This window comes from Taudactylus pleione, unplaced genomic scaffold, assembly GCF_031769625.1.
Source record: "Taudactylus pleione unplaced genomic scaffold, aTauple2 ptg001886l, whole genome shotgun sequence".
NCBI lineage: Eukaryota > Metazoa > Chordata > Amphibia > Anura > Myobatrachidae > Taudactylus > Taudactylus pleione.
Window position 1 is genome coordinate 22,612 of NW_028286283.1, and position 72,089 is coordinate 94,700.

Sequence of the window (72,089 nt, forward strand, 5' to 3'; positions counted from 1 at the left end):
AAAAATAAAATAGAGAAAGATCAAGAACCACTTCCTCCTAGTGCTGAAGCTGCTGCCACTAGTCATGACATAGACGATAACATGCCATCAACGTCGTCTGCCAAGGCCGATGCCCAATGTCATAGTAGAGGGCACATACAATCCCAAATGGCAAAGTTCAGGAAAATGACCTTGAAAAAGACATTTAAATCAGCTGAAGAGAAACGTAAACTTGCCAATATGCCATTTACGACACGGAGTGGCAAGGAACGGCTAAGGTCGATCCCTAGTATGTTCATGACTAGTGGTTCAGCTTCACATGACGATGGAAGCCCTCCTCCCACTAAAAAAATCAAAAGAGTTAAGCTGGCAAAAGCACAGCGAAGAACTGTGCTTTCTAAGAAGATATCACAAATCCCCAAGGAGAGTCCAAGTGTGGTGGTGGTTGCGATGCCTGACCTTCCCAGCACTGGACGGGAAGAGGTGGCTCTTTCCACCATTTGCACGCCCCCTGCAAGTGCTGAAAGGAGCACCCACAGTCCACTTGCTGATATGCAAATTGAAGATGTCACTGTTGAAGTACAACAGGATGAGGATACTGGTGTAGCTGGCGCTGAGGAGGAAGTTGGCGAGGAGGATTCTGATGGTGATGTGGTTTGTTTAAATCAGGCTCCGGGGGAGACAGTTGTTGTCCGTGGGATGAAAAAGCCCATCACGGTCATGCCTGGGCAGAAGACCAAACATTCCACCTCTTTGGTCTGGCAATATTTCTATCCAAATCCGGACAACAACTGTCTTGCCATATGTACCATATGTAAAGGTGAAATAAGTAGGGGTAGGGACGTCAACCACCTAGGAACATCCTCCCTTATACGGCACCTGCAGCGCATTCATAAAAAGTTACTGTCAAGTTCAGAAACTTTGGCTAAGACCGTAAGCAGTCCAGGGACACCTAAATCCCGTTGTCCTGTTGTATCCAAGCGCCTGCAAACCACACCGTCAACTCCCTCCTCGTCAATTTCCTCCTTAGTCAGGATCGGAAGTAGTCCTGCAGGCCATGTCACTGGCATGACTGACTCTCCTATCCGGGATTCCTCTGGAGGATCCTGCATTGCTACGCCTACTGCTGCCGCTGCTGCTGTTGCTGCTGCTGGGAGTCGTTCATCATCCCAGAGAGGAAGTAGGAACACCACTACTTTTACTAAACAATTGACCCTCCAACAGTCCTTAGCGAGGAGGATGAAGTACGACAGCAGTCATCCTGAAGCAAAACGTATAACTGAGGCCTTGACTGCTATGTTGGTGTTAGACGTGCGTCCGGTATCCGCCATTAGTGCAGTGGGATTTAGACAATTGATGGAGGTAGTGTGTCCCCGGTTCCAAATCCCGTCTAGATTCCACTTCACTAGGCAGGCGATACCGAGACTGTACAGAAACGTCAGAAAAAGTGTCCTCAGTGTCCTGAAAAATGCCGTTGTACACAATGTCCACTTAACCACGGACATGTGGACAAGTGGAACAGGGCAGACTAAGGACTATATGACTGTGACAGCCCACTGGGTAGATGTATCACCTTACGCAGCAACAGCAGCAGCGTCACCAGTAGCAGCATCTCAGAAATGCCAGCTCGTTACAAGGCAGGCTACGCTGTGTATCACCGGTTTCAGTAAGAGGCACACCGCCGACAACCTCTTAGAGAAACTGAGGGAAATCATCGCCCAGTGGCTTACCCCACTTAGACTCTCCTGGGGATTTGTGATATCTGACAACGCCACCAATATTGTGCGGGCATTACATCTGGGCAAATTCCAGCACGTCCCATGTTTTGCTCACACAATAAACTTGGTGGTGCAGAATTTTCTGAAAAGCGACAGGGGCGTGCAGGAGACGCTTTGGGTGGCCCGAAAAATTTCTGGCCACTTTCGCCATTCAGCGACTGCGTGCCGAAGACTGGAGCGCCAGCAAACACTCTTGAACCTGCCCCGCCATCACCTGAAGCAAGAGGTTGTGACGCGGTGGAACTCAACCCTCTATATGCTTCAGAGGATGGAGGAGCAGCAAAAGGCCATACAAGCCTATACATCCACCTATGACATAGGCAAAGGAGGGGGTATGCACCTGACTCAAGCGCAGTGGAGAATGATTTCCGTGTTGTGCAAGGTTCTCCAGCCCTTCGAACTTGCCACACGTGAAGTCAGTTCAGACACTGCCAGCTTGAGTCAGGTCATTCCCCTCATCAGGCTTTTGCAGAAGCAGCTGGAGAAAGTGAAGGAGGAGCTAAGACGGAGCGATTCCGCTCGGCATGTGGGACTTGTGGATGAAGCCCTTCATTCGCTTTGCCAGGATTCCAGGGTGGTCAATCTGTTGAAATCAGACCACTACGTTTTGGCCACCGTGCTCGATCCTAGGTTTAAAGCCTATGTGGTGTCTCTCTTTCCGGCCGACACAAGCCTGCAGAGGTGCAAAGACCTGCTGGTGAACACACTGTCAGCTGAAGCGGAACGTGACACGTCAACGGCTCCTTCTTCATTTTCTCCTGCAACTGGGGCTGCCAGGAAAAAACTTAGGTATCCTAAGCAACCCGCTGGTGGTGATGCAGGGCAGGCAGGACCAAGTTTGGACATCTGGTCCGGACTGAAGGACCTGGCAACAATTTCTGACATGTCTACTGTCACTGCATATGATACTGTCACCATTGACAGAATGGTGGAGGATTACATCGGTGACAGCATCCAAGTAGGCATGTCAGACAGTCCATACCTGTACTGGCAGGAAAAAGAGGCAATTTGGAGGCCCCTGTACAAACTGGCTTTATTTTACCTGAGTTGCCCCCCCTCCAGTGTGTACTCCGAAAGAGTGTTTAGTGCAGCCGGGAACCTTGTCAGCGAAAGGCGTAGGAGGTTGCTTCCACAGAATGTGGAGAAGATGATGTTCATCAAAATGAATTATCAGCTCTTCCAGGGAGACCAGCCTCCAGAAGGTACAGAGGGACCTGTGGTGGTGGATTCAAGTGGGGACGAGTTAATACTTTGTGAGGATGAGGATGTACACACTGAAGAGGGTGAGGAATCGGTGGATGAGGAGGATGAGGATGACATCTTGCCTCCATAGAGCCAGTTTGTGCAGGGACACATTAATTGCCAGCTTGTTTTGTGGGGGCCCAAACGAACCAATCATTTCAGCCACAGTTGTGTGGCAGACCCTGGCGCTGAAATGATTGGTTTGTTAAAGTGTGCATGTCCTGTTTATACAACATAAGGGTGGGTGGGAGGGCCCAAGGACAATTCCATCTTGCACCTCTTTTTTTTCTTTGCATTATGTACAGTTTGGGGCCTAGTTTTTCAAACTGCCATCCTGTCTGCCACTGCAGTTTCACGCCTAGATGGGTCACGTGTTTGTGCCGCCCACTCGTGTCGCTTAGCATAGTCATCCAGCTACCTCGGTGCAACGTTTTGGACATAAAAACACTATTGTGAGGTGTGAGGTGTTCAGAATAGACTGGAAATGAGTGGAAATTAAGGTTATTGAGGTTAATAATAGCATAGGAGCAGAAAAACCTACAAATTCTGTGATTTTAGCTGTTTTTATGCTTTTTTTAAAAAAAATACAGATCCAAAACACAAAACCCAGAACCCAAAACACGGAAGGGTGGTTTTGGCAAAACCAATCCAGATCCAAAACACGAAGAAAGATCCAGATCCAAAACCAAAACACAAAACACGAAAAGTGGCCGGTGCACACCCCTAATTTATTCTATCTATCTATCTATCTGTCTATCTATATCATATCTATCTATCAATCTATCTCTATCGATCTATCTATCTCATATCTATTATCTATCTCATATCTACTGTATATTCTATCTATCTGTCTGTCTATCTATATATATCATATATATATATATATATATATCTCATATCTATCTATCGATCTATCTATCTCATATCTATCTATCTCATATCTATCGATCTATCTATCTCATATCTATTACCTATCTCATATCTACTGTATATTCTATCTATCTGTCTGTCTATCTATATCATATCTATTTATCTATCTATATCTATCTCATATCTATCTATCTCATATTTATCTATCAATCTATCTATCTCATATCTATTATCTATCTCATATCTACTGTATATTCAATTTATCTGTCTATCTATCTCATATCTATCTATTTCATATCTATTATCTATCTCATATCTACTGTATATTCTATCTATCTATATCATATATATATATATATATCTATCTCATATCTATCTATCTATCTATCTCATATCTATCTATCGATCTATCTCATATCTATTATCTATCTCATATCAACTGTATATTCTATCTATCTGTCTGTCTATCTATCTATCTATATCTATCTGTGAGGTTCTGGTTTTGTTGTGGACCTGAGGTGGTAATAGGAGCAGACACTGAAGTAGATTTAAAAATAAACGTGGAGTTTTTAATGAGTGGCTTAACAGATATGAATGTGGAAAAACAAAAACTCCGGGTACAGGTTGAGTCTCCCATATCCAAATATTCCAAAATACGGAATTTTCCGAAATACGGAATAATTTTGGCATGACTGAGATAATAAAACCTTTGATTTTTGATGGTTCAATGTACACAAACTTTGTCTAAGGCACAAATTATTACAAAATATGGTATAAAAATACCTTCAGGCTGTGTGTATAGGGTGTAAATGAAACATAAATTTATTTCATGTATGTACACAAACTTTGCTTGAGCCACAAAAGTATTGAAAATATTGTATAAAATGAGCTGCAGGCTGTGTGTATAAGGTGTATATAACACATAAATGTATTCTGTGTGTATATTGGGGTCCTATTCCCAAGATATTTCATTATGATATGCAATTATTCCAAAATACGGAATATTCCGTTATCCAAAATACCTCTGGTCCCAAGCATTTTGGATATGGGAGACTCAACCTGTATAGCACTAAAGTGCAATGGGAAAAGTGATAACAGAAGGTAGTCCAGTATTCCAGGGTTCGTGAGGCTGAAAAGAATTGCAGGTTGAAATGAGTTGCAGGCGGAAGTGAATGGCAGACTGAAGTGAATGGCAGGCTGAAGTGAATGGCAGGCTGAAGTGAATGGCAGGTTGAAATGAATTTCAGGCTGAGAAATGAATGTCCAGGGAAACTGCAAGTGGAGGCAAGGTGCAGGGTAACAGCTGACACAGGTACTCAGGCAAGGGAGAGGCAAAGGAGGAGGCAGGAGCCAGCGGGGCTGGAATAGGCAGGGTGAAGCTGGCTAGGTAATGATTCCAATAGACAGGTGAATGAGCACAGAAACTCTCTCTCTCTGCTCTCGCTGAGAAACACATTGCACTGGCAATGAGAGGAAGCTCGGCACTCCCTTAAATACCCAGTGCTGCACTGTGACAGGCCAGAGAGAGCATGTAACACACCAGGATAGGGCGACTAGGTCACATGACCAAAGGCAGTATGGCGGTGCCCATGCCAGAGTGGAACTGCCAGAGTGACAGTATGCCCGCACAGGACTATGCGCAGCCAATGCACCCCGCCAGATACCAGTGCCACCACCAAACGCCCCTCAACATAGCGTCCTCACAGGTAATACCTGCCGGCCGGCATGCCGAGAAACCCTGGTCGTGACAGTACCCCCCCCCCCCCTTATGGGTGGTCTCAGAACACTCACAAGGCTTTCCAGGATGTACACCATGGAATTTCCTGACAAATGCAGGAGCATGGATATCCCGGGCATCAGTCCAACAGCGTTCTTCCGGGCCATAACCCTTCCAATCCAGAAGGTACTGTAATCGACCCCTGAGGACACGAGAATCCAGAACCTGGGAAACCTCGAACTCCACACCTCTAGCAGTCTGGATATGAGGGGGAACCTGGAGAACTTGTTTAGGATTAATGGCTTAAGTAAGGAAATGTGGAAGGAGTTTGGAATTCTTATGTAAGAGGGAAGCTGAAGGCGATAAGACACAGGATTGGTGATTTCTGTGATGGAGAAGGGTCCGATGTAATGTGGGGCAAACTTAATGGAAGGGACTCTGAGGCGTAGGTTCCGGGTGGACAACCAAACCTGGTCTCCAACTTTCATGCAAAGTACCTTCCTTCGCCTCCTGTCTGCTTGTAGTTTGAAGCGAGAGGACGTTTTCTCCAAATCAGTGCGCACTCGAGCCCATATGGACTCAAATTTCTGTACAGTTTCCTCTACGGCTGGAAAATCAAAAGCCGGCAGGCTCCGGAATTCAGGTACTCGAGGGTGAAGCCCATAAACCACCTGGAATGAAGTTTGATTCGTAGAGGAATGATATGAGGCATTGTGGGCAAATTCGGCCCAGGGCAGTAACTTGGACCAATTGTCTTGGGATGATGATATGAATATTCTTAGAAAAGTCTCAAGGTCCTGGTTGACTCTTTCTGTGGATCCATTACTCTGTGGGTGGTAGGCTGTGGAAAAATTGAGTTTTACTTGCAGAATGGAAAATAAGGCTCTCCAAAACTTTGCCACAAATTGAACGCCACGATCTGAGACTATTTCCGCAGGGAGTCCATGCAGGCGGAATATGTGCTGGACAAACAAAAGAGCCAAATCAGAAGCTGTGGGTAATTTCTTTAGAGGGACGTAATGGACCATCTTCAAAAATCGATCCACCATGACCCAGATGGTGGTGTAGCCCTCTGAACTTGGTAAGTCCATTAAAAAGTCCATGGAGAGGTACGTCCATGGACATGATGGAATGGGTAGAGGCAACAACTCACCTGCTGGGGCTTGATGGGAGGATTTGTGCTGGGCACATGGGGTACATGAAGAGACAAACTCCAATACGTCAGTCTTCATTGAGGGCCACCAGTAGTACCTTTTAAAAAATTCCAGGGTCTTCCGAGTACCAGAATGACCTGCGAAGCGTGAGGACTGAGCCCATGTGAGCAGCTGCTTCCTTAACTCCGGGGCCACAAAGGTTTTCCCAGTAGGAGGCTGTAGCTGTGTGGTAGCAAACGCCCTTGATTCCAGCACGGGGGTACTGCTCAAGGTTTCAGTATTGTACTTACAGGGAAATGATCTAGACAGAGCATCTGCTTTCTGATAGAGGGTTCCAGAGCGAAAGGTCAGAGTAAAATGGAATCGAGCAAAGAATATTGCCCATCGGGCCAGACGAGGATTTACAAACTGGATATTTTTGAGGAAGAGGAGGTTTCTATGGTCGGTGAAGACAGTAAAAGGGAATTTAGCTCCTTCCAACAGGTATCGCCACTCTTTAAGTGCCTGCTTGAATGCCAAAAGTTCTTGTTCACCATAGCATCATTTTTTTCAGTAGGAGAAAACTTCTTATAGAAGAAGCCACAAGAGTGAACTCGGTTATCCTCATACCGTTGAGATAGAACTGCTCCCACTGCCTCCGAAGATGCATCTACCTCCAACAGAAAAGGTCTATCCATGTCTGGTTGTCTTAACACTGGAGCAGTGATAAAAGCTTGTTTCAAAAGCTGGAAGGCTGTCTCAGCTTCAGGAGTCCATAGAGTAGGATTAGCGCCTTGACGAGTCAATGCTGTGATGAGAGCCAACAGGGACGAAAATCCTTTAATAAAGCGTCTATAGTAATTGGCGAATCCAAGCTGTCTCTGGATGGCTTTCAATGTCTGGGGTCGGGACCAATCTAGAATTGCCTGAACCTTTTTGGGGTCCATTTCCAGACTGGAACCAGAGATGACATAACCAAGGAATGGCGGACTGGGTACACTGAAGATACATTTCTCTAGTTTACAATAGAGATGGTTTAATCTTAAACGAGGCAGCACTTCCTTCACATGTTTATGGTGCTCCTCTAGAGAGGAGGAAAAAATCAGTATATCGTCCAGATAAATGACTACGGAGACATACAACAAATCCCGGAAAATCTCGTTGACGAAGCCTTGAAAGACAGCAGGAGCATTGCATAAGCCGAAGGGCATCACGAGATATTCAAAGTGTCCATCTCTGGTATTAAAAGCGGTTTTCCACTCCTCTCCCGCACGGATACGAATAAGGTTATAGGCCCCTTGTAGGTCTAATTTAGAAAAAACAATGGATCTTTTGACTCTGTCGAATAGCTCTGTAATCAACGGAAGAGGGTATCGATTCTTGACTGTTATGTCATTAAGGCCTCGATAATCTATACATGGTCTTAACCCACTATCCTTCTTCCCGACAAAAAAGAATCCAGCACCAGCAGGAGGGACGAATGAACCCTTTCTCTAAATTCTCCTGGATGTACTCGGACATTGCTTTGGTCTCTGGCAAGGGTAGGGGATAGGTGCGACCTCGAGGAGGCATCTTATCAGGCAGCAATTCGATGGGGCAATCCCATTCCCTGTAGGGGGTAAGATATTAGCTTGTTGTTCAGAAAAAATGTCAGCAAACAGTTGATGCTCTTTGGGAATAACTGGAGGTACCATGAAAGAATTTGCATAGAGCACCAGCCTATCCTGGGATTGTGCAGACGCAACCAGGGTAACCCTAGAACAACTTCTTGAAGTGCTCCAATGTGGACTAACACTGGTTGAGTCTCCTTGGTGACAACTCCGTTAACCAGAGGACGTCCGTCTACAGCAGTCAGAGAGATTGAATGATCCAGGGTAGAACAGGGAATTCGTAATTTATCAACAAGACTAGAAGTCATAAAGTTTCCGGCTGCTCCAGAATCTAGTAGAGCAGTGACAAAGGCAGGTTTAGGCTTGACATCTATTGCCAAGATCAGGACAAAGTCTTTGGAAGTTTGGGACGGACAGATTACACCTAACTTGATGTCCCCAGCGTCAGTTAGGAACGGGCGTTTCCCGGCTTGCGGGTACAGGTGGCCACCAGGTGACCCGATTCTCCACAGTATAGGCAGAGGATTTTTGATATTCTTCTCTGGCGTTCTTCTCTGGAGAGGTGGGTATGATTCACCTGCATTGGCTCTTCATCTGTAGGAGGAGGAGATGCACGGGTAGAGGAAGGAAGAGTGACGGACTTAGTAAGGTCAGTTCTTTCTTTCTCGGCCTGACGTTCTCTAAAGCGGAGATCGACCTTGTTACAGAGAGAAATCAGATTATTGAGATTAGTAGGAAGGTCGCGGGTGACCAAGTCATCCTTCAGACGGTTGGAAAGCCCATGCCAGAAAGCTGAGGTGAGGGCTTCCTCATTCCACTTGAGCTCTGATGCCAAATTCTGGAACTGTACTACATGTTGGCTGACGGGACGGGTTCCTTGTTTCAGTGACATAATGCTAGATGAGGCTGATACAGTTTGCCCAGGTTCATCAAAAATCCTCCTTAATGATGTTACGAAGTCTGTATAGTTGTCCAGTAGAGAATCTGAACGCTCCCAGAGTGGGGAAGTCCAATCCAAGGCGGGACCAGACAATAGAGACACCAGGTAGGCCACTTTGGTTCTAGCAGTGGGAAAGTTGTCAGGCTGTAGGGTGAAATGTATATCACATTGATTCAGGAATCCGCATCAGAGCTAGGGGTTGCCGTCAAATTTACTTGGCATAGGAAGGTGTAGTCGAGGGGATGCCCTGTAACTGGTATTATCAGGCAGAGTAGTAGAGGTAACTATAGTTACAATAGAGGTAGACAAGGAGGTTTGCAGATTATCCTGTCGTTTGGACATTTCTTGTAGAAACTGAGCCATTTGATATTGCGTAACTTCCAGGTTTTCCAAGCGGTCTGCAATACATCGGAATAAATCCGCTCCAGACTCCTGTCCCGTGGCCGGGTCCATGGGGCCAGTGCAAACTGTGAGGTTCTGGTTTTGTTGTGGGCCCGGGGTGGTAAAAGGAGCAGACACTGAAGCAGATTTAAAAATAAACGTGGAGTTTTTAATGAGTGGCTTAACAGACATGAATGTGAAAAAACAAAAAGTCCGGGTATAGCACTAAAGTGCAATGGGAAAAAGTCCAGGTAATGATAACAGAAGGTAGTCCAGTATTCCAGGGTTTGTGAGACTGAAAAGAATTGCAGGCTGAAGTGAATTGCAGGCTGAAGTGAAAGGCAGGCTGAAGTGAATGGCAGGCTGAAGTGAGTGGCAGGCTGAAGTGAGTGGCAGGCTGAAGTGAGTGGCAGGCTGAAGTGAGTGGCAGGCTGAAGTGAGTTGCAGGCTGAGGTGAATGGCAGGCTGAAATGAATTGCAGGTTGAGAAATAATGTCCAGGGAAACTGCAAGTGGAGGCAAGGTGCAGGGTAACAGCTGACACAGGTACTCAGGCAAGGGAGAGGCAAAGGAGGAGGCAGGAGCCAGCGGGGCTGGAACAGGCAGGGTGAAGCTGGCTAGGTAATGATCCCAACAGACAGGTGAATGAGCACAAGAACTCTCTCAGCTCTCGTTGAGAAACACGTTGCACTGGCAATGAGAGGAAGCTCGGCACTCCCTTAAATACCCAGTGCTGCACTGTGACAGGCTAGAGAGAGCATGTGACACACCAGGATAGGGCGACTAGGTCACATGACCGGTGGCAAGACGGCGGCGCCCATGCCAGAGCGGAACGGAAGCACCACCAGGCCTAACCAGACCAGAGTGACAGTATGCCCGCACAGGACTACGCGCAGCCAATACACCCCGCCAGATACCAGCGCCACCTCCAGACGCCCCTCAACATAGCGTCCTCACAGGTAATACCTGCCGGCCGGCATGCCGAGAAACCCTGGTCGTGACAAGTCCTTTGCTGCAATTTACAGACTTATTACGTGAATTTTATATTTATTTAAATAATTACAATAATCTCATGCCAAACAATGTTCAGCCAAAGACTTTGGGCATCCTGTTACTTATTAGATGTTAAATAAATATATAAATCAGATTTTGGTCATAGAGGGTATAATATGGCGCCTGCCCGGGCAATTTTTGCTGTCAGTATAATTTGAGAATTAGTACAGAAACGTGAGAAATATTTCAGGAATAAAACGTCTAAGGAACGATGGAAGCAGCCAGGGGTGGGCTGAGGTTCCACATGAATATTATAAAACAAGTAGGAGGATATGAGTATAATTAATGTTAAGCCTCGTTTAATCTAGGGGTGTGCACCGGCCACTTTTCGTGTTTTGTGTTTTGGTTTTGGATCTGGATCTTTCTTCGTGTTTTGGATCTGGATTGGTTTTGCCAAAACCACCCTTCCGTGTTTTGGGTTCTGGGTTTTGTGTTTTGGATCTGTATTTTTTTGAAAAAAAGCATAAAAACAGCTAAAATCACAGAATTTGTAGGTTTTTCTGCTCCTATGCTATTATTAACCTCAATAACCTTAATTTCCACTCATTTCCAGTCTATTCTGAACACCTCACACCTCACAATAGTGTTTTTATGTCCAAAAGGTTGCACCGAGGTAGCTGGATGACTATGCTAAGCGACACGAGTGGGCGGCACAAACACGTGACCCATCTAGGAGTGACACTGCAGTGGCAGACAGGATGGCAGTTAGAAAAACTAGGCCCCAAACTGTACATAATGCAAAGAAAAAAAGAGGTGCAAGATGGAATTGTCCTTGGGCCCTCCCACCCACCCTTATGTTGTATAAACAGGACATGCACACTTTAACAAATCAATCATTTCAGCGCCAGGGTCTGCCACACAACTGTGGCTGAAATGATTGGTTCGTTTGGGCCCCCACAAAACAAGCTGGCAATTAATGTGTCCCTGCACAAACTGGCTCTACGGAGGCAAGATGTCATCCTCATCCTCCTCATCCACCGATTCCTCACCCTCTTCAGTGTGTACATCCTCATCCTCACAAAGTATTAACTCGTCCCCACTTGAATCCACCACCACAGGTCCCTCTGTACGTTCTGGAGGCTGGTCTCCCTGGAAGAGCTGATAATTCATTTTGATGAACATCATCTTCTCCACATTCTGTGGAAGCAACCTCCTACGCCTTTCGCTGACAAGGTTCCCGGCTGCACTAAACACTCTTTCGGAGTACACACTGGAGGGGGGGCAACTCAGGTAAAATAGAGCCAGTTTGTACAGGGGCCTCCAAATTGCCTCTTTTTCCTGCCAGTACAGGTATGGACTGTCTGACATGCCTACTTGGATGCTGTCACCGATGTAATCCTCCACCATTCTGTCAATGGTGACAGTATCATATGCAGTGACAGTAGACATGTCAGAAATTGTTGCCAGGTCCTTCAGTCCGGACCAGATGTCCAAACTTGGTCCTGCCTGCCCTGCATCACCGCCAGCGGGTTGCTTAGGATACCTAAGTTTTTTCCTGGCAGCCCCAGTTGCGGGAGAAAATGAAGAAGGAGCCGTTGACGTGTCACGTTCCGCTTCAGCTGACAGTGTGTTCACCAGCAGGTCTTTGCACCTCTGCAGGCTTGTGTCGGCCGGAAAGAGAGACACCACATAGGCTTTAAACCTAGGATCGAGCACGGTGGCCAAAATGTAGTGGTCTGATTTCAACAGATTGACCACCCTGGAATCCTGGCAAAGCGAATGAAGGGCTTCATCCACAAGTCCCACATGCCGAGCGGAATCGCTCCGTCTTAGCTCCTCCTTCACTTTCTCCAGCTGCTTCTGCAAAAGCCTGATGAGGGGAATGACCTGACTCAAGCTGGCAGTGTCTGAACTGACTTCACGTGTGGCAAGTTCGAAGGGCTGAAGAACCTTGCACAACACGGAAATCATTCTCCACTGCAGTTGAGTCAGGTGCATACCCCCTCCTTTGCCTATGTCATAGGTGGATGTATAGGCTTGTATGGCCTTTTGCTGCTCCTCCATCCTCTGAAGCATATAGAGGGTTGAGTTCCACCGCGTCACAACCTCTTGCTTCAGGTGATGGCGGGGCAGGTTCAAGAGTGTTTGCTGGCGCTCCAGTCTTCGGCACGCAGTCGCTGAATGGCGAAAGTGGCCAGAAATTTTTCGTGCCACCCAAAGCGTCTCCTGCACGCCCCTGTCGCTTTTCAGAAAATTCTGCACCACCAAGTTTATTGTGTGAGCAAAACATGGGACGTGCTGGAATTTGCCCAGATGTAATGCCCGCACAATATTGGTGGCATTGTCAGATATCACAAATCCCCAGGAGAGTCTAAGTGGGGTAAGCCACTGGGCGATGATTTCCCTCAGTTTCTCTAAGAGGTTGTCGGCGGTGTGCCTCTTACTGAAACCGGTGATACACAGCGTAGCCTGCCTTGTAACGAGCTGGCGTTTCTGAGATGCTGCTACTGGTGACGCTGCTGCTGTTGCTGCGTAAGGTGATACATCTACCCAGTGGGCTGTCACAGTCATATAGTCCTTAGTCTGCCCTGTTCCACTTGTCCACATGTCCGTGGTTAAGTGGACATTGTGTACAACGGCATTTTTCAGGACACTGAGGACACTTTTTCTGACGTTTCTGTACAGTCTCGGTATCGCCTGCCTAGTGAAGTGGAATCTAGACGGGATTTGGAACCGGGGACACACTACCTCCATCAATTGTCTAAATCCCACTGCACTAATGGCGGATACCGGACGCACGTCTAACACCAACATAGCAGTCAAGGCCTCAGTTATACGTTTTGCTTCAGGATGACTGCTGTCGTACTTCATCCTCCTCGCTAAGGACTGTTGGAGGGTCAATTGTTTAGTAAAAGTAGTGGTGTTCCTACTTCCTCTCTGGGATGATGAACGACTCCCAGCAGCAGCAGCAACAGCAGCAGCGGCAGCAGTAGGCGTAGCAATGCAGGATCCTCCGGAGGAATCCCGGATAGGAGAGTCAGTCATGCCAGTGATATGGCCTGCAGGACTACTTCCGATCCTGACTAAGGAGGAAATTGACGAGGAGGGAGTTGACGGTGTGGTTTGCAGGCGCTTGGATACAACAGGACAACGGGATTTAGGTGTCCCTGGACTGCTTACGGTCTGAGCCAAAGTTTCTGAACTTGACAGTAACTTTTTATGAACGCGCTGCAGGTGCCGTATAAGGGAGGATGTTCCTAGGTGGTTGACGTCCCTACCCCTACTTATTTCACCTTTACATATGGTACATATGGCAAGACAGTTGTTGTCCGGATTTGGATAGAAATATTGCCAGACCAAAGAGGTGGAATGTTTGGTCTTCTGCCCAGGCATGACCGTGATGGGCTTTTTCATCCCACGGACAACAACTGTCTCCCCCGGAGCCTGATTTAAACAAACCACATCACCATCAGAATCCTCCTCGCCAACTTCCTCCTCAGCGCCAGCTACACCAGTATCCTCATCCTGTTGTACTTCAACAGTGACATCTTCAATTTGCATATCAGCAAGTGGACTGTGGGTGCTCCTTTCAGCACTTGCAGGGGGCGTGCAAATGGTGGAAAGAGCCACCTCTTCCCGTCCAGTGCTGGGAAGGTCAGGCATCGCAACCACCACCACACTTGGACTCTCCTTGGGGATTTGTGATATCTTCTTAGAAAGCACAGTTCTTCGCTGTGCTTTTGCCAGCTTAACTCTTTTGATTTTTTTAGTGGGAGGAGTGCTTCCATCGTCATGTGAAGCTGAACCACTAGTCATGAACATACTAGGGATCGACCTTAGCCGTTCCTTGCCACTCCGTGTCGTAAATGGCATATTGGCAAGTTTACGTTTCTCTTCAGCTGATTTAAATGTCTTTTTCAAGGTCATTTTCCTGAACTTTGCCATTTGGGATTGTATGTGCCCTCTACTATGACATTGGGCATCGGCCTTGGCAGACGACGTTGATGGCATGTTATCGTCTATGTCATGACTAGTGGCAGCAGCTTCAGCACTAGGAGGAAGTGGTTCTTGATCTTTCTCTATTTTATTTTTATCGGAGAAAGTTTGGTCCTCCATTTATGTTATATCGATTTGATATATACGTGCGGCTAAACACAGAAAATAATTTTTTTTTGGGTTTGGACTGGAGTGTACTTTGTGGGTTACAGCACCCTTTAACGGTCAAGCCAGCCGGCCCTTTACTTATGACACAGGCGCACTCTTGGCACTACTTTGTTGATGCACGTGCGGCTACTGCGCACACAATTCACAAACACAGAAAATAATTTTTTTTGGTTTGGACTGGAGTGTACTTTGGGGGTTACAGCACCCTTTAACGGTCAAGCCAGCCGGCCCTTTACTTATGACACAGGCGCACGCTTGGCACTACTTTGTTGATGCACGTGCGGCTACTGCGCACACAATTCACAAACACAGAAAATAATTTTTTTTTGGTTTGGACTGGAGTGTACTTTCGGGGGTTACAGCACCCTTTAACGGTCAAGCCAGCCGGCCCTTTACTTATGACACAGGCGCACGCTTGGCACTACTTTGTTGATGCACGTGCGGCTACTGCGCACACAATTCACAAACACAGAAAATAATTTTTTTTTTGGTTTGGACTGGAGTGTACTTTCGGGGGTTACAGCACCCTTAACGGTCAAGCCAGCCGGCCCTTTACTTATGACACAGGCGCACGCTTGGCACTACTTTGTTGATGCACGTGCGGCTACTGCGCACACAATTCACAAACACAGAAAATTATTTTTTTTTGGTTTGGACTGGAGTGTACTTTCGGGGGTTACAGCACCCTTAACGGTCAAGCCAGCCGGCCCTTTACTTATGACACAGGCGCACGTTTGGCACTACTTTGTTGATGCACGTGCGGCTACTGCGCACACAATTCACAAACACAGAAAATAATTTTTTTTTTGGTTTGGACTGGAGTGTACTTTCGGGGGTTACAGCACCCTTAACGGTCAAGCCAGCCGGCCCTTTACTTATGACACAGGCGCACGTTTGGCACTACTTTGTTGATGCACGTGCGGCTACTGCGCACACAATTCACAAACACAGAAAATAATTTTTTTTTTGGTTTGGACTGGAGTGTACTTTCGGGGGTTACAGCACCCTTAACGGTCAAGCCAGCCGGCCCTTTACTTATGACACAGGCGCACGCTTGGCACTACTTTGTTGATGCACGTGCGGCTACTGCGCACACAATTCACAAACACAGAAAATAATTTTTTTTTTGGTTTGGACTGGAGTGTACTTTCGGGGGTTACAGCACCCTTAACGGTCAAGCCAGCCGGCCCTTTACTTATGACACAGGCGCACGCTTGGCACTACTTTGTTGATGCACGTGCGGCTACTGCGCACACAATTCACAAACACAGAAAATAATTTTTTTTTAGGTTTGGACTGGAGTGTACTTTCAGGGGTTACAGCACCCTTAACGGTCAAGCCAGCCGGCCCTTTACTTATGACACAGGCGCACGCTTGGCACTACTTTGTTGATGCACGTGCGGCTACTGCGCACACAATTCACAAACACAGAAAATAATTTTTTTTTGGTTTGGACTGGAGTGTACTTTGGGGGTTACAGCACCCTTTAACGGTCAAGCCAGCCGGCCCTTTACTTATGACACAGGCGCACGCTTGGCACTACTTTGTTGATGCACGTGCGGCTACTGCGCACACAATTCACAAACACAGAAAATAATTTTTTTTTGGTTTGGACTGGAGTGTACTTTCGGGGGTTACAGCACCCTTTAACGGTCAAGCCAGCCGGCCCTTTACTTATGACACAGGCGCACGCTTGGCACTACTTTGTTGATGCACGTGCGGCTACTGCGCACACAATTCACAAACACAGAAAATAATTTTTTTTTTGGTTTGGACTGGAGTGTACTTTCGGGGGTTACAGCACCCTTAACGGTCAAGCCAGCCGGCCCTTTACTTATGACACAGGCGCACGCTTGGCACTACTTTGTTGATGCACGTGCGGCTACTGCGCACACAATTCACAAACACAGAAAATAATTTTTTTTTTGGTTTGGACTGGAGTGTACTTTCGGGGGTTACAGCACCCTTAACGGTCAAGCCAGCCGGCCCTTTACTTATGACACAGGCGCACGTTTGGCACTACTTTGTTGATGCACGTGCGGCTACTGCGCACACAATTCACAAACACAGAAAATAATTTTTTTTTTGGTTTGGACTGGAGTGTACTTTCGGGGGTTACAGCACCCTTAACGGTCAAGCCAGCCGGCCCTTTACTTATGACACAGGCGCACGTTTGGCACTACTTTGTTGATGCACGTGCGGCTACTGCGCACACAATTCACAAACACAGAAAATAATTTTTTTTTTGGTTTGGACTGGAGTGTACTTTCGGGGGTTACAGCACCCTTAACGGTCAAGCCAGCCGGCCCTTTACTTATGACACAGGCGCACGCTTGGCACTACTTTGTTGATGCACGTGCGGCTACTGCGCACACAATTCACAAACACAGAAAATAATTTTTTTTTTGGTTTGGACTGGAGTGTACTTTTGGGGGTTACAGCACCCTTAACGGTCAAGCCAGCCGGCCCTTTACTTATGACACAGGCGCACGCTTGGCACTACTTTGTTGATGCACGTGCGGCTACTGCGCACACAATTCACAAACACAGAAAATAATTTTTTTTTAGGTTTGGACTGGAGTGTACTTTCAGGGGTTACAGCACCCTTAACGGTCAAGCCAGCCGGCCCTTTACTTATGACACAGGCGCACGCTTGGCACTACTTTGTTGATGCACGTGCGGCTACTGCGCACACAATTCACAAACACAGAAAATAATTTTTTTTTGGTTTGGACTGGAGTGTACTTTCGGGGGTTACAGCACCCTTTAACGGTCAAGCCAGCCGGCCCTTTACTTATGACACAGGCGCACGCTTGGCACTACTTTGTTGATGCACGTGCGGCTACTGCGCACACAATTCACAAACACAGAAAATAATTTTTTTTTAGGTTTGGACTGGAGTGTACTTTCGGGGGTTACAGCACCCTTAACGGTCAAGCCAGCCGGCCCTTTACTTATGACACAGGCGCACGCTTGGCACTACTTTGTTGATGCACGTGCGGCTACTGCGCACACAATTCACAAACACAGAAAATAATTTTTTTTTTGGTTTGGACTGGAGTGTACTTTCGGGGGTTACAGCACCCTTAACGGTCAAGCCAGCCGGCCCTTTACTTATGACACAGGCGCACGCTTGGCACTACTTTGTTGATGCACGTGCGGCTACTGCGCACACAATTCACAAACACAGAAAATAATTTTTTTTGGGGTTTGGACTGGAGTGTACTTTCGGGGGTTACAGCACCCTTAACGGTCAAGCCAGCCGGCCCTTTACTTATGACACAGGCGCACGTTTGGCACTACTTTGTTGATGCACGTGCGGCTACTGCGCACACAATTCACAAACACAGAAAATAATTTTTTTTTTGGTTTGGACTGGAGTGTACTTTCGGGGGTTACAGCACCCTTAACGATCAAGCCAGCCGGCCCTTTACTTATGACACAGGCGCACGCTTGGCACTACTTTGTTGATGCACGTGCGGCTACTGCGCACACAATTCACAAACACAGAAAATAATTTTTTTTTTGGTTTGGACTGGAGTGTACTTTCGGGGGTTACAGCACCCTTAACGGTCAAGCCAGCCGGCCCTTTACTTATGACACAGGCGCACGCTTGGCACTACTTTGTTGATGCACGTGCGGCTACTGCGCACACAATTCACAAACACAAAAAATAATTTTTTTTTGGTTTGGACTGGAGTGTACTTTCGGGGGTTACAGCACCCTTTAACGGTCAAGCCAGCCGGCCCTTTACTTATGACACAGGCGCACGCTTGGCACTACTTTGTTGATGCACGTGCGGCTACTGCGCACACAATTCACAAACACAGAAAATATATTATTTTTTTAGCACTTGGGGGGAGCACCCCTGATGGACAGAGCACCCCCTGGACAACACTACAGCACCCCTTTAGGACTGGGACACTGCACAGGACTTTGGAGTGGACACAGCCCCTATGGAGAACTGACTGCACAACACAGTCCAGCCAGCCCCTATGGACTTTGAAGTAGTGGACACAGCCCCTATTAACAACAGCAGCACAGCACAACACAGCCAGCCCCTATGGACTTTGAAGTAGTGGACAACAGCAGCACTACACTACACTACACTACACAGCACTAACTCCCACCCTCCCTCTTCACTGTCCACAGCCGAGTGAGAAAATGGCGCCGACGCGGGTACCTTATATAGGATCCAAAACCCGCGAGACTCGGAAGGCGGGATGATGACGTTTTGCCTCGATGTCAGATCCGAGTCAGGCGGGAAAAGTCGAGCCTGACTCGGATCGGACTCGGATCGGGGGGGCTCGGGGGGGTTCGGATTTCAGAAATCCGAACCCGCTCACCCCTAGTTTAATCATATGGTAATGTCTCTATTTTTCAGGTTCACTTGTAGGAATGGTATAATCATCGGCCATTCTCTCATATATTTGGTCAGAGTATGAATTTAACGTAATCTGGATCATTCATTCTCCAGACGGTTTTGCTGGGACAAACAGGGCTCTAATTAGGGTCAGATCGTGGACTGTGGGCCTGATTCAGAGCCGGACGCTCTTTAAGAGCGTTCGCTCTGAATCAGGGCGTCCCTGTTTTTTTTTAAAGATGGCCTCCTGGTCGCTCGCATAGCTGTGGGTGACCCACAGCATTAGGGAGCGGCCAGGTGATGGTCGCGATGGTCACGACCATCAGGGCTTGTGACAAGACCCTTGTGGTAGGGTCTCATTCCCGCAAGACTCAGTGAGCTTTCTGCTCTAATAGAGCCGGAAGCTCACCACTGACATCACTCGTGATGTCAGTGGGGCCGCCCCCAAACGGCAGGCGTTCCTTCGGGAACGCCTCCGTTTGGCCAGCCACCACCCCTGCCTGCCTCCAAAACGGGGCAAGCTGTCAATCACAATTGACAGCTGCCCCGCTTTTGTGCGAGACCCGTAGCGACGGAGCACCCGTCGCTGGCCGGGTCTCGCGCATGCGCACGCAGGAGCCGGCTCTGGCGTGCGCATGCGCAGTGGGGGACCATCGACACGCATGCGAGCACTGTGCGTTCGCGAGCAGGTCTGAATCAGGCCCTGTATTCGGTCTTGCAAAGCCCACTTACTCAGGATTGGTACCCTTTTTGATTTATGCAGGTAAAATGAAATCTGTCGCTTTGGTGCATGATATCAGCAACCCTTGTCTGTAATATAAATATAATTTGCAGCTGTCATGTTGGTGTGGCCTAAGATAGTATTTCGGGGTATTTGTCTTGCCACAGAGGCAAAGCCTAGCTTAGGGGTGGGCAATGAGCCTAGCAGGAGCACAGGTGTAGTCATTACTAACTGTCACATTGTAAAGCATGTGGTGCATTCATTCCTAACCGACACATTCTACAGATCCACAGGTGGCCTGGAAAACATGAACTGTCAGGGGTCCTTGAGGACCGGTTTGGCCACCCCTATAACTAAACCTTGGCGAGAGATAAAGTGGAGAGAGAAAGTGCCAACCAATCAGCTCCTAACTATCATTTTTCAAACACAGCCTGTAACATGACAGTTAGGAACTGATTGGTTGGTACTTTGTCTCCATGGCTTAGTACGTCTACCCCTATTAGACTGTTTTTAGTGACAATAAGCCTCAGTTATCTGATATAGATCTAGATGTATTTAATTTGAGGGCAGTTTCCAGCAGTAAAAGGAGCTTTATTTTTGATGGAACAGTCCTCTCCTCCAGAGGAGCTGAGAGGGGGTCAGGGCGGGTGGTACAGTATGCTGAGGCCCAGGAAGTGCAGTTATGACCATACCCCCCACATACTGTGGCCCTGTATCCTTTGTACCTGGGTCCAAATGTCTCACATCGACCCATGAGGGATTAATACATTTCGGCATGGGGGAATTTGAGCTTTAGCATTGTAATGATTTAAGGAAGGGTGAAGGAAGGCGCCCCTGTGGCTGGGGATTAGGGATAAGCTGTGGATCGGTTTAAATAAGACAACTAATGATACATTGTGTTGTGCAATAGCTCCTTTGAGAAAGCGAGGCAGCAAAACGCGCGTCAGGAGACACGTGATACACGCTACACAGCGTTTTTAATGTATTAACCACCTCTATGCAGTACTCGCGATGAATGTGATGGGTGTCTGTTAGACGCTCGGACAGCACAAGCGGGGACAGCTGACCTGCGGCAGTTTCTGTCTATGTGAGACATTGTATCAGATCACTACAGCGGACGCTACATAGCGGAGAGGGTGCAGATCTTACGGCACTTGGGTCATAAACTATACCTGTTATAATTATCAGGGGTGATCTCTGAGGCTTAAAGGGCCTATCCATTACACGACTTTTAGAACGATTCGACCAAAACCAGGAGGTTTTGGCCGCATTGTTCACAAAGTCGTGTAATGGATAGCCGGCAAGAACCACCAATGCGCGTGCACGCTGGGTCCTTGCCGACCCCGACTATTTACTGAAAATGCCCGTCAACCTGACGACGCTCGTCAGCGGCATGTTCAGAGATAGGTCGGGCTCCTGCACTGAATGACGTCCAGTGTGGGCACCGCACCTCAGCGAACTGAAGGTCTAAACGCTAGTCGTTTAGTCTTTCAGGTCGACTAGTGGATTGGCCCCTTTAGATGTGGAGTGTATGAGGGATAAACGACATGTATACCAATTCTTAGTGTTTCAGAATGACAGATTATATATACTTCATTCCTATTAATTGGTATAAGAGATTCAGAGATCCTAATTGGAGTAATAACACTGTACACCAGTAACACAGTGTTGCGTTACCTATATACCTCCCAGTAACTAATACAAATGGGATCCACTGTGATTTTTAAGCAGTGATAAAATATGAAATCCAATGTGGGGGGTAATAGGCTGGAACTGTGGCCCTGATTCAGAGCCGGATGCTCTGACAGAGCGCACGGTCTGAATCAGGGCCGGCCTTCTTGTTTTTTAGAGCGGCCTCCTGGCCACTCGCATAGCTGTGGGTGACCACCCACAGCTATAGCGAGCGACCAGGAAGATGGTCGCGATGGTCAAGACCCTTGTGGTAGGGTCTCATTTCCGCAAGCCCCAGAGAGATTTCGGCTCTAACAGAGCCGGAATCTCTCCCACTGACATCACTTGTGATGTCAGTGGGGCCACCCCCAAACGGAGGCGTTCCCATGTGAACGCCTCTGTTTGGGCAGCCACTCCCCCGGCCCGCCCACCAAAGGGGGCGTGCTGTCACTCAACATCGACAGCACGCCCCATTTGGTACAAGATCCGGAGTGACGGTTTGCCCGTCGCTATCCGGGTCTCGCGCATGCGCACGACGGAGCCGGCTCCGTCGTGCGCATGCGCACTGGGCCACCATCGACCCGCTTGCGAGCGCATAGCGCTCGCGAGCGGGTCTGAATCAGGCCCAGTGTCAGAACTCAATCCAGTGTGTTTGATGGACTCGCTATATTGGTAGTGGACGATAGAACAATTAAGAGGGCTTATTTAATTCAATATTATCCGCCATTTTCATTTTGGGATTTGCTATAATACCTAAAGGATTATGAACTTTATTAATTTGGTACAACAATTTGGGACTTAAGTGAATTCCTAGTGTACCCCTCTTAATCATATAGCTTGATCTGGTACATACAATTAGTGAGGTTCTGAATCTAATCAGGAGATTTACTTCAGAATGAGGTGTATTGTATCACAATACAGATTACAGATTACATTAACAGACGCCTGATATATCACCATTATTTAATCATATTAGAACATACAATATAATGTTATTTTGTCTTTTGGTCTATAGACGCCCGTGTAACGTATGCATTATAACTGCTTTACAAGAATTTTGAAGAAATAAAATAATTACATCATACAGGTGGTTGATTAATAATATTTTAATTGATTTTCATTATTATTATATTTAATATTATTTGTATAAATATTTCGCTGATATAATTTTTAATTTGATCATTAAAATAATATTTTAAGCATTTGCTGGCAATAGGGTGAGTCCCTACAAAACCATTAAATGAATGTTTATTAATATTATGCTAACACCAGAAAGGGGTACTATGGCGTCACTCCCGTCACTCGCAGGTCCTTTAGGAGAAGAATCACTGGACCCGTGAGTGACGCCATTGTAACCCTTTCTGTTGTTAGCATAATATTAATAAACATTCATGTAATGATTATTACCGTCCCACACATCTGATATTGGCAAGAATGTATTCATTTGTGTACCCCTACAGGGGGCGTGGCTTTCCAGGAAGTGGGCGTGGCTAAAATAAAATCTGCACATGCTCGGTGAGACCAGGCTGATCCAGATCCGGAGTTTGCGCCGTTAAACACCGGCAGCACACATGGTGAATGTCTCCACCTGACAGCCGTGACGGCGACAGATCCACGTGTAGGTGTGTAATGTCCATCCACGGTCACAAAATGATGTATGTACACGGCGTTGTCCTTCACGCCATCCCAGCACAGAGCCACTGCGGAGAGAGAAGAGAGACAGAGAATTTATGTGCGGAGATGCTTAGATTTGTGATGGCGCCGGTGGGCGTCTTTATACACATCCCGGCGGCTGCCATGTTTGCATAGTTTGGCACAGCAGCTGCGTACGAGACCATGGCTGTGATGGCAATAACGTACGTCTCTAAATCAGGCCCATAATGAGGAGATCACCCAGGATAATGGGTCCGGATGTCAGAGAAATTTAAGAAATGAGGGAACCCGGGCAAGAAGGGTTCAATTCTTTTGGGGTGATCCTGGGTGGTGATAGGGGGGGGTGATACTGTAGATCATATGAAAGGTTCAACCCCCGGAGATAAGATTGATATTGAATTAATATTGGAGATCGGGAAATTTGTGTCAGCATTAATAAAATTATTAAACAATCACAAACATTTCTGTACATTTCCTATACGCTGAGATAATTTGCAGCTGAGAACATTTATCGTTATTAATTGTATTGTGCTATAAGGGGCTGCCTGCAGTGTCACTATAGGATTACTGACAGGAAGTCTGCTGTGCGCAGGAAAATGCCTCCCCCCACAATCACAACGTTACCTTCAACTGACTTCAGCTCTGACCGGTCCCACAGGGTGACCACAAAGTGCACAATAACATCGGCCATTGAGTCCCTCAGGACAGGTGGTCAGACCACTTTGGTCTTTTCAGGGCCTGTATGCATATACGCAGTTCCGCAGCAGCCATCTGCCACTAACTTCCGAACTGCATTTACGAACGTGGCTGGTAATTCTCCTGTCCACTTCCTGTTCAGGCCGTGCGCGCTGTGAGATCTGATCTATTATACAATTCTGCACTATAGCAACATTACACATATAGGGCCTGATTCTGAGTCACAGGCAAGTAAAAATAACACATCTAGGAATTATTGGCAAACTGCGCTGGCTCCGCACCATGCATACGCACCTTTACAGAGGCTACATGCGCAGTCTGCTCCTTCTGTCCGTGTAATGGGCATTTTTAGGGGATGTAGGTAAAATACCAATGGCCGGGACGCCGTCTGTTGAAATTCAGGTGTCGGATTCCCGACAAACGGCATCCTGATCGAAGGTAAGCCGGGGTGGCCTTAGCTGTTAGCCGCGGATGGGGAGGGTTAGCTTTTGGCACCACTGGGGGGTTTTAGAGTTAGGCACTATTGTAGAGGGTTAGGGTGATGGGTGGGGAGGGTTAGGATTAGGGTGCAAGAAGGGAGTGTTAGGGAGAGAAGGGGGGGAGAGTTACTATACTTACCCGACCCCTGTCGGGATTCCCAGCATCGGGGTACCGCTGTCGGCATTTTGACAGCTTGGCATCCCGACTGCTGGGATTTCATACTGGGCGGCTAACTTAGGTACGCACGCAAGAGATCTATTTCGTGGGATTGTAGTCTGAATTCTGTGTTTCCCTGAGGCGCGCGTATGACGAAGGGACGCATATTGCAGACGGACCTGTTGCACTCAGCATGGGGTAGGCGTAAGTGCCGATACTACGGATGATGATTGAGGCTGCGGACGGAGACACAGCCGAGGGGTCGGGGGTCATTTTGCAGGTGACTCTGCTGCTTCTGAGAATTATAATAAAAGTCTCCCCCCTACACAGGCTTTTCCTCTTACACAGACAGACGGGGTCATTTAGTGAAACTAGAGCACAGGAAAAATTTGTGGGATGGACGGCAGATCCTCCCAGCCTACTGGTCGCCATACATTTCCCTGCTGGGTCCTCAGACTACGGAGAGAAACCCACCTCAGACACAGAGAGATTGATGCTTCCACTCTTATTTGTATCCAGGAGATTAAACATTTCTGAAGAGAAAGAGAAGAGAAACAAAAAAAGGATTCAGCTGAGTAACAATAAGAGGAGTAATACGATGTAGATAGCAGAATTTACAGTTGTGTGGGGTGAGCGGCTGAGCCCCGCTATCCGGGCTGGTGAAACATTGGCTGGGCCGGGGTACTGGGGATATCGCCAAGATGCCTCATCGTCATGTACATATGTATGGTGCAACAGGGGGCATGGCTGTGTCACCGCGGAGGTGTGGTTATACCTCCCCTGCACTCCCAGACCCCTACAGAGGTCCTTGGTAACCACACCCCCTTCCCCCGCCCACTACAACATCCAGTGTAAGAACAGGGCTGCCTGGTGTGTCTGTGCAGCACGCAGGGGCGGTCAGTATTCCCCCCGCATACAGTACAAGGAGATGTCTGCACTTGTAGAGCAACATGAAGCTTATCTGCATATTCTGCACCTCACTGTATACCAGCCCCCGGCGCAATATGAGCGCTGACTGGCGCTGTTACCATACAGTCTACGTTTCATTGTTCGTTTTATCTCAAAAGATCAAAAAAAAACATTGGAACTACGGTTCTTCTGCAGCATTGCTGTACATACAAAGTATTCTTTTCCAAAATAAAGCTGTCTATGTTCTCCATTCGTCTTTGTCTACCGGATATATCTAGTAATGAATGTGCTATAATTTTCTTATTATAAGACTTTGCCTAGATTCTATAAACACATTGGCTGCCACAGATGTAACTGTTATCCCCGCCCACTGCGTCTCCATTCACCAGGTCAGCTGATGAGCTCACACAGCGGCCAGGGTCATCAGCTGACCCCATTATTCTCTCTGCCCAATAATATCTGGAAGTAGATTTTGTATCATCATCGTTTCGGGGGGGGGCACGACTTTAGTATAAATCCCCAACCTCGCCCCCCCATGGCACCAGCATTAGACAAGTACTGCGGGACAGAACAAGTAAGAGAAGATAGTGATGGAATAAGGCGCAAAGCAGCGCCAGCACTCACTGAGTAAGGTCTCCAGGCGAATTGTGCACTCTATGAAATCCTCAAAACTAATGGACAGTTCCTTAGAAGCGTAACGCTGGGCGATGGCGTCCAGAATCCGGGTGTTAAGGTTAAAGCCTGGAAATGAGAAATGACCAATGTTATAGGTCTGCCTGCATGAATAAGAACGCCTATATTTCCACAGTCGGTTGCACTCGGCCCGATTCAGACCCGCTCGCAAGGCTGCGTTTGCTCGCAGCTGGCCGATTTTCACTATCTGCGCATGCGTAAAAGATGCAGTGCGTGTGCGCAACAAGTCATTGTGATCGGGAAGCGATCGCACGTTAAGCTCAGACGGCTCGTAAGATTGAGTGACAGGACGAGCCGTTTGTGGGTGGTGACGGGAAGGTCAATGAAAATGCCGGTGTGGATGTGCGAATGCAGGCATGTCTGTGCGTTCTAACGGCGTTTCATGGGCGTGCATAATTAACATGAGCGTCATTGTACACGTCACCTGGCTGTATTTCACAGTGCAGCCATCGCAGTGCTTGCGGCGGGGTAGGGTCACCCATAAGTGCTGCGAGCGGCTCCGATGGCACTCGATGTTACTGATATTGCATACACTTCCTGGAGATGATGTGTGCTGCGAAGGCGTCATAAGACTGGCTTGCGATCGCACTGCCGTCGCACGCTAAGACATAGTGGGCGTACTAATGTCTTACCGTGCGATCGCAGCCTATGCATATATTAGCAGCTGAGCGGCTGCGTGGGAACGCATCTAGCGAGCGGGTCTGAATCGAGCCCTCAGTTCAGAGGATCACTAGGACTGTTTATATTTTAAAGGTACATTATAATGAGACAAAGTTTTATATAAAAAAATATATAGTAATTATTACTTACAATGCAACTTTTAACTTTGACTTTTAACACAATTTATCTCTACAGTCTTGATTACAAGTTTCTAAAAATCCTCTTAAAAATGGGTCGGTGAAGCTCCTGTTAAATGTTTGTTTGCCGAATGTAATTAAACACTTAGAAAAAATAAAAAAATCCTAAATATTTTGTGTGTGGATTTAAGTGCAATGTTTTAAAACCATTTAACTCTATAAAAAAATGAAACATTTGCACATTCAACCAATTTTGTGGATTCTTTCCGATAAAAATCAGTACAATTATATTTTATTAGTAATATTAGAAATAAACAATAAATGAATAAGAATAGAAATACAGTTAAAATCCAACATACAGACATCTTTAAGTGTTTTTTTTATGTATAAAAATCAAATCTATAAAAAAATTATTGTATGGGTCACCTGCTTTCTGCAACGCATTTCGCATTTCATGGGCATCAATAGTTCCTGTGAGGTTGGTGTCTACTTCCAGGAATATTTTCTGTGGTGAAAATGAATAGTATATATGGTTATTTTAATGCATAGTTATGTATGTTTGTGCTATATATAGTATTTACTGGCAGGTTTGACATTTTACATATTGTCACACATTTTACATATCGATACAAAATCCAAAAAATGTAGGTGGCAATAAAATCACATTACCTGAAAAGGATTAGATATTTACTCCTACTGTCTGTTTAGATTAATATAGTTTATGTATCATGTTGGATACTTGTCAAAATCACAAATATTTTTCTGCAATACCATGAAATCTAATGTAACTCAGCTGGATACTTCAGTGTTAGGAGAAACCAATCCGTACAGTGTATTGTCTACATGCAGGGCCGGATTAAGGCTAGTGGGGGCCCCAGGGCAACTAAAATGCGGGGGCCCCTTCAAGCCACATGGAGCTTCCCCCCTTCCCCCTAAGCCTTCTGTCCTCCTACCCCCCAAAGCCTCCGCCGCTGACTTACCTGAGAGCCGGCATGCGGGCGTGACCTTCTCCCGGGAGAGCTGCTCCCTGGTCCTCTCATCGGCTTCGCGGACGTAATGTGTTATGTGGCGCCGGTGAGAAGACTCGGGATCTGCACTGCGCTGTATGCAGCGGCACTGCCTGTGCTGCTGCATACATTAACAGCGGATCGCGGCAGTGAGCCTCAATCCGGGAACAGGTGTCACTGGACACCTGTTCTCGGCAGGGTCACACTGATCCTGTTTGGGGGCCCCTCCGTGTGTGGGGGCCCAGGGACGACCACCCCTGTCACCCCCCCCCCTAATCCGGCCCTGTCTACATGGGTAAGACCAAAGACTGTTGTACAAGCAAAAGGCGCAGACATGTACTCTCAGGTAATGAAAAAAATGGTTGGTAAAAATTAAAAGAAAATATATATACAGGGGGGTTCATAAGTCTGGAAACACCCTTATAAAAAGGACATGTGTCAGGAAATATTAATCCAGTGACTAAACATATGATATGTCTTTTCGCATAACATTTTAATCAGCAGAAGCTGCTCGGGTGTCCTATTTGCAACGCTTTGCGATGCTAATAGGACGCTTTGTGATTAAAATGGTTTGCGGCATGCCTATATTCTGTGTGTAAATGCGGTTACATCTGCATGCGAAACGCTACGTTACAGTGTCAGCGGCTGTGACTGTGGCTGTGTCAGTAACTGTGACACTGTAACTTAGCGTTCCACATGCTGATACACCCGCCGTCACACACAGAATATAGGCATGCGCATATAATTTTAATCAGCAGATTGTGTGTCCTATTCACATCACTTTGCGAATATGACGCACTGTAAAGGAAAAAAGATGCTCAGCGCCACTGGCGTCACAAGAGAGGTGCAGGCCGCACCCATGTGTCACCTGCCGAGGGGTGACACCAAAGTGCAGACCCCTCCTCAGTGACAGAAGCCGGGTGCTGCACTGTAGAATTACGTGCATCACTCGGCTCCTGACACAGTGAGGGAGCCAGCAATGCAAACAGAGTGGTCGCCGGGGCAGTCCGCACCTCCGGGACCCCCATGAGGCCACGCCCCTATCCGTGAGGTCACGCCTCTCCCACAAACTCACGCCCCCTTTTCCCACACGCATGGCTTAGCCGTGCGCACTAAAACGTTCTCCGCACCGGGTGTTCAAGCGGGGAGGGAGGCAACTGCTCGGCGCTACTGAGTCGCGTCACGGCACGGCGTGACTAGAAGGATTATTTAATGCGCGACGAGGCTAGATGTATGTGGACACATCTGTATCTGCAGGATATATCATGTTTGCCGGGCTGCAAGAATGTATTGTATGTACACACGAGTCAACGCACTTAACATTATATATCATTCATCAGCTGCACGACCGATATATATCGCATATTGGGCCTGATTCAGAGCCGGACGCAATTAGCGCTCGCTCGTTCTGAAAATAGGGGTGGCTATTCAAATGAACCGTTCGCTGTTTGCAGTCTGTTCACGCCTCTAGGTCTGAACGAGTGTACAAAACTTGTGGTCGTTTTTTGGGAAACTACGCCCCCTGGCCGCTCGCATCCTACATCATGTCCGCTATTTATTAGATTAATCGAGTACATCGAACAGGGTATGAACTGCTCGCTATTCTTGTGGTTGGCTTTTGCTACCACAATTTTGCGAGCAGTTCTGGCTTAAAAAAAACACAGTGACGTGGTCAATGACGCTGATGTTTTAATTATGCACACCCATAAAACGCCCGTTTTGACCTTTAAGCACCCCTGCGATCGGATCTCCACTCCCCGTTTTCAAGCACCTTCCCCTGTTACCACCCACATACGCCTCATTCTGTCACTCAAGTTAGCAGGCATTCGCTATTTTGCGAGCACATGAATTTCAACCGCACTGACTGGTTCGCGCATGCGTATAACGATCCGTACGCATGCGCAGTTGGGCAAACATCGCTCGGAGCGAACGAGCTGCCGCTTACGAGTGGCTCTGAATCAGGCCCATTGTGTACCCCCAGTCACTTAATATCTGCGCATCTACTTGGGAAATCTTTATGGAAGGTTTTAGTAGCACCGTATAAGAGGTTGCTACATTTATTTCCTATTATATTTGATATTTTGGTTAGAAGTGTTTATATTGATGTTTGTTAAGAGACTAGTGCGCCATACATTCATTTTGGTTTTGAAAAGAAAAAAACATACATAAAATACACATAATAATATGCATGTAAGCAGCTTATACAGTGACGTCCCCCTTGTCATAGAACTACTCAGCCCGATAAACATACCTCATGCTGTAATTGATCCCTGCGATCGGCGAAAAACGGGGATTTTTCGCCGATTATCCCCGATTTTCTCCGATATTTTTTTTCCCCTATCCTATTATTTTGAGCTAAATAATAGGATAGTTCGCCCGTTAACACATAGGAGCCACGATAAGCTCGCGGACCTCTGTGTTCTCGCCCTTTTTTGGGCTAAAAAACGGCACTTATCGTGGATTATTTTTCGGGACACATCAGGTTCCCAAAAAAAAACCCTGATAAGTGCCGTTGTCAGGCGGACTTCGGGGCTATTTGGATAGCCCCGAGCGAGCCCCTGGCGAGCTAATTAGCCACTGTAATTTACCGCGGCTAATTGGATATGGCCCATAATCTGATGGGAGAGATGACGCAGCTCGGAGACAGCCGTCCAAGTGTTAGAAAACTGGAGCTGCATGAAGAATCTGGAGATGTGCGCTGTGACAAGCGAGGAAATAAAGGGCTCATTCTGTGGCGCACGCGGATGAATCTGACTTAGAATGAGCCTCATAGTGTTTAATCTGTAGATGCAGTGAGGTGCGGCCACCATTATCCGGGACTTCTAGCGCCACTATAACACCAGTGAGAGAAAGGAGCAGAGGACGGACCAGGAACAGACTCAACATTGCCCCAAAGTGGAGTACGGGGAGAGGGAACAGCCGGGATGTTAAGGTGGAATTTGCAGTGATCCCATATCTGGCAGGACATATAGTATAAACTGTAGGATAGGGATGGCCATCAACCATTGATGGTTTCAAAACATCGATGGCTGCTGTTGATGTTAACTAGTGGTTCTCTGCCATCGATGGATGAGTGGGAGCTGATTGGTTTTCTTTTTCGTGGCAGCATGGAGCCAAGCCTCGCCCCCTGGTGGGCGCTAAGCCCCACCCCATTTTTGATTGGCCCGCCATATACGCAGCAGACATGACCATCGAGGGGGTGCAATACATGTTTTTTTGTGCCACCGATGGTAATCACCATCTGGAGAAAGCATGTGTGGGAACCAGGCTACAGTCTGGCAGGAGATATGAACTGTAGGATGAGAACGTACTAGTAAGGGTCGCCCCCTAGCTGTAACAGACACAATTGCAGCCAGGGAAGTGACCTTGTAACGTCCAACACTACTCATCTGGAGAAAGCTTGGGTGGGTCCCAGGCTACAGTCTGGCATAAGTGTGATGTCAAGTGGTAGAGGCGAATGTCCGGGGAGCCTCATTTACCAATAGAGGTGGCACGCCTACAATATTGTTATTTTAAAAAAGTATGGTCAGTGAAAGGGGGGGGGGTTGTTAATACCCACTGGCTTCAGTGTTAACAGGTGTACAGATGTACCCGCTTTTTCGCCGTATACAATTTGAAAGGACGCGAAAACGGCATACGGCGAAACTTAAACAAGCGGAAAGTCCTGTCAGATTTGGGGATATCAGGCTGACACCCCCAAAAAGATGCTCTGACATGGGGGTTAGCTATGGTACCCCCCGATTTGGCTTGCTGAAGGTATTTGCTGTTTTTAAACGGGCTCAATAGCTGCTAAATAGCGTTTTTGTATAAGTGATGCAGAATTGTATTCTGGGGGTTTTTTTGCAGAAAATAACTTATCCCAGCAAATTTGGGGTACTTGGAAATGGGGGTCAGATATATTTTAAAGTTGCTAAAGTGAAGTTGAAAAAATCGTGAAAAATCCACCTGCCGCAAACACCTGCAATGGAAAAAATTCAATTGGGAAAAGGGAACAGGAAAACTTCTACACCAATTAATGTACTATTTAGTTGTTACTCATGTATTGGCCCCAAAGTATAAATTTACCAATTATATTATTGATGCAGTGGTTGGGGGTGATGCCTGAGTACAATAATGAAGAAATGCTAAAAGGAGAAAGAGAAAGGAATGTCCTCTTAGTTGGCGCACTATTGAATCAATGTAAAATATAACTTTTAATATTAATGTTTAAAATGGCAAAACTTACGCGAAGTGAAATATGCTACAAACAATAAAATGGTGAATTTAAAAAAGTATTAAATAAATGATGCTTGTGTGTTGTGTCTCTGTATAAATTATTAGAGAATTAAGTAATTAGTCATCTTATGTCCACCTTAACATGCACCATCAAATTGATCTTCTGGAGCTAGAATGAGTTCCAAATAAGAGGATAATATGCACCACTCACATAGAGGGGTATTCAATATGAAACGTTAACTTCACTGTCGAAGTTAACGTTTCATTTCGGAGCTTTTACCTACGTTAAAGTCTGGTGCGCGCTCCCGCTTATACCCGTATTCAATATAAATTTAACGAAAACGGGAAACTCCGAAGTTGGATTTGCGTAAAGTTACGAATTTTTCCTTAAAATAATTGTAAGACCCCCCTAAAGTTGTAAAAACATGGGGGAACACTATGGGTACCCCCGTTTTAGCCTTTAATTGAAAGTCGGGGATTTAAATAGCCGCAGCAGGTGTTTTTTTCCCGACATTGAAGAAGTGATGCAGAAGAGCACTTAGGTTATTTTTTTCATTTTTTTAAGTGGTCCCATCAAATTTGGGGTACATGAAAATGGGTACTAGCATATTTTGATGTCCCTAAAGTAAGTTTTTTAAAATTCTGCATTTGTGCACCTGCCACTATAAATCTATTCTAGAAAACACGTGCCGCATACATGCCCTGAACCTATTTCCCTAATTTAAACAATTTTTTCCCATTTTTTTTTTTTCACCACAATTTTTAAATTAATTTTTTGGGGTGTCCCTATTTTTTTTTTAAACTTTTTTTGACACAGTTCTTTCTTAAATGTCAGTCCCAGGGGTGCAGGCTATTTTTTTTAAGCCTACACCACTAAACCACAATTCTGCACTTTTTTTCAACACCTATTCAATGGTGAAAAGTTATCCCCGTTTTTTATCAAAGACTTTTCAAAACTGCGATAAGTCTTTGATATTGAATACAGTGTAAAACTAAAACATGCGATAATGATGTCATAGCTCCGATATTAACGCAAAAACGATGTTATCGCACCCATACTGAATACCCCTAATAAAGTATAGTGCGGCTGGTTACAGGCACAATTCATCCACATATCAGACAGCATTGGTGTTAGTGGAGATAAATGACTACATTCGTCAATTAAATAAACATTGGTAGAGAACAGAACACTGAGTAGTGAAAACTACTCTCCGCCGACGTACGTTTCACTACTGAAGTTTTATCAAGGCGTCCTTAAATGTTTTTTTTTTTTAAATGGACACAGTTTACCTTTGGGGGACTGTCTGAAGGGTGCACGGGGGTTTCCGCAATGTTGCACCCCAAAACCCCAATTCTGCACTTTTTTCCGCCTGCTATTCATAGGCGAAACTTTTTTGCCTATTACATTGCATTGACTTACCGCCTAGGCGGAGAGTCTTTCAAATTGAATATGGAGTAAAATGAAAACAGGTGAAAATTACGTCATTGGCGAAAAGTTTTCGCCAAAAACACGTGAAAACGGCTTTTCGCTTCAAATTGAATAAGGGCCAAAGTATCAGATTAAAGTAGCAAATTTTAAGAAAAATCACAAGGCGTGGATAATACACAGATTCAAAGGCATGGCACATTTGGTAACACGACTCGATTTTAGGAAAGGTGTATGTGGACACATCTGTATTCAAAGAATAAATGTTCAGACAAAGGAATTAGCTATAGTAACAACATGTACACTTACCATGTAATTCTCCAGCATTATCCAGAGGATCTTTAACTCTTCGTTACTCAGTGTCCCGGTATTGTCCACCTGTACATTCACCCAGTTAAGATTTAACTTTTTACCAGTCAGCAACAGACAATTACACATTAATCAGATCTCTGACCAGATAACACAGCTGTATAATAATATGTTACATGTTGCAGAGTCTCCTAATGTCAACTTTATATATACCTGCATGACATGATATTAGTAAGAGCACCACCTGATTGGCTTTGAATGATCACATGACACTACCTTGTTGTTTCCCCACTATGGGCAGCAGATGGAGGATCTGAGCAATTCTGGGGATTCAGGGGGAGATGTATCGAGCAGTGCCAAGCGGGGAGAAGTGCCCACAGCAGCCAACCAGCTTCTACTTATCATTTTATAGAATGTACCTGATGAAACTTACCTTGAGGCTGATTGGATGCTATGGGCAACTTCTCCATCGGCCCACTTCCCCACTCTTTACACTGCTTGATACATCTCCCCCTCAGACCACTAGGCCTGCAGGACTGTATACTGCACGTGGCCACTGATTGGGTGGCTGCTGAGCTGTCCAGTTATGTCCCACATTCTCGTTCTGATTCCCCATGCCCTGTCCTCCGGCTATGAGAACTCTCTGCCCTCCTTATATACAAACAACGCTGCCGAGTGGATATTATAGAGGAAAGATGGGATTACAGGGCGTGAAGCCCACCACACATTATAAAGCAATAATATAATATATATAGTGACATCTTATAGTAATGAGAGTATCACATGTATATGGGGAAGGATACATCCAGCAGATTAATCATTTCTCTGCATGTTCTCAGACTGAATCCGTTGGATTTGATATCAGGATCTGCACATAGAAACGCGTTGGGGGGAAATCCAAACATAGATTTTAGAAATGTATTTACATTTTACACAATATAATCAGAAACATACGGGGTTATAATACATCTACTGTACACACAACTTACGCTGCAGTAATCTCAGGTTCAGGAAACGCTGCACATCCCCCACATTGTATTCACCATTCTGATGGGAGAAACGCGCAGTGAAGATGTAATAAGTAACAGATCATTCACAGCATTTAATATGTAAATGATACAGCTGTAATCTCAGGGCTGATGATTATGGCTATAATGCTATAAAATCTGTTTCTGTGATTATATTACTTATTTCTGTATTGTAGAACGGGTGGATGCAAAGGACAAACATTTTGGTGACTTATATGTGGAAAATGAAAGACGGAAAAGGTGATTTATGAACGGGGAAAATGGGAACCTGCAGCAAAATGTTACTACGTCTGATGTGCGCAGCTGGGCAAATAGGGGCTCTCCTTGCAGAATACGGGCTAATCACATTACTGTGCCTGATTCCGCGCGCCAATGAAAAAATAAGATTTTACATTGCAGAATGTGATAAACTCCAAGGCAGGGGTAGGCAACTTGTGGCACTCTAGCTACTGTGGAACTACACATCCCAGCATGCCCTGCCACAGTTTTAGCATGCCCTAACAGCAGCACTTTGTCAGGGCCTGCTGAAATGCGTCGTTCCACATCAGATGGAATGCCGCAGATTGATTCCCCTGCTAAGAGGTATGAGGACTATGTAAGGGCGAGAGTGGTGGGAGATATTAGATTACATATGGATTAGTCCCGCAAATCTACTAAATGTTTATCCTTCTCTGATGAGGTGTCAGGTATTACTTACTTATCATTAAACAAGTGTTCCCAATACTACCCCAGTCACACCACACCGCAGGATGAATCGCTCATCTCGATTTATAGCTACCGATAGTCACAATGTAAACTCTCCGCCTGTACGGTACCACGGAACGTGTCCTATGAGGCACAGGTCCACCATATAATATACTGCCAATGTTGCATGAAAGCATTATGCTGGGTACACACTGGCTGACATATCGACCGTTAAATTGAATGGACGATATATCTGTGCATCGGCCAGTGTGTACAGACGATATGTCTGTGATTGAGGCCAGTCACAAACATATCGCGTCAGCTCTGCCGATGGCCGATATATCCGCAGATATATCTGTACATCGTGCTGTGTGTAGGGGCCGTCAGCTGACCACCCGTACACTTACTGCAGAGGCCGCGGGTGACAGACATCAAAACTGGGAGGGCACATGTAAATGCCCAGTCAGTTGTGCCGTCAGGCACGACACATCGGGCCGACGATTGGTAAGTGTGTCTGCACTTACCAATTGTCAGATACGACGTACGCCGATCCGTCGTCCTAGTGTGTACCCACCTTTACAGCACATCGCTTCAACAAAATAAAACTGATGCCCCAAGTCACAAGAGCTGACAATCTAACATAACAATAACATACGTTACCTCTTCACCCTGATCCTCAAATCCAACATGAGATTCTGTATCTGGAGCTGAGTTCAATAAAGGCTTCAAGGAACCCAAAAACAAAGAAACAAAAGAGTAACAAAAACTAGGAACTGAGAAAACCAAATACAGATTTGTCTGACCATATGATAAACAAGAGAACCTTTTATAGTTACCTCTTCCCATAAGTGAGTGGCAGCAGCCTTATGTCTTTTTAAACTACTAGAGAGTCCTCATGAATCTGTCTCCTCCTTTTTATTTGTATAAGGTCACTGCTGCCATATGCGTCATAACAAAGCAAATGACCGGAGGGATATATATTTTTTTAATACCCCATAAAAATCATGCTTTATAATAGCGTGTGGGGAGTAGCTTTATACTGTAGAACAGGTGGTGGCTATTATCTGGGGATCTCCCGCCATTGATTATTAGAACTAGTTGTCCTCCATGATAATTAATATAATAACATAAAATGTTGGAATTGTGACAGACATAGGGCCTGATTCAGAGCCGCTTGTAAGCGGCCGCACACTCGCTGCTGACGGGCTGGCTATTCAAATTCCTCGCCTGCCCTCTATGTCTCAGCGAGCGAGAAAAATGTGATCGCATTTCATTGAAATACCGCCCCTTGCCGCTTGCAGCTAACATCATCTCCAGGAAGTGTTTAAAGCCATCGTTAACATCGAGAGCCATCGGAAGCACACGCACTGCTTGTGGTAGACCTTACCCTACCGCAAGCAGTGCGAGTGCTTCTTGTCAAATTACACCTACTGCCGCGTCATATGACGAACCCATGATAATTATGGACGCCCTTAAAATGCCGTTTTGATGGTCAGACACACCTGCGTTAGCAGCACCACTCCCCCGTTCACAAGTACCTTCCCCTGTTACCCCCCACAAACGCCACTATCTGCCACTCAAAGTAGCGCTCACCCATTGTTTTACGAGCGCACGATTTCCCATCGCACAGACTGGTTCACGCATGCGTATTCAGAACCGCACGCATGCGCAGACAGGAGAAAATCGCTTAGAGCGAGCAAGTGGACGCTTACGAGCGGCTCTGAATCAGGCCCATAGATTTATAACACTGATGATTATAAGATGCTGTAATTGTATGAGAAAGCATAAAATAATACCAGATGAATAATTTACCTCATATAGACGTGTATCCACCACATTTCCAGCCTCGCTAAAATAAAATAAACGTCCATTAGTGAGAATATTTATCCTGTTAATAAACTGAATATTGAAGCATGAAACTTTTCTCCTCATGATATTTATCAGTAGGGAGTGATGTCTGATCCCAACTGCTGGCAGCTGCCCCATTCCCTGGTCCTAACATAAAGAGGACTCCACGTTCAGTGTTTTATCTTCCAGACAGACTGGTTTGTTTGCATTGTCCTATTATACGACAGCAGGTATACAGCTCAGGTCAGTGCACTGGATACAGTAGCACACAGTATACAGCTCAGGTCCGTGCACTGGATACAGTAGCACACAGTATACAGCTCAGGTCCGTGCACTGGATACAATAGCACACAGTATACAGCTCAGGTCCGTGCACTGGATACAATAGCACACAGTATACAGCTCAGGTCCGTGCACTGGATACAATAGCACACAGTATACAGCTCAGGTCAGTGCACTGGATACAATAGCACACAGTATACAGCTCAGGTCCGTGCACTGGATACAATAGCACACAGTATACAGCTCAGGTCAGTGCACTGGATACAATAGCACACAGTATACAGCTCAGGTCAGTGCACTGGATACAATAGCACACAGTATACAGCTCAGGTCAGTGCACTGGATACAATAGCACACAGTATACAGCTCAGGTCAGTGCACTGGATACAATAGCACACAGTATACAGCTCAGGTCAGTGCACTGGATACAATAGCACACAGTATACAGCTCAGGTCCGTGCACTGGATACAATAGCACACAGTATACAGCTCAGGTCAGTGCACTGGATACAATAGCACACAGTATACAGCTCAGGTCAGTGCACTGGATACAATAGCACACAGTATACAGCTCAGGTCCGTGCACTGGATACAATAGCACACAGTATACAGCTCAGGTCCGTGCACTGGATACAATAGCACACAGTATACAGCTCAGGTCCGTGCACTGGATACAATAGCACACAGTATACAGCTCAGGTCAGTGCACTGGATACAATAGCACACAGTATGAGGGTGGAGTTACCCTTTAAGGCCCTCATTCAGACCCACTCGCGAGCGGCTGTCCGCTCGCAAGTAGGTCGATGGTCTGCACTGCGCATGCGCACGACGGAGGGAGCTCTGTCGTGCGCATGCGCGAGACGCGCCGAGGGAAGGACTTTCCTTCGCTCGGAGTGTCTCATCAAAGGGGGCGTGCTGTCGATGTTGACTGACAGCACGCCCCCTTTGGTGGGCGTGCCGGGGGCGTGCCTGCCAGACGGAGGCGTTCCCAAGGGAACGCCTACCGTCTGAAGCCGGCCCCACTGACATCACTAGTGATGTCAGTGGGAGTGATTTTGGCTCTGATAGAGCCAAAATCACTCCTGGCCTTGCGGTTGAAAACCTCAACCGCAGGCTGTTGCTCGCAGTGGCGATGGTCGCGATGGTCAAGACCATCACGACCATCATCCTGCACGCTCGTATATGCTGTGGGTGGTGACCCACAGCTATACGAGCGTCCAGGAGGATGCTCCATATTAATGGAGGTGGGCCCTGATTCAGAGCGAGCGCTCTGGTCAGAGCGTCCGGCTCTGAATCAGGGCCTAAGTACAATAGCTTGAAATTGTGTTGAGAGTTCTTCCTCAGTTTCGGTGGTTTCTATGATGAATGTACAGAAGATCTGCCTTAAAGGGTGACACCTGTATTGAAGTGCAGTCTACCTAGGGAAGAACTGTATCGCGCACAGGGCCTGATTTAGACCCGTTTGCTAGATGCGTTCGCATGCAGCTGTCAGCTGCCAAAGTATGCAAATTCCACGATCGCACGGCAAGACATTGGCACGTCCACTATGCCTTGGCGTGTGATCGCGGTGTGTATTTAAACGCTCACCAGCCTGTAATAAGACGCCCACTTTCCCATAGTAACGCACGTCATCTCCAGGAAGTGTATGCAACAATCGGTAACATCAAGTAACATCGGACCCATACGCAGCACTTGTGGCTGACCATACCCTACCGCAAGCACTGCAAATGCTGCTGTGTGTAATACCACCACGTGACATGTACCATGACGCTGCGTCTTAATTATGCACGCCCCTGAAACGGCGCTTTAATGCTCAGGCGTTCGCAGCACCACACCCCCATCTCTATCGACCATCCCCTATCACCACCCACAAAAGCCACATCCTGTCACTCATGCTTGCGGAGCCTCTGAGTACGGGAAGCGACAGCAGCATCTGGTTCGCGCACGCGCATTGCATTTTATACACATGCGCAGATTGCAAAAATTGGCCAGCTACGTGCGAACTCAGCCTTGCAAACAGGTCTGAATCAAGCCCACAGTACCAATGGTATACCAGTCATGCCTTCGCCAGTTTATAGACCATGTGCCGACTGTGGGCCTGATGCAGATTTAGTGCACATTTCGTCAGAAATTAAAAAGAATTCTGGTCGGCAACAGCAGCTAATGCGCCAGACACTTACGTCCCACTTGTGCCCGTGTTGTCAGCCATTTATATTGTGCGCAACAGACACATTTGTTATCAGGAATCAATTAAGCTGCAAAAATCTTTCTAATACAAAAAAACAGCTTCACATGTTGCACTTGCAAAAGTCTAAAACAAAACAAAATATCTGTATAATAAACCAGCTCAGAATAGCATCATGTATCAGTTCCAGCAGAGCATTCACAAGCAGCTAATCACAATCAGCTCACTAATGCTGGGGACCATCATTATCACCTCCAGTATCTGTACCCGTCCCTGACTACCTGCAGATGATACCAGTCTGCACCAGTCTATACGTGCCCACAATTGTGTGAATTCGCGATAACTGTATCTGCCTGACATGAGAAGGTGACAGTATCGGGCATAGCTGCATGGACGCAAATGCGCACACTGGGAGTGATTCATTAGTGGAGGGAAATGAAAAGCTGGATGCAGGCGTATAATACCCCCTGCTGCACATGCCATCCCAGCACTACGACCAAGGTCACAGGCTGGCATAATCATTGCAACCATCGGTCGCGATGGTGGATGGAGCCAGCCAGCTGAGTAAGCCTCACCTTACTCCGGTTGGCCGGCCACTCCCTTAAAATGGAGACGACACGCCCTAGTTTCCGGGAACGCCGTCCGTCCCCACCCCTGCACTGTAAATGCCTCTGCCTGTCAATCAGGCAAAGGCATACGGGAGCCTGCGTGCGATAACATTTGCAGAATGGGTCCTGCGCATGTGCAGATTCCTGATAATCGTGAATCTGCGCTCAGCATTGCACATACATGCAGTGCTACGTCAGGCCCGTTGTTTAGGATGAACGCAGTGCAAATTCACACAAGGTACGTCACCCGGCAGGGGCAAACGCAGGATTCTCAGGGAGGGGTTTTCAATATATATGTCTACACACACACACACACACACATATATATATCAGTAGGTGTGCGCGACAGAGGCCCCCAGTAGTAGTCCTCCCTATGTAGTGCCCCTTATATAGTGCCCCCAGTAGTAGTCCCGTCCCTATGCAGTGCCCCTTATATACTGCCACCAGTAGTCCTCCCCCTATGTAGTGCCCCTTATGTATTGCCCCCAGTAGTAGTCCTCCCTATGTAGTGCCACTTAAATAATGACCCCAGTAGTAGACCCACCTATGCAGTGCCTTATGTGGTGGTCCCCCCTATGCAGTGCCCCCAGTAGTGCCACTTATATTGTGCCCCCAGTAGTAGTCCCCCCTATGCAGTGCCCCTTATTTAGTGCCCCCAGTAGTGCCCATTAGATAGTACCCCCCCAGCAGTGCCAGTGCCCCCAGTAGTGCCTCCCCCCAGCAGTGCCAGTGCCCCCAGCAGTGACCCGCAGCAGTGACAGTGCCTCCACTAGTGGTCCCCCCTTGAAGTGCCCCCAATATAGTGCCCTCCAGTAGTGCCTCTCCCAGCAGTGCCCCCTACATATAAGACGCAAAATACACACACACAAAAAAAAACACTTACCTGTATCCCCGCTCCTGTGCCCGCCTCCGTCCGTGAGCCGGAAGGTGCAGCCCGGCTCCGGCAATGCTTCCCTCTGTCTAGCTCCCTCTGGGAGGGTTGTGTGCATGGCGCACAGCCCGTCCACTGCCGATTCAGCTGCCAGCACTTCCGCGTCAGGTGGTATGAAAGCCACCTGACGCGGAAGCGCTGACATCTGAACTGGCAGTGGCCTGGCCGGGCAGCGCCGGGCAGCCGATCGTGGGTGGCCCGGGGATGGTGCAGAGATGGAGACAAGGCTGTCTCCATCACTGAATAAAAAAAAATATTGGTTGGTCAGGGGAAGGGGGGGGGGGTTTCTGGGTACTTAGAAACCCCCCCTCCGTGCGCTAGTGCCCGGCACAGCCCTCTCTCTGCGTCAGCCCCTACGTACTGTAGCTGCTCCCTGAATGACTGTCAGTCAGAAACTGATCCCCTTAGAGACCCTGATGCAAACGGTGTGGATTGATAGGTCTTCAATAAACAAGAAGACAGTCAATATGTTAACAGGGACATTAGGTCAACAGGTAATTGGTTGACAGTGACAGGTTCGACAGGGCTAAAAGGTCGACAGAGTTAAAAATTCGACATTCAAATGGTCGACACAAAAAATGTCAACTTTTATTTGTTGCTTTCGCCTAGTCATAACCCCAAGCCTAAGCCTAAAAATAACAGAAAAATCATTAAAAACCATGTGTTAACCTTTTTTTGTGTGTCGATCATCTGAGTGCCGACCTTTTAATCTTGTCAACCTATTAACCTTGTAGTCCTAAATCACTATCGACTAATTACCTGTCGAACTAATGTCCCTGTTGGCCTATTGACCCTGTTGACATACTGTTGTTGACCTATTGATTGCCTACCTTTCTATTGTAGACCTATTATCCGGATACCGGTGCACACATATGATCTGTAACATATCTCTAGTTCTGTATGTTGGATGCAGATCTCTCTCGTTGTACAGTAGGTGGAGAAGTGTCCTAGACCACCTGGGAAGTGAGAAGTGTCCTAGACACCCTTGGTCCTAACTCAGCCCCCAGTTCTAGCCCATGCTCCCAGGTGACAGCTGATATATGGGTGTAAGGAAAGCTAGTGATTGGTTGGTTACTTCCGCTCACAGTAAACGCTTCTTCCACTTACAGAGCTGAAACGTTTTTCTCTGTGAAGATTCGAAGGCAAAAACCGGCTTCTTCGTTGGGATTGTAGGTTGTTGTGACAATCAAGTATTTCCCGACAGGAAGCTGGAACCGGTCTGACACCCCCCGGTACTTTCTGTACACGTCTACGCGAGCAACCTCTTTATTTTTCTTGAAGAAATCCTTCCCCACCGGGAACTCTGAGAAAGTCTGACACAGATATGTAAATACAAAGCTTAGTTATACAGTTTAAACAACCGCTACTTGTTCTTATTGTATATCTACCGTATTTGTGATTTTCTGCACCGTTTAAAGAAGCTACATTTTGGACCTGTCCTTCCATAATACAGTGCATAACCCATATCTAAATGGTGGGGGTCCCTCGTCTGTCTCCTCCATGTTTTAGAGCTTAGGGAACCAATAAAGTTTTCTTGAGCCTTTAAAGTTTGTCAGCTGTAATGTATGTCTTATGTGCAGGGTTACCCATGGTGCATAGTGTTGGGCCTTTATGTATCATTCTACCATCATCTCACTGATGTAAACGCCCAAGCGCTGTAATTATTGGCAATGACTGAATCCATTTCTGGCCACATAAAGATGCATTAGGAATTGTATAACACTTGTAGATCTAGACCCAACAGTATACACCAGTGAGGCCAACTTTCCACATTGTGTCCCGTATTGTAGACCAGTCTCTAAAGGTGTCGTCCAGCCTTAAAATAATTGTTGCCAGGGAAGAACAATGGACATGTCCTTTATTTAAGGCTAAATTTACTAGCGCATAAAATACACAATTAATGTGGTGACTTCCAGTGATCTGGTTATAATGGGGGGTTATAACTCTACGTTGTAAATGTACTAAGACATTGGCAATATTAGTACATGTACCCTCAAGGGAAATACAACAGAACCAACTAAGTAGTTAGGAATGATTATGATACACACATACAGATGGACCATGATTGTTTAGGACCCGGGGCCTGATTCAAAGCCGCTCGCTAGATGTGTATGCAAATTGTGTAGGCACTGCTATCGCACAGCAATGCATTAGCACGCCCAGTATTTCTTAGTGCGCAATCACATAGTGTATGCAGACACCCACCAGCCTGTTTTAAAACCCCCACTTGTGCACGTCATGTCCAGGAAGTGTATGCAACCATCGGTACATCGGGTAACATCGGATGCAATCGCAGCGCTTGAGGTTGACCATACCCTGCCGCGAGCACTTCAGTGTAAAAACAAGCCAGGTGACGTGTACTATGATGCTGTCCTATAATTATGCACGCCTCTAACACGCCGTTGAGATGCTCAGGCCATACTTCACTACCCTCACGATTCGGCCGAGAGCCTCCCGAAAATCGGGGCCGCTCCCGGCCTCCCAGGAAGGCAGGCAAGTTTCCAGACCTCCGGCGACGTGTCCGCACCCCCGCAGTTGTAAGTATATAGAGCCCGGCAGCTGGGGAACTGGTGATGCGATTCGCGCTGAATCGCGTCATCGTTGCTCCGCCCCCTGCTCCACAATGCCATTAATATCGGCATTGTGGAGAGGGGGCAGAGCAACTCTGACGCGATCGCGCTGTCACGCCCCATGCTCCGCCCCCAATGATGAGCCACTGCCGGGTTCCACCCCCTTTGACCGTGCCACGCCCCCCTGCTGTGTAAGCCCGACAGCTCACTCCCGGAAGGAGGGAGCTAAATGTCGGCAAGTCTGGCTCAGGCACGTCTGCGTTTGCACCTCCACTCCCCCGTTCTTAATGGCCAGCCCCTGTTACCAGCTACAAACGGCTTCTCCTGACACTCACTCTGCTGGGCTGTCTATGCGCAGCGAGCGAACGCATTGTGAACTTTCACTAATGTATGCACATGCGCACTGCGATACACACACATGCGCACAATGCATACCATCGGCAGCAGCGAGCGTTTGCATCTTAGCGAGCGGGTCTGAATCAGGCCCTGATGTCACAATCTGGTGTAAGCGACCATCGATCCAAGCAACCTCGCCCCCAACATTCTATGTCAGTGCTAAGGGTCAGCGGGAACATCGCCATGAGACTGGCACTAACTCGCGAATTTAGTTATAAACAATCGTGCTCCATCTGTACATACATAGGGAAAAAGAAGGAATGAGACAGAGAAAGTCCTGTATATTCCGGAGTGTAGAGGACACCAGGACAGCAGGAACATCATACCTCATTGGGGATCTGCAAAATAGGACAAGGAAGGAACTAAGTATCAGCCTCATAACAAATATTACATTTTATATACAGTGTGTGTTGTCAAATCAAGGGGGTACATCCAGAAGCCCTGTATGCATTTTGGAGGAATTTACTTATTTTTTAATACCAATCTATGTTTATGATACAAATAGTAATTTGGGATGCCCATGTTTCTTAGTTTATTAGACTGATTCTGAGTTCTACGCAAAGCCGAGGGCGGCCATGGAAGCCTGTTTCACTACCTTACGCTAATGTGAGAATCTGTAGTGCTAATGCGGGGGTTCATGCATCTGCAAGTGGAAACCCGTGTTGCCCACTGGTTTGACGCTGGCTGCCGCAACTGTCATCATTGGCATAAGCTCTTGCACAGGCCCCATGCTAGGTGCGAGAGATCCGTCAGAAACAGGCTGTCCTCCCCTTTATGCATGAATCACAGAGAGCTTTAGATACACGCCAATGGTGACGTGCAATCGCATTGTCACCGCCCAGTTGCTAACCTAAAACGCCCTATTACATGGAAAAGACGGATCCGACCGAGTTCCAATCGACTCTGAACAGGATGGACATATGCAAAAATGCAAAAATTTGCATCTACGCATGCGCTGTTTTGCAAAAATTCGCCATCTGCGTCCGTAATCAGAGATCTGACCAACACAGAATCAGCCCCACTGTGTAGCAGTATACATCTAATATTAATTGTAAAACAAAAACTTTTCATATTAGCTCAACTATACACAGTTCTGTCTGATACCTATACATTGATAAAATTGTACTTGGTTGATTAATGATGAAATTGGGTTTGTCATGATGCTCGCCATAAAAGACCTGGTACGTGTCAGTATTTGTATAAGCTTGTACTGTATGTAAGTTCTAGATCATATGTATTTTCTGCTTTTGTTAGATAATTGTTTTTGTCGTATGCTATATGTCATCTGTATTCATTGGTTTTATATTCTGTAAGATTGTACTTATTTCATTTGTTAAATCTCAATTTAATAAGTTGATGCTCTTATTACTCTAAATAGTTATGTAGTCTGTTTAGAAGAGAGAGATTGCTTGGTTGTGTTAACCCTTTACATGATGGGGTGTGACATGTTAACTCTTTTATCTATCAGAATGCACAGTGTGAGCAATTGGGTAATTACATCGCAGGCTATTATCGGCCTTCTACAGTAGATGGGGACGAGCGGCTTCCTGACAAATTAAGGTGGTCGATCACCTGACAGATTGGGATCAGGAGGGACTGATACCTGTTGAACCAATCCAATAGAACCTGACACTAACCTTATATATATAGTAACCAATCATAAATAAATCCTCTCCTTGGGGTTTCTTCCTCCTGCGCTCTTTCTGCATCAGACTCACGACAACCGCACAGCGCGGTGCGCCTGCGCTTCCTTTGTGGTCATCATCTGCGTCCTCCAGGGTGATGCGGAACTGGGGGTTGGTCCAAAACGTTGCTATTTGTGAAAGACGAGTATTAATAGGAGAAGAGGAAATGACAATTATAAGAGTGATTAATGGTATAGTTATGGTATAGTTATAATTCACCAGTGTTGCTAATATATTGTATTTATTACCAGTTATTTAATATACTGTATGTATAAATAAAAATATATCATAAATAATACCAGGAGATTAGTTAATATTGTTGATTGCACTTGTCCTCTCTTAACAAGAACGTCCGTTTCAGTGGTCTGTGGACCTCATTCAGAGCCGCTCGTAAGCGGCCGCTCATTCGTTCCGAGCGATGTTCGCACATCTGCGCATGCGTATGGGTTTTAGTACGCATGTGCGAACCAGTCAGTGCGGCCGAAAATCGTGTGCTCGCAAAATAGCGAATGGCTACTAATTTGAGTGACAGGATGAGGCGTTTGTGGGTGGTAACAGGGGAAGGTGCTTGAAAATGGGGTGTGGAAATCAGAACGCAGGCGTGCCAAAAGGTCAAAACGGGCGTTTAATGGGTGTGCATAATTAACAAAGCAGCGTCATCGACCACGTCAGTTGGGTGTCTTTTAGCGAGAACTGCTCGCATGATTGCGATAGAAAAAACCAACCACAAGAATAGCGAGCAGTTCATACGCCGTTCGATGTACTCGATTAATCTCATAAATAGCGGACATGACGTATAATGCGAGCGGCCAGGGGGGCGTTTTTTCAAAATAACGACCGCATGTTTTGTTCGCTCGTTCAGACATAGAGGCGCCAACAGACCGCAAAGAGCGAACGGTCAATTTAAATATCCAGCCCCTTTTTCTGAACAAGCGAGCGCAAATAGCGTTCGGCTCTGAATCAGACCCTGTGTTCCCATTAACAGGGTGGGTCTGTCCATCAGCCAAATAATTCTCATGTTGGCTTCCTGCATCGAGGTCTCTTGGCCTCACAAGATGTACTAAGTGGAGAGTGGAGAGAGATAAAATACCAACCAACCAGCTCCTAACTGTCATTTTTCAAACCCAGCCTGTAAAGTGACAGTTAGGAGCTGATTTGTTGGGACTTTGGGCCTGATTCAGACCCGCTCGCAAGCACATTGCGCTCGCAAGCGGGTCGATGGTGGCCCAGTGCGCAGAAGCGCGGCGTGCGCCAGCAGTGCGCGAACCCAGTAGCGAGTGAGACCATCACTCGCTCCGGAGCTTGCAGCAAAACGGGGCGGCTGTCGATGTTGATCGACAGCCGCTCCGTTTTGTAGGCGGGTAGGGGGGGTGGCTGAACAAACGGAGGCGTTCCCGAAGGAACACCTGCCATTTGTGGGCGGCTCTACTGACATCACTCGTGATGTCAGTACTAGTAGTAGACTTCCGGCTCTATTAGAGCGGGAAGCCCACTTGGCATTGCCAGTGCTGAGACCCTCCCTTAGGGTCTCCTAGCAATGTCGATGGTCGCGATAATCAGTGGGTGGGCACCCACAGCTTAGTGAGCGGACAAGAAAAAATAAATAAATAAATCCTCCCCGTCCTGAATCAGAGCGTGCGCTCGCAAAAAGCGAGCGGCTCTGAATCAGGCCCTTTGATTGCTTGATCTGTAAGCAATACCTCATATACTGTAGGTAGAATTGCACAGATATGATTGTACTGACCTGATGAGATTGGACTGCAATGGAAACTACATTATCTGCACATATTACTGTGTTACTGTGAGGTCGGCTGAGGACCTTACATGAGTGTGGTGAAGTTTATTGGCAAACCTGTAATTTATCCTGCTGGATCAATTCAAATCTCATCTGATACAATGTGGTTGGCTTTACAATGACTGGTCAGTGTGGTTAAAATGACCCAAAGACCAAGCCATATTTTTATGCTGAAATAGTTTATGCCGGGTGCTGTTATTAATATGAATAATCTAATTTATTACACAGTGAAGTAATTGTTCGGGAGGACATATATCTTGATGCAGACTCCTAGTAGGTAAATGTACTAAGAATGGTGTTTGGTCGAGATTGCAATCTCAGGTGTGTTTGACCATTTTTTTCAACTAGCAAATTTACTAAAGGAAAACTAGGGCGATAAATCATGAAACGTTCTGCAAAACTTGGTTGAGAACACAGATAGAAATAAATGCTCCATCGGCCAAACTCGTAAGTACTTTTAATAGCCAGGGATACAACTCCGGAATTTACCAAGAATCGTGATTATAATGACGGGTGTAATTTTAGCAAACTCGCTCCTAAATAGAAGTTTTAAATAGACCCCCTCCTGAGCTGCGCGTCTGGCAGAAACGTACACACATCAGTGTGATCTGTGTATATTTCTGTCTCTAATTACTCTCTAAAAGGTTCATTAAAATAAAAAAAATACGTAGCCCCCCCCTTCGCCAAAGCATAACCAGCAACTCCTGAGCCAGTCCTGATTCTAAAAATACGGGGGGGGGGGTAAAATGACTAGGGTTCACCCATATTTTATGAACCAGCACTGGGCTCCCAGAGCCAGTCCTAGTTTTAAAAATAGGGGAAAAAATGTTGTGGGGTCTCCCCAATTTTAAAACCAGCACCGGACACAGCCAGGGGACCCTTTCACCGGGTCTCCCCAGCTAAAGCATTAACACCTCAAGCTGATCAACTCAAACCAGGAAACTCAGGGAGGTTGGTGTCCCCCGAATAAAGGGGTCCCCCCTCTCCTGAGCATCCCAGGCATACGCTGCAGCCCGGGGCTCTTCCTTGCACCCCTGGCCGGTGGGTGCAGGGGTAATAGTGTCAAAAAAAGATTTATACTATTGTTTTTTTACAGAGGAACTACAGGTGCCAGCGTGCCTGCCCTTTGGCACTTGTCCAGTAGGCTCCCCAGGACTTGGCAAAACAAAAAAAAACGTGTTACACGGATCAATTCAGACATGTAAAGATATATACCACATTACCACATATATCTCTACACCGGTAAATGACAGAGACTGGGATGTTTTTGTCATTCGCCTGGTCCACCAGCCAATCAGAGCCAGCTTTACAGTTAGCGGCCGCTGATTGGCTGTGACCCACGTGACTGTAGAGCGGCCTCTTATTGGCTGGCCAATTTGGCGAATAACAGAAAGCTGATGTTTTTTTTTCATTTACCGGAGTAGAGATATACAGTATGTGGTAACACATATAGCTCTACATGTCCGAAATGGTACAGGTAACTCATTATTGTGTTTTGTCAAGTTCCGGGGACCCTATGTCATTTAAAAAGAAAAAAAAAACATTAACCCTTTATTTATTTTTTATCCCCACACAAGCAGCCTGCACGTATCTCACTGATAAGTGCAGGCTGCATGTTTGGGTGAGTTTGGCAGCAGTCAGAACTCGGGGATAAACTCGTTCACATGACACATACACAATCGAAAAACTTGATTCAGCTGGAAAAAGTCACCCGAGCTTCAGCGATGCTGTGAGAGTTTAAACTCGGACCAAACACCGGGCCTGATTCAGACCCGCTCGCAAGCGCTATGCGTTCGCAAGCGGGTCAATGGTAGCCCAGTGCGCATGCGCATGACGGAGCCGGCTCCATCATGCGCATGCGCGAGACCCTGATAGCGACGGGCAAACCGTCGCTCCGGGTCTCGTACCAAAGGGGGCGTACTGTCGATGTTGAGTGACAGCACGCCCCCTTTGGTGGGCGCACCGGGGGAGTGGCTGCCCAAACGGAGGCGTTCCCATGTGAACGCCTCCGTTTGGGGACGGCCCCACTGACATCACGAGTGATGTCAGTGGGAGAGATTTTGGCTCTGTGAGAGCCGAAATCTCTCTGGGGCTTGCGGCAATGAGGCTCTTGTGGTACACACAAGGGTCTCGTCGCAAGCCCCATGGTCGCGATGGTCAAGACCATCGCGTCCATCTTCCTGGCCGCTCGCTATAGCTGTGGGTGGTCACCCACAGCTATGCGAGCGGCCAAGAGGCCGTTCTAAAAAAAAAATAGCTCAGCCCTGATTCAGAGAGAGCGCTCTGTCAGAGCGTCCGGCTCTGAATCAGGGCCACCATTCTTAGTAAATTTACCCCTTAGACTTGGTCTCCTGACCACAGGTGATTAAGAATGTCTGGTCTGAGTAATATATTGCAAATTCCAGTGGCCAAAATATAATGAGAAATGGAAAATACAACTGGATCCTGAGCTTACTGGGCAGTGCACTCTAAGCCTGCTTTCCTGTGTCATATCCAAGGGCAAAGTGAATAAATAATTACTCAAATTTGGCATATCTAGAAAAAGTCGCAGGAGGAAAGGTATGAATTAAATTGTTAAAAGGAGGAAAACCCCTTCATGCGTTTATTAATAATAATAATAATAATGTTAGACAATGTCTCTCTTACGGTTGCCCTTGCACCCTCCTGCAGTGCATCCGGCTGCCCAATTCCCCTTAAATTCTGTTAGGCACCACCTGTGATTCTCATCATTGCAGACAGTGTCCAGGTTCAGGTGACAGATTTCCACTCGATAAAACTCATCTAGGAAGGAGGAAAATGGCAGCCTGCCGAGAGAAAAGAGGAAAATCAGGGAGCGATCAGTGCGCGACCTCAAGGTAAGAACCTCTATTTCTCTGCTCCCTGGTGCTGTTCTCTTGTTACTAGGTATATTCACGTCACTGTCACTATCCCCACAATCCCTCTAACGAGAGCTGAGAGATTACTGTCCTAAGCGGCCAAATCATTTAGGAGAATAGAAAACTGGACTTTATTAGGTAATAAGATTGATGAACGAGACCTCTCTGAGGAGCCAGGAGGGTTTATCCACAAATAGGGCCTGATTCTGAGTTAGACACAGCGGCAGGCTGGTGAGCATCTGTTGCTGCAGTCGTGTCTGCGACTTTATGCTAACGCTGCTGCAAGGCCCTTCCCTGGTGTACAGCTGTGCGTCCGCATGTGCAAGAACTGAGACGCCCACTTTGTGCGCTGAAATACCGCTTGGTGCTTCTTCGTGCAACTCTACGACCACAATCGGGACACATGCCCTGCGTGACATATGCACAGTACAAAAGATAAAATCACCCAACTACATGGACATAACGTGCTACATGGAATCATTGCCGTACAGTTTGTGTGGTTTTATTTGCAATCTGAATTGGAAACGTAATGACCAGCTCTCAGGGTTTTGCTGCTAGAGAGATTTGTATTCATCCTGATAATCTAATAATTTCTCCTTATTCACACGCAGCTCCCCCAGGGACCATTGGCCTCAAGCAGATTTGGGAATAGAGTAATACCTCTTTTCCACTAGAAATCCGGGTCCGACCTGGCTTTTCAGACATGGTTCCAACCCAGGTCCAACACCATTTACACAGCACCATCGATCTGGGTTATTCTCGGGTCAGCCCCGTTCACACTGAACCTGGGTCTGCCCTGCTAAACTTGTGAAGTTATAAAAAGTGGGAGGTTTCTGCTCCACAACCACCAATCTGCTCATTTAAGGCATGACCCAGGTCGGATAACCCAGGTTGCGCCGTTTACACTGCACCATTACCCAGGCCCATCCTGGGTCCAACCCTGGTAGCTACCTGGGTTGGATTGCAGGGTCACTTGACCCGGGTTATTTTTCAAGACCCGGGAATCCGACACTGGTACTAGGTGACTCAGTGTGATTCTGGTACTGGTCCAGTGTGAACAACTGGACCCAGGAAATGACCCAGGTCCAGTCGCTGGTGTAAAAGGGGTAAGACTCGGCTCCGACCCATGCTCACTCTGTGCTTAGTTTCCCGTGTTGAAGCCGGGTTTCGGGTGGAAAAAGGGGGGGGCAGATGTAAAATGTGCAGAGAAATTTAGATCTGAGAGGTGTGCATCCAAATTGACATCTAAATTGCAGTGTAAAAATAAAGCTGTCCAGCATTCGTGGGCTACATGCAAAAGCAGCCAGTATTTACCCTGCATTCAAAAAAGATGTATGTATCTGCACCCCTAGCAGTGCAACGTGGTTTGTCCAGGTACGTAGTTGCTTGCTCTGTCTTACTCTATTCCCAAAGCTGGATCAGGCCCCATGTCTAATGTCTGTGGTACAAGCCTGAACTCTGCCTGGCAGGGCCGGCTGTAGGGGTGTTCGACTTGTGCGGTCGCACCGGGGCGCAACCCATAAAGGGCACACCCATCCCCAACATCCCGATTTCAACAGTACTGTCCCGCTGTTCCACCCGTGAGCCGAAGTGGCCCACGGGTGGTGAATTTGGGAGATTGGGGACCCCCATCGCCGCAGCTGTGCAGCGGTGCCGGACCCTGGAGTCTGAATGGATGCTGCGCGCATGCGCGTGGCATCTATTCAGTGACGGGAGAGGGCAGGTGGAAGCCCAGCTAGTGAGGCTCCCCCCAGCCTGACGTTATTTGGAGGCGTGCCATGCGGGCACGCATCCAAATAATGCCAAATAGGAGGCATGGCCTATGGTAATCAGGCCATGCCCCCATTTTTGGTCGCACTCGGCTATCCCGCGCACGATGTGAGTGCCTGGGGCCGAGGAATTGGGGCAATGAGTTGCGTACAATCTAACAGTGTTTACTCACCATGTTTCTCCATCATCGCACTTGAAATTAAGCTCCGCTCTCACTTTTGGATCAACCTCACCCCATTCCGGGGCACTGCAAGTACAAGAAGGGAGGAATAATATTGTAGATTCTAGCATAATAATATTATAATGTAGTCAGATAGGTAAATAGATATTTGGGGTCATGTGTGTGGAGGTGTTGGCCAAACATGTCTGCCTGTGTCTCACCGGCAGATAACATTCGTTACAGTATTGTAACCCGCATTGGGTGCTGTTATTTATGTTAAACAGATAATACCCTGACCATATACATTACAGTATTGTAACCCGCATTGGGTGCTGTTATTTATGTTATACAGATAATACCCTGATCACATACATTACAGTATTGTAACTCGCATTGGGTGCTGTTATTTATGTTATACAGATAATACCCTGACCACATACATTACAGTATTGTAACCCGCATTGGGTGCTGTTATTTATCTTATACAGATAATACCCTGACCACATACATTACAGTATTGTAACCCGCATTGGGTGCTGTTATTTATGTTATACAGATAATAGCCTGACCACATACATTACAGTATTGTAACCCGCATTAGGTGCTGTTATTTATGTTATACAGATAATACCCTGACCACATACATTACAGTATTGTAACCCGCATTGGGTGCTGTTATTTATGTTATACAGATAATAACCTGACCACATACATTACAGTATTGTAACCCGCATTGGGTGCTGTTATTTATGTTATACAGATAATAACCTGACCACATACATTACAGTATTGTAACCCGCATTGGGTGCTGTTATTTATGTTATACAGATAATACCCTGACCACATACATTACAGTATTATAACCCGCATTGGGTGCTGTTATTTATGTTATACAGATAATGCCCTGACCACATACATTACAGTATTGTAACCCGCATTGGGTGCTGTTATTTATGTTATACAGATAATACCCTGACCACATACATTACAGTATTGTAACCCGCATTGGGTGCTGTTATTTATGTTATACAGATAATAACCTGACCACATACATTACAGTATTGTAACCCGCATTGGGTGCTGTTATTTATGTTATACAGATAATACCCTGACCACATACATTACAGTATTGTAACCCGCATTGGGTGCTGTTATTTATGTTATACAGATAATACCCTGATCACATACATTACAGTATTGTAACCCGCATTGGGTGCTGTTATTCATGTTATACAGATAATACCCTGAACACATACATTACAGTATTGTAACCCGCATTGGGTGCTGTTATTTATGTTATACAGATAATACCCTGACCACATACATTACAATATTGTTACCTGCATTGGGTGCTGTTATTTATGTTATACAGATAATACCCTGACCACATACATTACAGTATTGTAACCCGCATTGGGTGCTGTTATTTATGTTATACAGATAATACCCTGACCACATACATTACAGTATTGTAACCTGCATTGGGTGCTGTTATTTATGTTATACAGATAATACCCTGACCACATACATTACAGTATTGTAACCCGCATTGGGTGCTGTTATTTATGTTACACAGATAATAACCTGACCACATACATTACAGTATTGTAACTCGCATTGGGTGCTGTTATTTATGTTATACAGATAATACCCTGACCACATACATTACAGTATTGTAACCCGCATTGGGTGCTGTTATTTATGTTATACAGATAATAACCTGGCCACATTCGTTACAGTATTGTAACCCGCATTGGGTGCTGTTATTTATGTTATACAGATAATACCCTGACCACATACATTACAGTATTGTAACCCGCATTGGGTGCTGTTATTTATGTTATACAGATAATACCCTGACCACATACATTACAGTATTGTAACCCGCATTGGGTGCTGTTATTTATGTTATACAGATAATACCCTGACCACATACATTACAGTATTGTAACCCGCATTGGGTGCTGTTATTTATGTTATACAGATAATACCCTGACCACATACATTACAGTATTGTAACCCGCATTGGGTGCTGTTATTTATCTTATACAGATAATACCCTGACCACATACATTACAGTATTGTAACCCGCATTGGGTGCTGTTATTTATGTTAAACAGATAATAACCTGACCACATACATTACAGTATTGTAACCCGCATTGGGTGCTGTTATTTATGTTATACAGATAATACCCTGACCACATACATTACAGTATTGTAACCCGCATTGGGTGCTGTTACTCATGTTATACAGATAATACCCTGACCACATACATTACAGTATTGTAACCCGCATTGGGTGCTGTTATTTATGTTATACAGATAATACCCTGACCACATACATTACAGTATTGTAACCCGCATTGGGTGCTGTTATTTATGTTATACAGATAATACCCTGACCACATACATTACAGTATTCTAACCCACATTGGGTGCTGTTATTTATGTTATACAGATAATACCCTGACCACATACATTACAGTATTGTAACCCGCATTGGGTGCTGTTATTTGTGTTATACAGATAATACCCTGACCACATACATTACAGTATTGTAACCCGCATTGGGTGCTGTTATTTATGTTATACAGATAATACCCTGACCACATACATTACAGTATTGTAACCCGCATTGGGTGCTGTTATTTATGTTATACAGATAATACCCTGACCACATACATTACAGTATTGTAACCCGCATTGGGTGCTGTTATTTATGTTATACAGATAATACCCTGACCACATACATTACAGTATTGTAACCCGCATTGGGTGCTGTTATTTATCTTATACAGATAATACCCTGACCACATACATTACAGTATTGTAACCCGCATTGGGTGCTGTTATTTATGTTATACAGATAATAACCTGGCCACATACATTACAGTATTGTAACCCGCATTGGGTGCTGTTATTTATGTTATACAGATAATACCCTGACCACATACATTACAGTATTGTAATCCGCATTGGGTGCTGTTATTTATGTTATACAGATAATACCCTGACCACATACATTACAGTAATGTAACCCGCATTGGGTGCTGTTATTTATCTTATACAGATAATACCCTGACCACATACATTACAGTATTGTAACCCGCATTGGGTGCTGTTATTTATGTTATACAGATAATACCCTGACCACATACATTACAGTATTGTAACCCGCATTGGGTGCTGTTATTTATCTTATACAGATAATAACCTGACACATACATTACAGTATTGTAACCCGCATTGGGTGCTGTTATTTATGTTATACAGATAATAACCTGACCACATACATTACAGTATTGTAACCCGCATTGGGTGCTGTTATTTATGTTATACAGATAATAACCTGACCACATACATTACAGTATTGTAACCCGCATTGGGTGCTGTTATTTATGTTATACAGATAATACCCTGACCACATACATTAATGTATTGTAACCCGCATTGGGTGCTGTTATTTATGTTATACAGATAATACCCTGACCACATACATTACAGTATTGTAACCCGCATTGGGTGCTGTTATTTATGTTATACAGATAATACCCTGACCACATACATTACAGTATTGTAACCCGCATTGGGTGCTGTTATTCATGTTATACAGATAATACCTTGACCACATACATTACAGTACTGTAACCCGCATTGGGTGCTGTTATTTATGTTATACAGATAATACCCTGACCACATACATTACAGTACTGTAACCCGCATTGGGTGCTGTTATTTATGTTATACAGTTAATAACCTGACCACATACATTACAGTACTGTAACCCGCATTGGGTGCTGTTATTTATGTTATACAGATAATACCCTGACCACATACATTACAGTACTGTAACCCGCAATGGGTGCTGTTATTTATGTTATACAGATAATACCCTGACCACATACATTACAGTATTGTAACCCTCATTGGGTGCTGTTATTTATGTTATACAGATAATAACCTGACCACATACATTACAGTATTGTAACCCGCATTGGGTGCTTATATTTATGTTATACAGATAATACCCTGACCACATACATTACAGTATTGTAACCCGCATTGGGTGCTGTTATTCATGTTATACAGATAATACCCTGACCACATACATTACAGTATTGTAACCCACATTGGGTGCTGTTATTCATGTTATACAGATAATACCCTGACCACATACATTACAGTATTGTAGCCCGCATTGGGTGCTGTTATTTATGTTATACAGATAATACCCTGACCACATACATTACAGTATTGTAACCCGCATTGGGTGCTGTTATTTATGTTATACAGATAATACCCTGACCACATACATTACAGTATTGTAACCCGCATTGGGTGCTGTTATTTATGTTATACAGATAATAACCTGACCACATACATTACAGTATTGTAGCCCGCATTGGGTGCTGTTATTTATGTTATACAGATAATACCCTGACCACATACATTACAGTATTGTAACCCGCATTGGGTGCTGTTATTTATGTTATACAGATAATACCCTGAGCACATACATTACAGTATTGTAACCCGCATTGGGTGCTGTTATTTATGTTATACAGATAATACCCTGACCACATACATTACAGTATTGTAACCCGCATTGGGTGCTGTTATTTATGTTACACAGATAATACCCTGACCACTTACATTACAGTATTGTAACCCGCATTGGGTGCTGTTATTTATGTTATCCAGATAATACCCTGACCACATACATTACAGTAATGTAACCCGCATTGGGTGCTGTTATTTATCTTATACAGATAATACCCTGACCACATACATTACAGTATTGTAACCCGCATTGGGTGCTGTTATTTATGTTATACAGATAATACCCTGACCACATACATTACAGTATTGTAACCCGCATTGGGTGCTGTTATTTATGTTATACAGATAATAACCTGACCACATACATTACAGTATTGTAACCCGCATTGGGTGCTGTTATTTATGTTATACAGATAATACCCTGACCACATACATTAATGTATTGTAACCCGCATTGGGTGCTGTTATTTATGTTATACAGATAATACCCTGACCACATACATTACAGTATTGTAACCCGCATTGGGTGCTGTTATTTATCTTATACGGATAATACCCTGACCACATACATTACAGTACTGTAACCCACATTGGGTGCTGTTATTTATCTTATACAGCTAATACCCTGGCCACATACATTACAGTACTGTAACCCGCATTGGGTGCTGTTATTTATGTTATACAGATAATACCCTGACCACATACATTACAGTACTGTAACCCGCATTGGGTGCTGTTATTCATGTTATACAGATAATACCCTGACCACATACATTACAGTATTGTAACCCGCATTGGGTGCTGTTATTTATGTTATACAGATAATACCCTGACCACATACATTACAGTATTGTAACCCGCATTGGGTGCTGTTATTTATGTTATACAGATAATACCCTGACCACATACATTACAGTATTGTAACCCGCATTGGGTGCTGTTATTTATGTTATACAGATAATACCCTGACCACATACATTACAGTATTGTAACCCGCATTGGGTGCTGTTATTTATGTTATACAGATAATACCCTGACCACATACATTACAGTATTGTAACCCGCATTGGGTGCTGTTATTTATGTTATACAGATAATACCCTGACCACATACATTACAGTATTGTAACCCGCATTGGGTGCTGTTATTTATGTTATACAGATAATACCCTGACCACATACATTACAGTATTGTAACCCGCATTGGGTGCTGTTATTTATGTTATACAGATAATTCCCTGACCACATACATTACAGTATTGTAACCCGCATTGGGTGCTGTTATTTATGTTATACAGATAATACCCTGACCACATACATTACAGTATTGTAACCGCATTGGGTGCTGTTATTCATGTTATACAGATAATACCCTGACCACATACATTACAGTATTGTAACCCGCATTGGGTGCTGTTATTCATGTTATACAGATAATACCCTGACCACATACATTACAGTATTGTAACCCGCATTGGGTGCTGTTATTTATGTTATACAGATAATATCCTGACCACATACATTACAGTATTGTAACCCGCATTGGGTGCTGTTATTTATGTTATACAGATAATACCCTGACCACATAAATTACAGTATTGTAACCCGCATTGGGTGCTGTTATTTATGTTATACAGATAATACCCTGACCACATACATTACAGTATTGTAACCCGCATTGGGTGCTGTTATTTATGTTATACAGATAATACCCTGACCACATACATTACAGTATTGTAACCCGCATTGGGTGCTGTTATTTATGTTATGCAGATAATACCCTGACCACATACATTATAGTATTGTAACCCGCATTGGGTGCTGTTATTTATGTTATGCAGATAATACCCTGACCACATACATTACAGTATTGTAACCCGCATTGTGTGCTGTTATTTATGTTATACAGATAATACCCTGACCACATACATTACAGTATTGTAACCCGCATTGGGTGCTGTTATTTATGTTATACAGATAATAACCTGACCACATACATTACAGTATTGTAACCCGCATTGGGTGCTGTTATTTATGTTATACAGATAATACCCTGACCACATACATTACAGTATTGTAACCCGCATTGGGTGCTGTTATTTATGTTATACAGATAATACCCTGACCACATACATTACAGTATTGTAACCCGCATTGGGTGCTGTTATTTATGTTATACAGATAATACCCTGACCACATACATTACAGTATTGTAACCCGCATTGGGTGCTGTTATTTATGTTATACAGATAATACCCTGACCACATACATTACAGTATTGTAACCCGCATTGGGTGCTGTTATTTATGTTATACAGATAATACCCTGACCACATACATTACAGTATTGTAACCCGCATTGGGTGCTGTTATTTATGTTATACAGATAATAACCTGACCACATTCATTACAGTATTGTAACCCGCATTGGGTGCTGTTATTTATGTTATACAGATAATACCCTGACCACATACATTACAGTATTGTAACCCACATTGGTTGCTGTTATTTATGTTATACAGATATTAACGTGACCACATACATTACAGTATTGTAACCCGCATTGGGTGCTAATACCCTGACCACATATATTACAGTATTGTAACCCGCATTGGGTGCTGTTATTTATGTTATACAGATAATACCCTGACCACATACATTACAGTATTGTAACCCGCATTGGGTGCTGTTATTTATGTTATACAGATAATACCCTGACCACATACATTACAGTATTGTAACCCGCATTGGGTGCTGTTATTTATGTTATACAGATATTACCCTGACCACATACATTACAGTATTGTAACCCGCATTGGGTGCTGTTATTTATGTTATACAGATAATACCCTGACCACATACATTACAGTATTGTAACCCGCATTGGGTGCTGTTATTTATGTTATACAGATAATACCCTGACCACATACATTACAGTATTGTAACCCGCATTGGGTGCTGTTATTTATGTTATACAGATAATACCCTGACCACATACATTACAGTATTGTAACCCGCATTGGGTGCTGTTATTTATGTTATACAGATAATACCCTGACCACATACATTACAGTATTGTAACCCGCATTGGGTGCTGTTATTTATGTTATACAGATAATAACCTGACCACATACATTACAGTATTGTAACCCGCATTGGGTGCTGTTATTTATGTTATACAGATAATACCCTGACCACATACATTACAGTATTGTAACCCGCATTGGGTGCTGTTATTTATGTTATACAGATAATTCCCTGACCACATACATTACAGTATTGTAACCCGCATTGGGTGCTGTTATTTATGTTATACAGATAATACCCTGACCACATACATTACAGTATTGTAACCCACATTGGGTGCTGGTATTTATGTTATACAGATAATACCCTGACCACATACATTACAGTATTGTAACCCGCATTGGGTGCTGTTATTTATGTTATACAGATAATACCCTGACCACATACATTACAGTATTGTAACCCGCATTGGGTGCTTTTATTTATGTTATACAGATAATACCCTGACCACATACATTACAGTATTGTAACCCACATTGGGTGCTGTTATTTATGTTATACAGATAATACCCTGACCACATACATTACAGTATTGTAACCCGCATTGGGTGCTGTTATTTATGTTATACAGATAATACCCTGACCACATACATTACAGTATTGTAACCCGCATTGGGTGCTGTTATTTATGTTATACAGATAATAACCTGACCACATACTTTACAGTATTGTAACCCGCATTGGGTGCTGTTATTTATGTTATACAGATAATACCCTGACCACATACATTACAGTATTGTAACCCGCATTGAGTGCTGTTATTTATGTTATACAGATAATACCCTGACCACATACATTACAGTATTGTAACCCACATTGGGTGCTGTTATTTATGTTATACAGATAATAACCTGACCACAAACATTACAGTATTGTAACCCACATTGGGTGCTGTTATTTATGTTATACAGATAATACCCTGACCACATACATTACAGTATTGTAACCCGCATTGGGTGCTGTTATTTATGTTATACAGATAATACCCTGACCACATACATTACAGTATTGTAACCCACATTGGGTGCTGTTATTTATTTTATACAGATAATACCCTGACCACATACATTACAGTATTGTAACCCGCATTGGGAGCTGTTATTTATGTTATACAGATAATACCCTGACCACATACATTACAGTATTGTAACCCGCATTGGGTGCTGTTATTTATGTTATACAGATAATACCCTGACCACATACATTACAGTATTGTAACCCGCATTGGGTGCTGTTATTTATGTTATACAGATAATACCCTGACCACATACATTACAGTATTGTAACCCGCATTGGGTGCTGTTATTTATGTTATACAGATAATACCCTGACCACATACATTACAGTATTGTAACCCACATTGGGTGCTGTTATTTATGTTATACAGATAATACCCTGACCACATACATTACAGTATCGTAACCCACATTGGGTGCTGTTATTTATGTTATACAGATAATACCCTGACCACATACATTACAGTATTGTAACCCGCATTGGGTGCTGTTATTTATGTTATACAGGTAATAACCTGACCACATACATTACAGTATGATAGTTTTTATTATTTGTTTAAAAAAATGGACAAATGGGTGACAAACTGACAATTCGATATCATTCACTGCCGGCCAATAGAATTTTGGTGGAGATCCCTCACCCAAAGGTGATCAGATGCATACTTGCCGACTGCCGACATTCCTGGGCACTTTTCCGGGAGCAGCCAGAGGGGACCTGCTGCTCTTCTCACAGGGGGCGGGGCCAGACGATAGACGTCATTAGGCCCCACCCCTTTACAGAAAACCACCGCAATTCGCGGGTCCTTGCGGAGGGTTCGTGGCTAAATGACGTGATTTGCGCCTTTAACCCCTTCCCTTCCCTATGGACCCGAAAATTCCATGTAAAATCTCCCCATCCTGCCCACTTCACTAGGAGGCGGGAGATATGCCTACTGTTCCGGGGGTGCGAGGGTTACCCGAAAAATTGTGAGCCTCACGCAACTTACGGGAGAGTAGGCAATGATGGGTTAAAGCTGATGGAAGTATACATATTATAGACTAAGAATAACAATTTAGAGGTCAATATCAGTGCTGGAACACGGTTTTCTGCCGCCATGTGTTAGTCTCATCCCGCCCGAACACGCGAGGTCACGTGAATGGGCGGGGGCTGAAGGCAGGAGAATTAGAGAGCTGCCCGGACGCTCAGGGTGGGTATACATATGGCAGATTGTGTGGCCAGAGCATACTTTGGACCTTCTGGGCATGAGCAGCACTGAAACAGCGCAATTGGCCGCAGGGGGCTGTTCTAGGCATCCAGACAGCCAGGTGTAGGGGCTGAGGGGCAGTGATGATGCCAGCCCCAGGGCCCGGATCCCTAGCAAAGGCAACGCCCACATGCACCAACCCTATGGTCGGGGTCAGCTAAGATACACTTTGGTATATTCGTTTTATTATACCCCTTTTACACCTAAATCCTGGGTCCAGTCTGGGATTCTGAACACGGGTTTCAACCCGTTTACACCGCAGGCTGGATCTGGGCTATTGTTGGGGCTTACCTATGCCGGCACTTAGAGATGACATAATCTACAAGTGCTGGGGATGTGGATTTCCCAATGCAGTGAATGGAACCTGGGGCAGACGACCTGGGTTACCCGTTCACACTGCCCTGTAATCCGGGTCCTTCTCTGACCAAACCGGGTAGCTAGCTGGGTTGGATTCCCGGGTCACTGGACCCCAGGTAACCCTTTTACACTGAACCGCGACTCTGGTTAGTCCGGCAATAAGCCAGGTTTTAGTGGTGATGTAAAACGAATATGACTCTTTGTTAATACATATATTCGAGACAATGCTGCCCCCTGATGGGAAATAAAGTAGAAAATTAATGCAGGTATTGTATGTATGCTATAAGGGCCTGATTCAGAGCCGGACGCAATTAGCGCTCGCTCGTTCAGAAAAAGGGGGTGGCTATTCAAAATGAACCGTTCGCTCTTTGCGGTCTGTTGCCGCCTCCATGTCTGAACGAGCGAACAAAACATGCGGTCGTTTTTTGGAAAAATACGCCCCCTGGCCGCTCGCATCATACGTCATGTCCGCTATTGAATAGATTAATCGAGTACATCGATCAGCGTATGAACTGCTCGCTATTCTTGTGGTTGGTTTTTCCTACCACTATATTGCGAGCAGTTCTGACTATAAAACAACTAACTGACGTGGTTGATGACGCTGCTGTATTAATTATGCACACCCATAAAACGCCCGTTTTGACCTTTAAGCACGCCTGCGATCGGATCTCCACTCCCCGTTTTCAAGCACCTTCCCCTGTTACCACCCACATACGCCTCATTCTGTCACTCTAAATAGCAGGCAATCGCTATATAGCGAACAAACGATTTTCGGCCGCACTGACTGGTTCACGCATGCGTATTAAAAACCGTACGCATGCGCAGATGTGCGAACATCGCTCAGAACGAGCGTACTGCCGCTTACGAGCGGCTCTGAATCAGGCTCTAAGTTTTTAGACATTAATCGGGAGGTTACTGTTGCCCCCACCCTTCTCCTAGGGAATAAATAAGGCTAGCAAAGACCAAACACTATCCTCTTACAGGAGTGGAGATTGCAATATACTGGCTGCACGTACATTACTTTGCTTATCCGGGCCTTGGAGAAAGGGGGAGGGGCTCCCCGGGACTCTTATCTGAATCAATTACTGAATACAGCTGATTAAGTACTGAGTATATCTTTTGTTAGATTTTATCTGCTTATATACATGTATAATCCTTATTAATAAACTGGTGCTTATTGCTTTTAATTAGGGGTGTGCACCGGCCACTTTTCGTGTTTTGTGTTTTGGTTTTGGATCTGGATCTTTCTTCGTGTTTTGGATCTGGATTGGTTTTGCCAAAACCACCCTTCAGTGTTTTGGGTTCTGGGTAGGGGTGAGCGGGTTCGGATTTCTGAAATCCGAACCCCCCCGAGCCCCCCCGATCCGAGTCCGATCCGAGTCAGGCTCGACTTTTCCCGCCTGACTCGGATCTGAAATCGAGGCAAAACGTCATCATCCCGCCTTCCGAGTCTCGCAGGTTTTGGATCCTATATAAGGTACCCGCGTCGGCGCCATTTTCTCACTCGGCTGTGGACAGTGAAGAGGGAGGGTGGGAGTTAGGGCTGTGTAGTGTAGTGTAGTGTAGTGTAGTGCTGCTGTTGTCCACTACTTCAAAGTCCATAGGGGCTGGCTGTGTTGTGCTGTGCTGCTGTTGTTAATAGGGGCTGTGTCCACTACTTCAAAGTCCATAGGGGCTGGCTGGACTGTGTTGTGCAGTCAGTTCTCCATAGGGGCTGTGTCCACTCCAAAGTCCTGTGCAGTGTCCCAGACCTAAAGGGGTGCTGTAGTGTTGTCCAGGGGGTGCTCTGTCCATCAGGGGTGCTCCCCCCAAGTGCTAAAAAAATAATATATTTTCTGTGTTTGTGAATTGTGTGCGCAGTAGCCGCACGTGCATCAACAAAGTAGTGCCAAGCGTGCGCCTGTGTCATAAGTAAAGGGCCAGCTGGCTTGACCGTTAAAGGGTGCTGTAACCCCCGAAAGTACACTCCAGTCCAAACCAAAAAAAAATTATTTTCTGTGTTTGTGAATTGTGTGCGCAGTAGCCGCACGTGCATCAACAAAGTAGTGCCAAGCGTGCGCCTGTGTCATAAGTAAAGGGCCGGCTGGCTTGACCGTTAAGGGTGCTGTAACCCCCGAAAGTACACTCCAGTCCAAACCAAAAAAAAAATTATTTTCTGTGTTTGTGAATTGTGTGCGCAGTAGCCGCACGTGCATCAACAAAGTAGTGCCAAGCGTGCGCCTGTGTCATAAGTAAAGGGCCGGCTGGCTTGACCGTTAAGGGTGCTGTAACCCCCGAAAGTACACTCCAGTCCAAACCAAAAAAAAAATTATTTTCTGTGTTTGTGAATTGTGTGCGCAGTAGCCGCACGTGCATCAACAAAGTAGTGCCAAGCGTGCGCCTGTGTCATAAGTAAAGGGCCGGCTGGCTTGACCGTTAAGGGTGCTGTAACCCCCGAAAGTACACTCCAGTCCAAACCAAAAAAAAAATTATTTTCTGTGTTTGTGAATTGTGTGCGCAGTAGCCGCACGTGCATCAACAAAGTAGTGCCAAGCGTGCGCCTGTGTCATAAGTAAAGGGCCGGCTGGCTTGACCGTTAAGGGTGCTGTAACCCCCGAAAGTACACTCCAGTCCAAACCAAAAAAAAAATTATTTTCTGTGTTTGTGAATTGTGTGCGCAGTAGCCGCACGTGCATCAACAAAGTAGTGCCAAGCGTGCGCCTGTGTCATAAGTAAAGGGCCGGCTGGCTTGACCGTTAAGGGTGCTGTAACCCCCGAAAGTACACTCCAGTCCAAACCAAAAAAAAAATTATTTTCTGTGTTTGTGAATTGTGTGCGCAGTAGCCGCACGTGCATCAACAAAGTAGTGCCAAGCGTGCGCCTGTGTCATAAGTAAAGGGCCGGCTGGCTTGACCGTTAAGGGTGCTGTAACCCCCGAAAGTACACTCCAGTCCAAACCAAAAAAATAATTATTTTCTGTGTTTGTGAATTGTGTGCTCAGTAGCCGCACGTGCATCAACAAAGTAGTGCCAAGCGTGCGCCTGTGTCATAAGTAAAGGGCCGGCTGGCTTGACCGTTAAAGGGTGCTGTAACCCCCAAAGTACACTCCAGTCCAAACCAAAAAAAAAATTATTTTCTGTGTTTGTGAATTGTGTGCGCAGTAGCCGCACGTGCATCAACAAAGTAGTGCCAAGCGTGCGCCTGTGTCATAAGTAAAGGGCCAGCTGGCTTGACCGTTAAAGGGTGCTGTAACCCCCGAAAGTACACTCCAGTCCAAACCAAAAAAAAATGATTTTCTGTGTTTGTGAATTGTGTGCGCAGCAGCCGCATGTGCATCAACAAAGTAGTGCCAAGCGTGCGCCTGTGTCATAAGTAAAGGGCCGGCTGGCTTGACCGTTAAGGGTGCTGTAACCCCCGAAAGTACACTCCAGTCCAAACCAAAAAAAAAATTATTTTCTGTGTTTGTGAATTGTGTGCGCAGTAGCCGCACGTGCATCAACAAAGTAGTGCCAAGCGTGCGCCTGTGTCATAAGTAAAGGGCCGGCTGGCTTGACCGTTAAAGGGTGCTGTAACCCCCAAAGTACACTCCAGTCCAAACCAAAAAAAAATTATTTTCTGTGTTTGTGAATTGTGTGCGCAGTAGCCGCACGTGCATCAACAAAGTAGTGCCAAGCGTGTGCCTGTGTCATAAGTAAAGGGCCGGCTGGCTTGACCGTTAAAGGGTGCTGTAACCCCCGAAAGTACACTCCAGTCCAAACCAAAAAAAAAATAATTTTCTGTGTTTGTGAATTGTGTGCGCAGTAGCCGCACGTGCATCAACAAAGTAGTGCCAAGCGTGCGCCTGTGTCATAAGTAAAGGGCCGGCTGGCTTGACCGTTAAAGGGTTCTGTAACCCCCAAAGTACACTCCAAACCAAAAAAATATATATTTTCTGTGTTTGTGACTTGTGTGCACTGTGGCTGCACGTGCATCAACAAAGGAGCAGCGCCAAGCGTGCGCCTGTGTCCCATAAGTAAAGAGCCGGCTGGCTCATTTCTTAAAGGGTGGTGTAACCCACAAAGTGCACTACTCTCCAGCAAAAATAAAAAAATATTTTCTGTGTTTGTGTGCGCTTTAGCCGCACGTATATATATCAATATAACATAAATGGAGGACCAAACTTTCTCTGATAAAAATAAAATAGGGAAAGATCAAGAACCACTTCCTACTAGTGCTGTTGCTGCTGCTGGGAGTTGTTCATCATCCCAGAGAGGAAGTAGGAACATCACTACTTTTACTAAACAATTGACCCTCCAACAGTCCCTAGCGATGAGGATGAAGTACGACAGCAGTCATCCTGAAGCAAAACGTATAACTGAGGCCTTGACTGCTATGTTGGTGTTAGACGTGCGTCCGGTATCCGACATTAGTGCAGTGGGATTTAGACAATTGATGGAGGTAGTGTGTCCTCGGTTCCAAATCCCGTCTAGATTCCACCTGCATCCTCAAAGCAGCAGCGACAAGCGTGCGTCTGTCTGTTAAAGGGTGGTGACACCCTCAAAGTGTGCTACACAAACAATTAAAATATTATTCTTTTTTTTTCTGTCTTTGTGAAATGTGTGGGCTGTAGCCGCACCTGCATCCTTAAAGCAGCAGCGACAAGCGTGCGTCTGTCTGTTAAAGGGTGGTGACACCCTCAAAGTGTGCTACACAAACAATTAAAATATTGTTCTTTTTTTTTCTGTCTTTGTGAATTGTGTGGGCTGTAGCCGCACTTGCATCCTCAAAGCAGCAGCGACAAGCGTGCGTCTGTCTGTTAAAGGGTGTTGTAACTCTCAAAGTGCTCCAAAAAATCAAAAAAAATTTTTTAATGTGTTTGTGACTTGTGTGCGATGTAGCCACACTTGCATCCTCAAAGCAGCAGCGACAAGCGTGCGTCTGTCTGTTAAAGGGTGGTGACACCCTCAAAGTGTGCTACACAAACAATAAAAATATTCTTCTTCTTTTTTCTGTCTTTGTGAATTGTGTGGGCTGTAGCCGCACCTGCATCCTTAAAGCAGCAGCGACAAGCGTGCGTCTGTCTGTTAAAGGGTGGTGTAACTCACGAAGTGCTCCAAAAAATAAAAAACTATTTTTTTAATGTGTTTGTGACTTGTGTGCGATGTAGCCGCACTTGCATCCTCAAAGCAGCAGCGACAAGCGTGCGTCTGTCTGTTAAAGGGTGGTGACACCCTCAAAGTGTGCTACACAAACAATAAAAATATTCTTCTTGTTTCTGTCTTTGTGAATTGTGTGGGCTGTAGCCGCACCTGCATCCTTAAAGCAGCAGCGACAAGCGTGCGTCTGTCTGTTAAAGGGTGGTGACACCCTCAAAGTGTGCTACACAAACAATTAAAATATTGTTCTTTTTTTTTCTGTCTTTGTGAATTGTGTGGGCTGTAGCTGCACTTGCATCCTCAAAGCAGCAGCGACAAGCGTGCGTCTGTCTGTTAAAGGGTGTTGTAACTCTCAAAGTGCTCCAAAAAATCAAAAAAAAATTTTTAATGTGTTTGTGACTTGTGTGCGATGTAGCCACACTTGCATCCTCAAAGCAGCAGCGACAAGCGTGCGTCTGTCTGTTAAAGGGTGGTGACACCCTCAAAGTGTGCTACACAAACAATAAAAATATTCTTCTTCTTTTTTCTGTCTTTGTGAATTGTGTGGGCTGTAGCCGCACCTGCATCCTTAAAGCAGCAGCGACAAGCGTGCGTCTGTCTGTTAAAGGGTGGTGTAACTCACGAAGTGCTCCTTAAAAATAAAAAACTATTTTTTTAATATGTTTGTGACTTGTGTGCGATGTAGCCGCACTTGCATCCTCAAAGCAGCAGCGACAAGCGTGCGTCTGTCTGTTAAAGGGTGGTGACACCCTCAAAGTGTGCTACACAAACAATAAAAATATTCTTCTTGTTTCTGTCTTTGTGAATTGTGTGGGCTGTAGCCGCACCTGCATCCTTAAAGCAGCAGCGACAAGCGTGCGTCTGTCTGTTAAAGGGTGGTGACACCCTCAAAGTGTGCTACACAAACAATTAAAATATTGTTCTTTTTTCTGTCTTTGTGAATTGTGTGGGCTGTAGCCGCACCTGCATCCTTAAAGCAGCTGCGACAAGCGTGCGTCTGTCTGTTAAAGGGTGGTGACACCCTCAAAGTGTGCTACACAAACAATTAAAATATTGTTCTTTTTTTTTCGGTCTTTGTGAAATGTGTGGGCTGTAGCCGCACCTGCATCCTTAAAGCAGCAGCGACAAGCGTGCGTCTGTCTGTTAAAGGGTGGTGACACCCTCAAAGTGTGCTATACAAACAATAAAAATATTCTTCTTCTTTTATCTGTCTATGTGAATTGTGTGGGCTGTAGCCGCACCTGCATCCTTAAAGCAGCAGCGACAAGCGTGCGTCTGTCTGTTAAAGGGTGGTGACACCCTCAAAGTGTTCTACACAAACAATTAAAATATTGTTCTTTTTTTCGGTCTTTGTGAAATGTGTGGGCTGTAGCCGCACCTGCATCCTTAAAGCAGCAGCGACAAGCGTGCGTCTGTCTGTTAAAGGGTGGTGTAACTCTCAAAGTGCTCCAAAAAATAAAAAACTATTTTTTTTATGTGTTTGTGACTTGATGTGCGATGTAGCCGCACTTGCATCCTCAAAGCAGCAGCGACAAGCGTGCGTCTGTCTGTTAAAGGGTGGTGACACCCTCAAAGTGTGCTACACAAACAATAAAAATATTCCTTCTTTTTTCTGTCTTTGTGAATTGTGTGGGCTGTAGCCGCACCTGCATCCTTAAAGCAGCAGCGACAAGCGTGCGTCTGTCTGTTAAAGGGTGGTGTAACTCACGAAGTGCTCCTAAAAATAAAAAACTATTTTTTTAATGTGTTTGTGACTTGTGTGCGATGTAGCTGCACTTGCATCCTCAAAGCAGCAGCGACAAGCGTGCGTCTGTCTGTTAAAGGGTGGTGACACCTCAAAGTGTGCTACACAAACAATAAAAATATCTTCTTGTTTCTGTCTTTGTGAATTGTGTGGGCTGTAGCCGCACCTGCATCCTTAAAGCAGCAGCGACAAGCGTGCATCTGTCTGTTAAAGGGTGGTGACACCCTCAAAGTGTGCTACACAAACAATTAAAATATTGTTCTTTTTTCTGGTCTTTGTGAATTGTGTGGGCTGTAGCCGCACCTGCATCCTTAAAGCAGCTGCGACAAGCGTGCGTCTGTCTGTTAAAGGGTGGTGACACCCTCAAAGTGTGCTACACAAACAATTAAAATATTGTTCTTTTTTTTTCGGTCTTTGTGAAATGTGTGGGCTGTAGCCGCACACGCACTGCATCCTTAAAGCAGCAGCGACAAGCGTGCGTCTGTCTGTTAAAGGTGGTGACACCCTCAAAGTGTGCTATACAAACAATAAAAATATTCTTCTTCTTTTATCTGTCTATGTGAATTGTGTGGGCTGTAGCCGCACCTGCATCCTTAAAGCAGCAGCGACAAGCGTGCGTCTGTCTGTTAAAGGGTGCGTGACACCCTCAAAGTGTTCTACACAAACAATTAAAATATTGTTCTTTTTTTTCGGTCTTTGTGAAATGTGTGGGCTGTAGCCGCACCTGCATCCTTAAAGCAGCAGCGACAAGCGTGCGTCTGTCTGTTAAAGGGTGGTGACACCCTCAAAGTGTGCTACACAAAGAATAAAAATATTCTTCTTCTTTTTTCTGTCTTTGTGAATTGTGTGGGCTGTAGCCGCACTTGCATCCTCAAAGCAGCAGTGACAAGCGTGCGTCTGTCTGTTAGAGGGTGGTGTAACCCTCAAAGTGTGCTCCACAAACAATAAAAATATTCTTTTTTTTTTCTATCTTTGTGAATTGTGTGGGCTGTAGCCGCACTTGAATCCTCAAAGCAGCAGCGACAAGCGTGCGTCTGTCTGTTAAAGGATTACATCGGTGACAGCATCCAAGTAGGCATGTCAGACAGTCCGTACCTGTACTGGCAGGAAAAAGAAGCAATTTGGAGGTCCCTGTACAAACTGGCTCTATTTTACCTGAGTTGCCCCCCCTCCAGTGTGTACTCCGAAAGAGTGTTTAGTGCAGCCGGGAACCTTGTTAGCGAAAGGCGTAGGAGGTTGCTTCCACAAAATGTGGAGAAGATGATGTTCATAAAATGAATGATCAACTCTTCCAGGGAGACCAGCCTCCAGAACGTACAGAGGGACCTGTGGTTCCAGCAGGGACGAATTAATACTCTGTGAGGATGAGGATGTACATAAACACTGAAGAGGGTGAGGAATCTGTGGATGAGGAGGATGAGGACGACTTCTTGCCTCCGTAGAGCCAGTTTGTGCAGGGACAGATTAATTGCCAGCTTGTTTTGTGGGGGCCCAAACGAACCAATCATTTCAGCCACAGTTGTGTGGCAGACCCTGGCGCTGAAATGATTGGTTTGTTAAAGTGTGCATGTCCTGTTTATACAACCATAAGGGTGGGTGGGAGGGCCCAAGGACAATTCCATCTTGCACCTCTTTTTTTTCTTTGCATTATGTACAGTTTGGGGCCTAGTTTTTCAATGCCATCCTGTCTGCCACTGCAGTTTCACGCCTAGATGGGTCACGTGTTTGTGCCGCCCACTCGTGTCGCTTAGCATAGTCATCCAGCTACCTCGGTGCAACCTTTTGGACATAAAAACACTATTGTGAGGTGTGAGGTATTCAGAATAGACTGGAAATGAGTGGAAATTAAGGTTATTGAGGTTAATAATAGCATAGGAGCAGAAAAACCTACAAATTCTGTGATTTTAGCTGTTTTTATGCTTTTTTTCAAAAAAATACAGATCCAAAACACAAAACCCAGAACCCAAAACACGGAAGGGTGGTTTTGGCAAAACCAATCCAGATCCAAAACACGAAGAAAGATCCAGATCCAAAACCAAAACACAAAACAACGAAAAGTGGCCGGTGCACACCCCTAGTTCTGGGTTTTGTGTTTTGGATCTGTATTTTTTTTTTAAAAAGCATAAAAACAGCTAAAATCACAGAATGTGTTGATTTTTCTGCTCCTATGCTATTATTAACCTCAATAACCTTAATTTCCACTCATTTCCAGTCTATTCTGAACACCTCACACCTCACAATAGTGTT

General features: G+C 45.5%; 1 protein-coding gene across 1 annotated transcript; it reads right to left on the reverse strand.

Annotated features, from left to right (window-relative positions):
• Positions 1–22,683: 22,683 nt before the first annotated feature.
• On the reverse strand, positions 22,684–52,807 carry LOC148436232 (calpain-8-like; the record flags this gene model as incomplete). The annotated part of the gene is made up of 13 exons (XM_088465165.1): positions 22,684–23,261; positions 25,021–25,079; positions 26,080–26,196; positions 27,372–27,450; positions 33,903–33,971; positions 34,706–34,770; positions 34,892–34,949; positions 36,275–36,337; positions 37,427–37,463; positions 42,576–42,781; positions 46,072–46,247; positions 50,561–50,718; positions 52,733–52,807. Coding segments are annotated over 13 exons (1,186 nt in total), but the record flags the coding sequence as incomplete, so codon positions are not given.
• Positions 52,808–72,089: the final 19,282 nt, after the last annotated feature.